The sequence below is a fragment of the Hyperoodon ampullatus genome (assembly GCF_949752795.1).
Source record: "Hyperoodon ampullatus genome assembly, chromosome: 11".
Classification (NCBI taxonomy): domain Eukaryota; kingdom Metazoa; phylum Chordata; class Mammalia; order Artiodactyla; family Ziphiidae; genus Hyperoodon; species Hyperoodon ampullatus.
Window position 1 is genome coordinate 36,059,807 of NC_136924.1, and position 67,707 is coordinate 36,127,513.

Below are 67,707 nucleotides of genomic sequence, written 5' to 3' on the forward strand. Positions count from 1 at the left end.
GGACCCATCACTTTCTTAAGTCAGAGTCCCAGGCAAGAATCCCCTGCAGTTCTATTCTTTGCTTCCTTTCCCAGTGATGGAGTGCCACCCCTGTTGCTGACTTCTGTTGCTGACTCTTGTTGCTGCAAGAGCCTGGCTCAGGTTCTGTCTCTTTTGGAAAGCTTTAATCTCTGTTATCCTACAAAAGCCAAAGCTTCGGTGGCTACTAGGATCCAGAGCTCAAGTATCCATGACTTCACCCCTCTCCCCAGCTCGTATTTCTGCTCTGTGGTATTCAGCTGGTACATGATCAGTCTGGAGGGTTCAGGACAGTGGTAGTGATGGCTGGAAGGATGGGCTCAGCTGGGAAAGTGCTGAGTCGTAACCACTGGACTGCCAGGGAATTCCCTCAGCTGGGATTCTTGACCTGAGTATGGACATGATGTCTCAGTGGTGTCAACATAGTCAGACTTCTTACATGACAGCTCAGGGCTGAGTGTTTCAAGAGATGGAATGTGAAAGCTGATATTTTCTTAAGGCCTGGGCCAGGAAAAGGGCACAATGCCATCCTATTGATCAACGAATCACAAGCCTGCCCATATTCAAGGGGAGGAGACACAGACCCCACCTCTCTGTGGGAGGAGCATCAAAGAGACCACGTACTATGTCACTGTTGGATCCTAAGGGTCTTCAATGACCTGGCGCACAGTGGTGTTACAGATATATTGAACAAATGACTAGGTGAATGTGCAACCCAGTCTTAGAGCTAACTAGATCTGTGTGTACTTCCTACATCCCTTCCTTGGGAAAAGAATGGGATTTCTGTATCAAATGGCACATTCTTTTTTTTTTTTTTTTTTTAGGAGATGTTGGGGGTAGGAGTTTATTAATTAAATTATTTATTTTTGCTGTGTTTGGGTCTTAGTTTCTGTGCGAGGGCTTTCTCTAGTTGTGGCAAGTGGGGGCCACTCTTCATCGCGGTGCACGGGCCTCTCACTATCGCGGCCTGTCTTGTTGTGGAGCACAGGCTCCAGACGCGCAGGCTCAGTAGCTGTGGCTCACGGGCCTAGTTGCTCCGCTGCATGTGGGATCCTCCCAGACCAGGGCTCGAACCTGTGTCCCCTGCATTAGCAGGCGGACTCTCAACCACTGCGCCACCAGGGAAGACCTCAAATGGCACATTCTTTATTCAGTTGAAACACATTGCCAAACAGCTCTCCAGAAACGTACCTTTGGCAAATTTTTAACGTTATCATTATGCTGTGGCTCATGCACTCAAATACAATGAATGCATTGCCCATTTGCCCAGGTAACTCCACACTCGCACAAAACACACCAAACACCTTCCATACCAAAGCGGCCTCCAGGGGGCAGGAGAGAAGGAACAAAGGCAAGTTACAGCTCAGCCTGGGCTGGGAACTTGAACGACCAGGCAGTACAAGGCATGATCCAGGCAGCTCTGGGTTTGCAAAAGCTTGACCTACGAAGGACAGCCTGACTTCCTCCTTTGGCCTTGCCGCTAATGCAGAACACATAAATACAGACAGTAGAAGAGGAGGATGTTTCTATGACCTGCAATGATAGTTAAAAAGTAGAGGTTCCTGGGTGAGTCTGGAAGCTACCCACCATGTATAGCTTTGTGTCTCTAAGAAAGTGCCTGTATACCCTGTTGTACACAGCTACCCTGAAGACCAACGGGGATGGGTAGCTCACTAACGTTTACTGAGCTCATTCTTTGTATCAAGCGCTATTCTAAGCACATTTTGTGAGTTCTCTCCTTTCATCCTGTCAGTAATCCCCAGAGGTAGGTACTATGCTTATTTCCATTTTTCAGATGAGGAAACAGGCACAGACAGGTGAAGCCATTTGCCCAAGGTCACACAGTGAGTGAAGGGTGGCAGGAGCCAGGACATGCACCCAAGAATATCTCAGTCTGAAGCTCAGGTTCCTGAACACTACCCTTTCTGAGATTTAATACATTAGTGGGATCAAACCTTAGTGCTGGAAGGTCTAGGGACAGTCTCTAAATTCTTCACTCTTATGGCCCTATGCCTAGCACAAAGCCTAATGCATGGTGGGCTTCAAATAAATATTTATTGAATGAATAAATGAATGAACATGACTCACTGATCTGAATTATCACTCACTGATTCAGCCCATCACCCTTGCACACTTTTTTCTCCATTAAAAAAAAATTAGGGGGGCTTCCCTGGTGGCGCAGGTAAGAGCCATCCTGCAACAGTGAGAGGCCCGCGTACTGCAAAAAAAAAAAAAAAAAAAAAAAAAAAATTGTATTTATTTATTTGGCTGTGCCAGGTCTTAGCTGTGGCACGCAGGATGTTCGTTGCCATGTGCTGGATCTTTGTTGTGGCGTGTGGGACCTTTTAGTTGCAACATGCAGGATCTTTTAGTTCGGCATGTGGGATCTACTTCCCTGACCAGGGATCAAACCCCAGCCCCCTGCATTGGGAGTGTGGAGCCTTAACCACTGGACCACCAGGGAAATCCCCAGATGAGTGTTCCTAATTTTGATGAACTCCAATTTATTGATTTTCTTTTATGGATCATGGTCTTGGTATCATATCTAAGAACTCTTTGCCTAACCCAAAGTCACAAAAAATTTCTCTTTGCTTCTAGAAGTTTCATATAATCATAGAATATGATTGTTGTATTAAATGGGATAACGTATGTAAAGCCCTTAGCTCAGGGCCTGATGCTGAGTTAACACTCACTAAACAGAGCCTAAGATGGACATTTGTCTGTGGAATGTTTATAAGGGGTGGCCTCACACCCACCACATTTCCTCTGCACGGATCTGGTGTCCTGACATCACAGGATGCGGCATGTTCTGTCATCACCAGGACACCAAAGGCCCCTGCAGATAGACATCCTTATCCAACAGCCTCCTGGAACCAGTGGAGACATGAGGCCCTAGGGACTACAGGTCATGCTAAGAGCCAGACCTGGAAGGCAGTCATTCTCACTGCAGCGAGCACTCCTCCATCCAGCCTCGGTCTGCATGAAAGCTGGAGCTCTAGGCCAAGCAGTGATGGGGTGATGGGGATTAGGGTCTGTTTACTGAGCACCTACTGTGTGCCAGGCCCTTGGCTACAGCAGTTAACAAGTCAGACAAAATTCGCAGACTAGCAGAGGAGGACAATGAACAAATAACTACATAATTAATTAGTGGATTAAGGGAAAGGGTAGCGTGCTGGTGGGGTGGGGGTGAGGGTGTCTCATAAAGAATTAATTGCCCTTCCTCGGTCTCTGCCTCTGAGCCAGGTACCTCGGACCCCTCCAGGCTGGGGGTGGGGGGTGCGCACACTCGGGGACTCACGCGACATCAGCGTAAAAACAGGGTGGAAAGGTCCTCCGGGGAGGTGGGGCTGTGCTTCAGAAGGCTCTGAGAGAAGGGTTATTCATTCGTGAATCGAATTCATTCGTGGTTCATTCATTCGAGAAGTCCTGCGGCACCTACTGTGTCCCAAGCACCCCATGAGGAGTACAAACGCGGCCCCTGTCCGCTCACTATATTGGGGGCAGACAGAGCGACAGGAAACCAGCAAAAAAGTCACGAAGGTGGTTTCATCCAGGGCCGTAGGCTCGGAACGGGTAGGGCGGGCCGGCAGACCCGCCACCCGGGGTCGGGGACGAGTTCTGCATTTACTGCACCCCGACTCCTCGTCCCCCCTACTCAGCAAAGAGGTCAACGAGCCAGCGACGAGCGCACCCTCCGCCGGCTCCGCAGCACCCGCGTCCCCGCGATCGAGGGCGCGCGTGGCCCGCCCGCCCGCGCCGCACCGCACCGCGCCGCGCCGCGCCCGCCCGCCCGGCGCTCTCGGCTTACGGCGCCCCCTCGCGGGAGCCCTCGACCTCGCCGGTCGCGCGAGCAGGGGAGGGGGCGGGGGCGCCGCGCACGCGCACGGGCTGGCGGAGCGCGCCGAGCGGGGTGCACCGCACGGGTGCAGCCACGATGGAAGGGGGTGCGTACGGAGCGGGCAAAGCCGGGGGCGCCTTCGACCCCTACACCCTGGTCCGGCAGCCGCACACCATCCTGCGCGTCGTGTCCTGGGTAAGGACGTCTGGGTGGCCCGGCCAAGCAGGGGGTGGGGCGGGGTGGGGGCGCGGGCGAGGGCTGCGCGCCCGGACGGACCCCAACCCCACCGGGCCTGCTGTCCGGGTGCGGCCGCGGGTGGGGAGCCGTCCGGCCGGCGTACTGGCGCCCGCCCCTCCCTCCTTCCCGGGCTCCGGGCGGGGGTCCCGACCCTCGCGGGGGCGCCTGCTCCCCGACCCCTGGCTTCCCGGTGTCCCCACTTCTTACTCTTCCCCCCCATCGCGGTGACCTCCAGGCCGCGACCCGACGCCTCGCGGTTCGGGTTGCGCGCGGCCGCCTGGGCGGACCGGCGACCGTGGGGACGGAACCCTGGTTTCAGGTGGCCTTTATTCGGGGGTGGATCGGGGCGTGGATCGTTTCGTGGGGTGCACGCGCTCTTGCCATGGACGTTCAAGAAGGAGAGGGTAGGAAACCGTGTTTTTGTGGCTTAGCTGGGCTCGTGTGGAGCGACGCGCCGGGAGCCGGATACCTGGGCTCTCTCCCCGGGAACCGCCTTTCGGCAGCGTGACCTTGGGCTGGAAGCCACCCGAGAAATGTTCATGGAAAGTGAGGAGTTAAATTCCGAGGTGGGCAGCGTCACCTCCTCTCGCTTGCCTCAGTTTCCCGATTTGTAGCGAGGTGGGAGGAGCCTCCTTGAGACCTCCTTGGGCTCGGATATTTCCTGAATTCGTGCAGACACCTGCATGCCTGAGGAGGGCCTTGGGCCTTGAGGGCGGGAGAGAGGTCCCCTGCCCACAGGGAAGAGCAGAGAAGCCCGTTCTGGATCTCCAGCCTGGCGAGGGCAGGATCCCTCAGTGCAGAGAGCTGAGTGGGGGTCCCTGTTCAAACCTGGGGTCGGGGAGAGGAGGATGGGACAGAGTCAGCACACGGGGAGGGGTTCACATGACCTGGGCAGCACCCCAGGGAAAGGAGGCCTGCTGCTGTCTGGGGAGGGGTGTCTGGGGCTCCCTAGGGTTGCTGGCCATTGCCCAGACCCCCTCACTAGAGGGCCTTGCCTCTGCAGGCCTGGGGCCCCTTCCTGTGGGCCTAGATCAGAAAGGCCTGGATTGGGGCTGCTGGGCAGGGGCCCTGTCAGCCACCCCAGGGGGCTAAGCCTAAAGCCAGCTGTGGGGTGCTCAGGCTCCCTCACTTCCTGGATTTTCAGGGCCATATAAGGGTGTGATGGGTGGGACAGCTGGGGTGTTTATCTCTGGCCTCCCAGAGGGAAAGGGAGCTACCTTTCCTTTGTCCAAAAATGTTAAAACCTCCCTCTGGTGCCACAGGAAGGGTGGCCACGTTTAAACCCCTTCTTTTCAAGTGCCCACCAGATGGGGAGCTCCCTGAGGGCAGGGAAGCCCTATTCTTTAGTCTTTGGGTCCCCGGTGCTGGCACATGGCCTGGCACCCTGGGTACATCCAGGAGGGTTTGTGGTGCTGAGTTCATTCATCCGTGTGTTGTCTCCAGCTCCCCAGAGACCCTGGCAGGTCCTTGGCAAAGGTAGAGCTCTGGGGGACACCTGCCTGATGAGGTGGGCCGGCTCTGTGCACTGCTCCCCTCCGCCGGCCCGGAGTGTGAAGTCACTGGCTTTGCGAGTGGGTGTGGGCGTTTTGTCTGCTTGGGTCACTTCTGCTGGTGAGGGCTTCATTTAGCAAAGCTTTATTGAGTTGGCCAGGCTCCGAGGGAAGGCGGCGTGACTCAGACGCAGCCCTTAGTGCTCAGGGAGCCTACATTCCCCCTGGGGAGTGAGCCAGGCACCCCCAGGCAGAGACCGGCAAAACCAGGAGAGCAATCAGAGAAGCTTCCTGGAGAAGGCGATGTCAAATTGGACCTGGAAGGATGAGGAGGGTTTACATGTGTGCATATCAAGGTGCCGGGAGGACTTTCCAAGCAGAAGGGAGAAAAAGTCACTGAGCACCCACTGTATGCAGGGCTGTTCTCACGATTACCTGGCTAGTTCCCCCCACAGTCTGTATCACACTTGAGGGAACTGAGGCTCAGAGAGGCCCAAGGTTACTGAGCATGTAAGTAGCAGATGGAAAATTTGAACCCAGATCTTCCTGTCTCCAAAGCACAGTGCTTCCCCTGGATCAGGAAGAGTTTGAAGTCCTGGGATTTCAGGTTGGAAAGGATAAGGGTCATCTGGGTCAACCCCCATCCAATGTCCAAATCCTCCCGGAGGCCCCCAACAGTCTCCCAGCCCTGCTCACTACCTTTGCGTGAGCAGAGGTGTCTGATACAGGCTGATTGAACTTTTTAAAAATATATAGGTTTTTTTCTGATCATAGAAGTAATACCTGACGATTGTTGGAAAACATAAATCACTTGTGATGGTTACACAACAATACGTGTGTACTGAGTACCACTGAACTGTACACTTAAAGATGGTTAAGATGGTAAATTTTATGTTGTGTGCATTTCACCAAAAAAAAAAAAAAATTGGAAAAAGAAGCACATGTGATCTCACCACTTAGGTAGGGCTGCTATCTCCTACCAGTCTTTTTCAAAAACATGTGATGCGCTGAGACATTTTAACACGTGGGGGCACGTAGTGGACGCACATGGCCACCTGCCCTCCTCCCTGGAGCTCCCTCTGCTTGCTCACCGCAGGGTCTGGCAGGCAGGGTCTGGCTGGCGTTAAGCTTCACCTTCGAGCTAATGGAGGCTGAGCATTCAGCACCAGCTTGCCCTGGTTTGCCAGAACTTTCCTGGCTTCAGCACTGAAAGCCCCGTGTCCTGGGAGCCCCCCTGTTCCAGACAGACAAGACTGTTGGTCACTCTATCCAGGACTCCTGTGCTCCCCAAGACCCCTTCTGCCACCCTGTAGGGCCCTAACAACGTGAGCACTTGGGCTTACGATTTTGTAAAATTTGTAAGAGAAAGATCTTTTTTCTGTTATTTGTTTATTTGAAGTGGGTCCCCAAACATGTAAGCTTCAGGGAGTTACCAAACCTGGACCTACCCTGGAACCTGAGCCCCCAGGCCTGCAGGACCCCTTATCTTTTGACTGAGGCTTTCTCAGCTCCTCTCTGCGCCTGTGTGCCCTACACCACCTCCCCCCACCCCACACACACACCTGGGGTGGGGGGTGATTACTCACTTCGGAATTGAGGAATGGACCCTGAGGGTTAAGGTGGGGAGGGCGCTGGTGAGCCCTCTGGCAGATCCCAACTTGGACCCTTCCTGCCCTGGGCGAGGAGGTGATGGCTAAGTTGGGACAGTGTCCAGGGTGAGCTCAGAGCTGCCTCCCTTGACCTGGGTTGGCGGGGAGGTGGGCTGTGCTGGCCGGGGACCAGGAGATCTGGCACCAGCTGTGGCCACCCCCTCTGCCTCTGTCTCCCCATCGGAAAGCGGAGGCTGGGCTGGGTCAGAGGTGCCCAATCCTGCCCTGATCCTGCAGCCTGTCAGTGACCCCTTTCTTTACCTGGAGCCAGGTGGGGGGAAGTGGAGTTTCAGCAGGGAGCTAGCTGATTTCATATAAAGGACCACCTTCTATTTGGAATTTACATCCTTTTAGAGCTTTGAAATGACCTATGGGAAAAGAATATTGGCGCTGGTAGATGAGAGGTTTTCTTTTTCTTTCTTTCTTTTTTTTTAATTCTCTGTTTTGGCAAAAATAAAACAATAAAATGTTTGAAATTTTGCCGTTTTCCGGGTTGATCTCTTAAGGGCTTTGGCTGTAACACTCAGGATGTTGTAAGGAGGGTGGGTGTCATCCCTCGCATGACAGAAGTAAGGGGCAGGCTGGAGGTGACTTCTCTACTGACTAGAGACAGAGCTGCTGGGCCCTGGACTGTCAGAGCCGCAGTTTCAATCCAGTCCATTGGGTCCACATTCAGTGTACTCCCCGTGGCTTCCCTGTCTGAGTCGCAGTGGCACCAAGGAGTGGCTTGAGTGAGCGGTTTTACACCCTCATTTTTATCAGACCCCCTCAATCACTCCAAGCAAACACTGAGTATAAGAGCTGAGCTTGCGGGACTTCCCTGGCGGTCCAATGGTTAAGACTCCACGCTTCCACTGCAGGGAGCGCGGATTCAATCCCTGGTTTGGGAATTCCGGATGCTGCGAGGCTCAGCCAAAAAAAAAAAAAAAAAAAAAAATGCTGAGTTTGCTTTGCAAACGCAGCAGCTTCAAAATGAGACCCCTTGTCTCCGTTCCCAACCAGATTGCCACACTCTAGCTGTCCCACATAGAAATTCTAGAGCCTGCAGGGGCTGGGGTGAAATGGGTCCAGGGTGGAGACAGAGCCTCTGGCCAGCTCTGGCATTTATTCATTTATTCCACAAATACCAAGTCCCTGCTCAGTGCCAGCCTGTGTGTCCCACCGGAGATGCTCTCAGTCCAGCGAGGACAGAACTGAGTCGACGGGCACCATCCAGAAGGCTTGGAACGCAACAAGAAGGAAATCCAGTGGGGAGTAGGTACCTCTGCCAGGGGGCGTGGAGGGCTTCCAGGGGGAGGTGACCCCTGTGTTGGTCCTAATAAAGAAGGTGGGGGGAGGGGCATTCCAGGTGGGAGGAACAACATGTATAAATAAACACCTGGGGGCACAAGGTCTGAGTGGGTTTTAGAAACGTTGCTGAGCTCCTGGGGACGCCGGGTGTGGGGGGCAGGCAGGGGGGGCAACCCAGGGTCGGACTTGGATGCCAGTTTCACAAGCTGGGCTGCAACAGAGGGCCATGGACAGCCTCAGAGAGGGGTTTTAAGCAGAGAAGAGGTGTGTTTTGGAAGTTCCCTGCGGCGCCATGTGGAGGTATGGCTTGGGGAGGGCTCTGGGGGCAGGAGGCCCAGCAGGAAATGTGTGGTATGGTCTAGCCTGTCCTCTCCCAGCACCGGGCAAGGCCCTGCCACTTACTCAGGGAGCTGGGTCCACGCAGGCATGTGCTGTGCTCCTTTGGCGTGTATAGCTGACAGTCTCAGAATCTTCTTGACCTCTTCGCCTGCCTGTGACTGACCTTTGGCTGGTCCATCTCTCTCAGGCCTGGGAGAGAGTCAGGACAAGGAGACGTGGATGATAGGTTTTTGATTGCGTCTTTGGCATTTCTTCGTGTCCTGGGGCAGTGTGGGAGCTTGAGGAGTCTTGGGTTTGGCATCGAGACCAGGGCCGCCAGAGAGGGACCTTGGAAAATCCTCACCTGTAACGTGGGCTTGGAGTGCCTGGGTTCAGGGCGGACTCGGTTTGTGAAAATGGATGTATCATGGGCCTGCCATCCAATTCCTTCCTCTAGGCACGTGACATCCCTGTCCAATGGGTTTCGTTACCCCCACTTTTTTAGGTGAGATGCTGAGGCCCAGAGAGGTTAACTGGAGCTCCTGGATTGCAGCCCATGGCTGACTTCCAGGGCATGGCCCTTGCTTCCTGCTTTGGGGAGTCCCCAGCCACATGGGGAGTCCCTGCACGGCCACTTGTGCAGAGCTGTTAGGCAGGCTTGAGCCTGGGGAGAAAGAACAAAGGCTTGGGGAGGGAGGGCAGAGAGGAGGAAGAGCCAGGGGGAGGAGGGAGGAAAGGGAGAGGGCAGATGGCAGAGCTGGCACGGAGCCACATTTGGCACCTACACCGGAAGAACGAGGCAGGGCGGAGCGTCAGGAAGTGCTGGGGGCCCGAGGCCTGAGTCCCTGTTCTGCGCCCACTCCACCTCTGACGGGCGGTGTGACGTGAGCAAGACGCCAGTGCTCTCTGGGCCCCAGTTTCCCCATCTATCAGATGGGAGAAGGACAGTCAGGTTGGGCTGGTGGTTCCCAGCCTTTCCACACTCAACAAATGCTACTCTTGCTCCTAGTAGATTGTAGGTTGGGAACTGGGGGACTGGTCAGTATTTAAAGAAGTGATGTCAAGGACCAGCCTCCCACACCCCTGATGCTTTGCGGGGGCCTGCAGGGGGAGCCTGGGCCCCAGATCCATACTGCAGGAGCAGAACAGTGCCAGCTGGAGCCGGCAGGGTAGCCCTCACTTCCTGGAGGGAGTTGTGCTCACCCCACCTCTGCCTGGGAAGATGGTGTGGGGGGAGGGGGACCGCGGGGAAGGGGTGGTTGGGAGAGTCCCAGGCTGTCAGGCCCAGACTGTTCAGAAAGCCATTGCCTGGGAACCCCAACCATCCCGGCTCCTCAAATGACTCAGGGTCCAGGGGTCAAGAGGACATGGTCTTCCCCAAATCTTGGCCCCCCCCCTCTGAGCATCCCTGACACCTTTTGTAAGTTGCACTGTAACCTGGCCTTCCCACTGCCCCCAGACCCGGCTTCCCCAGCAGCCTTCTCATTGGGGGTTGTTCTTTGCCTCATGCCCTCCCTCCACCGGGCCTGGAGATGGGACACAGTCCTCCCAGCTCCTGAGGCTGCTTCCAGACCATTCTCCCCCAGCTTTGAATCTCATCGCAGCACTGGACCAGCCACTCCCCTCATTGCAAGCCAGCCCCAGGTCACTTGCCCTGTCCCTCAGCACCACCCTGCCTTCCGTCCTGCTGACTGTAGCTCCCGCTTCCGTGATCCTTCTCACACCCTGGCCTCTCAGCCTCCCACAGTCTTGTCCTCCCTGCCTCAGCCACTCTCACTGGGTGTACCCTGGGCCTGGCCCTTGTTCCTGGCGAGAACTCAGGCGTCCGCCTCTCCCCACCTATCCTGTCGTTCCAGTGCTCTGCCTCGCACACGGTCCTTGGCCTGGGACTCCCTCTGTGCACTGGCCCTCACCCCATCCTCCCCGCCCCCCTCGCCAGCTTGGGCTCCCTGGTGGTCTCACCCACCTGCTCCCAGCTCTGGCCCCCCTGCATCGCTGCGCTCACCTGGCAAAGCCCTGCTTGCATCCGCCCTTGGCCTCCTCGCACCCGCCCCTCCCCCAGGCTCTCTCCTGTTCTGGTGGCCAGGCCAGCCTCGCAGGGTCCACCAGGTGCACCCTCTCACCTGCTGGAGGACTCAGATCCCCTCCTTCCCTCCCTCCCTCCCTCCCTCCGCCCTTGCCTCCATCCTCCACTCTGGCTCTTTCCCATCAGCTTACAAATGTGAGCTCTTCCCACCCCCTTGCCCATGCCTCTGGTCCTGCAGAAGATTTGTCTGTGGTCACCGTCTCTGGTGTTTCTCCCCCAGTTTTCTCTCACTTGCGCCCTGCTCAGGCTCTCGCCCTCACCTCTCCATCTCGTCAGGATCATCCGTGACCTTCACGTTGCCAAATCCTGTGGCCAATTATTAATGGCTCTCACGGCCGCATCTGGTGCAGTGAGGGGTTCGTACGTCCTCCCATTGGTTCCGACAGCCGTGGGACTGCCGCCTTCTCTTTAATGTGCCTGGTCTTTGCGAGACTCACAGTCTAGTGGCGGGAAATGTGGCTGAGAAACCACTTAAAATATGGAGGTGAGCATAAGCCCTAGAGTGAGGGAACGCTCACTCAGGCTCACCCGGGCTCGGGACAGGTGGGAGGGATGGGGCCAGCCAGACGGAGAGGGGGGACATTCCAAGCAGAAGGAGCAGCACGGGTGAAGGCCAAGGTCAAAGCCAAGGCCGAGAGGCGCGGCAGGGCGATGATGAGAGGCTGCTGCCCCCCACCCCCGACGCCCCATGGGCTGTAAGCTCTGGGTGGCAGGGACCGTGTCTGTCAGGTCACTGTCGTATCCCCAGTGCGAGAGGGCACCTGGCATCTTGTCATGGCTCACACGTGGGTGAATGAGGCTGGGAATTGCAGTGCTCTGTCCTCCTGCGTCCACCCACCGTCCCCATTCAAGTCTCCAGTCTTCAGGGCTGGGTCTCAGTTTCCCCGTTTCTAAGGGGGCTCCCTGCTCTCCTGGTGTTTGTGCAGCCACAGGAGGGAGAAGACAGGGGAGCCTTCAGATCACCAGGTCGAGCGAGTCTCAGTGCCGCGGGGCCAGGGCCCCTGCCCAGCAAGCCCACTCCCCACCCCCACTGGGGAGAGCACCGGAGACAGCTTGTGGGAAGATTACTGCCTAATCCTCAGCAGGTCTCTGCTTCCAAGGCTGCAGAGGTGGTGGCCGGGCCGGGCCTGGCAGGACAGAAGGGAGCCCGCCTGCCCCGCCCCCGCCCTGCGGCTCTGCACGAGGCTCTTGAGGAAGCCCAGTGCCCCCCCAGTGCCCGTCACGCGCCCCTGCGTCGGCTTCGGCCCTTTCCCTCACGTGACCCGGGGGGAGGCAGGGCCCATTCCCGTAAAGGGGGGCCCTTGCAGCCTGACTCATCCCTCAAACGCTCGGCTGCCGGTTTCTTTGTCCGCTCTTTCTGTGGGGCCCAGGAGGCAGGTTGAGGACTTCATGGGGATGCCGGCAGGAAGGCGGGCTCAGCCCTCTGTTACGGAGTGAGCTCCCTGTGGTCAGAGGTGTGCAAGCCAAGGATGCTGAGGAGAGAATAGTCTTTCTCCCAACTCTCGTGCTGCCTATGCCTCTGCCCATCTATCAGGCTTGCTGTTCACTCACCTTGAAGCCTTTCCTGACCCTCCCTCTGGGTCTGGAGTGCAGACATACACTCAACAACTGAACCAAAAACTAAGAAAAAAATATGTAATGAGGTTATCAAGAAAATAAATGGGGGTATTGGAGAATATTGGGAGTCAGGTCTGGAGAGCTTCTCTGAGGAGGTGGCTTGCAATGAGATTTGGATGTTGAGAAGGAGCCAGCAGGAGCCAGCCTGGAAGACCTGGGGAACTCTAGGCATCCCAGGTAGAGGGAACAACCAGTGCCAAGGCCCTGAGGCAGGAATGAGCTTAGGAGGGAGTGGCAGGAGAGGAGGCTGAGAGGAAGGCAAGAACCCTGGGGGTTGGGGTGGGGAGGGGGATTTCACCGTGCGGGTGTTGGTGAGTGGGATGCAGCGGGGTGGGGGTGGTGGTGACACGATCTGACTTCAGTTTAGAGAGATCTTTTCAGCCCCAGTGAAGTGGATGGTACAGGGGTGCAGGAGTGGCACACAGAGGCTGGGAAGCTGCTGTCATCGCTTAGCAAGAGGTGATGGTGGCCTGGACCAGCACAGGGGCGGGGGCGGGGCGCTGCATGGAGGAAATTGAGAGTTGTTTGGGGAAGGATGAAGAAATAGACCCAAGTGCCAGGTTGGATGGGGTTCAAGGATGCGCCCACTCTGGGGTCTGAGCAGCTGAGTGGGGGCCAGTGTGCAGATGGATGAGGGGGCGGGGAGAGACCAGAGGTGAGACCAGCAGCCCGTCGTTGTCTTCTTCTTCGGGGCTGGACTTAATCCACAGCCCCAGGAGGGACTGGTGAGAGTTGGGGGAGTGGTGAGTGCCCCCTGGCGCCCGTCTGGAGATGGGTTGGAGGAGGTGGGAGAGGAGGCTGTCCTGAGTCAGGCAAGCAACACTGTGGCCTGGAAGTGGACAGTAGCCGATGCCGCGAAGTGGAGAGCCAGTGAGCGGGTCCTCTGGCTGCCTGCAGCGTGAGGCAGGGACCAGGGACTCCTCCCAGCCACCCATCTGGGGAACAGATGTCCCTGTACAGGGTGAGGTAGATAGAAGGTGCCATCCGGAGCTGGCAGGACTGGAGGGTTGTGGACTCCTGACCTCATCTCTTGACAGCTTGTCTGGGGGAAGACTCAGCAGGTGCCTAAGGATGTTTAAAGCCAGGCCTCTGGGAAATTCCCTGAGAACAGCAGGGACCTCTGTCCCCACCTGCCCCTGATGCTGGCTGGGCCCAGCTGTCCCTGGAGCCCGAGTTAGCCTGATGCCCAGCACTGGCCCAGGCACAGCCTGCCAGCTCTCTGGGCGGATGTGGAGAAAAGTGGGCCGGGCCCCTCCTGCACTGTGGGGAGGTGACAGGCTCGGCACAGCAGCTGTCTCTCCTGGGTCTCGTGCTGGTCCTAGAGTCTGGGATCTGGAAGTCATTTCTTCACAGGGAGGCAGCTGAAGGTCGAGGTTTGGCTCACATTCTGGAATGGGGCTGGACCGGGGGCAGGCCTAGGCAGGAGGCCCGGCACCATGCTTACCTGCTCCGGGTCATCCGGCCGTGGGCTGGCCAGAGTCCAGGCCTCATGGAGCCTCAGCTGCCCTCTGCTGGAGTGGGCTAAGTAAGCCTGCTTTGTGGGGGTGGGCGTTTTGTTGTTGTTTTTGTTTATCTGTTGAAGTATAGTTGATTTTTACAATGTTTCTGGCGTACAGCAAAGTGATTCAGTTATACATATAGGTGTATATATATATTTTTTCAGATTCTTTTCCGTTATAGGTTATTACAAGATACTGAATATAGTTCCCTGTTCTCTACAGTAGGACCTTGTTTATCTATTTTGTACATAGTAGTGTGTATCTCCTAATCTGTGGGGTGTTTTTAGGTTTACTTTTTTCCTTAAAGGTTTTGATGAGGATTAAATGAGATGATTTTTGTCAAGCCCTCCCAGTGGATGCAGGGCCCCTGCAGAGGCTGTGGGCTGACTCAGGGTCGGGGGTGAGGGTGGGCCAGGGGGGGACAGACCGGTAGATGAATCCCAAGCAGGAGTATGTGCAGGGTTAGGGTGGGCGAGAGTGACTGGGAAGGAGGGTGTCCCAGGAGGCAGCTGCAAGTCACCACCTCCCAACAGGGTTTTGAAGGGTGGGAAGGAGTTCGTTCCTATTTGAAAGATGAAGAAGGTGGGGAAGGGTGTTCTGGGAGGTGGGAACAGCTAGGGCGAAATTATCAAACATCCTGTGGCTTTGCTAATGCTGGCCCTCTAGGATGGTTGAGTCATGGGGTGGGAGAGGGAGAGATGTGAGGCCAGGGCAGGGTCTAGCAGTTCTGGGGTCTCTGTTTCTGTGTGTCTCTGAATCCAGGAGCCTGAGATGCTGAGATTCCTTCGATTTGTTTTTCTGAGTTGGAGATAGCTCTGCTCTAAGTGCCATCTGGAATCTGTTTTTTTTTTTTTTTTTTTTTTTTTGGAATCTGTTTTTTTAAGACTCAGGATTGGATTATAAAGATGGTGAAAAAAACAGAGTCTTGCCCTGGTTTACCTTGATGCTTTTTTTTTTTTTTAACATTTTTCTCTAGTGCAAGGGAGGGAGGTGGTTTTTCCTGTGCCTGCCTGTGACCAGTGGCCCCCCTGAGGACCTCCCGAGGCCCTCACCCTCCATCCTCTCCTGTTTCCTGGCTGCTGGTTCTGCCTCTGCAGACCTATCTCCGGCCCCTGCAGCAGATCTGCTCGTTGGGGTGAGCTTCTCCCTCCCATGCCTCTGCCACTGGGGCCAGCATAGAATTTCACTGTGGTTTAATTTCCGGTTCTCTGGTGGCTGCTCTGCGTTCTCCCTGCCATCCCTGCCGATCTGGCCTTGGCATGTCACCCCAGAGGCTGCCCGATACAGGGCACCGGCCTTGAATTTTTGTCAATACTCCATCCACCCTTAAACAGCCGTGGGACCTGGGCAGTTCCCTGGACGTGGGTAAAATGAGAATAAGGCCATGGACCTTGTGGAGTGAAGAGCATGTGTTTCAGTCACATCGTGGGTCTTGAGGGAGTCCCCGTTCCTCCTGCCTTGGACTGTGGAACAGAAACATGGGGCCTGGGCCTGCTTTTGGGAGGCTCCCTCCCACTCGGGGTGGGGAGACTGCAGCTAAATGGAGGAGTTAACCTGGGGCCCAGAGGGTCCTGCAGGGGGTGTGGTGAGACTGCAAGGGCCTTGTTGTGTGTCCTTGGCAATGCTGCTTCCCCTCCCCTAGGCTCAGTTTCTCCATCTGTAGACTCTCAGCCTGGTCCAGGGGTGGCTCCCTGCCCTGGCCCTGCAGCCTTCAGGGAACCTGGCATGACACCTCTGTTCCCAGTTCTCATCTAGCCCAGCCCTTCCCCGACCTGCTCTTGCTCTTGCCCTGCTCCCCGCAGCAGGCCAGTGTCTGCAGATTCTGGTGGCTTTACCTCCAAAGGACATTCAGCCCCCACTAATTCACCCCATCCCGCTGCCCATGCCAGCCCTGCCCCCTTGTCCCTCGCCTGGGCGCTGATTAGCCCCTCTGGTCTCTCTGCTTTCACCCTCGCCCCACAGTCTTTTCTCCACCATGACCAGGGTGAGTCTTCTTAAACCTAAGTCAGATCCATCACTCACCTGCTCTTAACCCTGAAGTGACTCCTGAATTCAGCCTTCCCCTGCAGGCCCTGGGGGCCGGCCCCTGCCTACCTTAGGGACCTCCCCTTGCTCACTGTGCTCCAGCCACACCCTGTGCCCCTCCTCGAGGCACCAAGCTTATTCGCGCCCCAGGGCCTTTGCACTTGTGGTTACTTCTCCCTGGAACGTCTCTCCCCAATATCTGCATGGCTCTGCCTTTCTGCATATGGGCGTCCGCTCAAAGGTCACTACATCAGTGACCCCCATTCACCCAGTCTGTCTCCTCCTGCCCTGCTTGATGCTTCTTCGGGACACTTGTCCGGACTTTTGTACATGTTTCTCAGCTGTTTTTCTCCCTGATGACCTTGCCCCGTCAGCCTCTCGCACGGGGCTTGGCACATACTAGGTGCTTAGAAATACTTTCAAATGAATGAACAACCGATAGCAAGCCCCAGTTCTCTGGCCTCCGAGATGTGGCCTCCCAGGCCCCGGAGGCAGGGATCCCTGTGGCTGCAGAGCGGTCAGCTCCCTGGGTAGTGCATGCCCAGCAGAGGGGCAGCTCACCCCACCGCCACCCAACATAATCAGAAAAGTTACTTATAGCCCAGCACCTACCACGTGGTAGAAAGAATATTACGGAAAGAAAACAGTGGAAAGGGCCAGGGGTGTGAGGTGGGCAAGTAGGTGGCTGGTGGGAAGTGGAGGGAAGGGAGGCCCCGGGAGAGGTGGGCAGAGCGGGTACTTAGAGGACCTTGACCACCGGCCCTAGAAGCTTGGATTGTGTCCAGAAGGCCCAGGGCCGGGGATTGGGGGCGGGGGCACTTAGGTGACCTTCCTTCTGCAGGGTGGGGACCATGATCCATAGACCCAGATCTCGTTGCTCCTGTGGCTTCTCACTGCATTTAATCCAATGTTCCTGTGGCCCACCAGGCCCTGCCCTCCCTGCCGCTTCCTGTCCCATTGCCTCCTCCAGCCCCAGCTCCCTGGTCCCTGCTCCAGCTGAGCTCCTTCCCTCACCTTCAGCCTTTGCCCCTTCTGTTCCTGTGCCTGAAACACGCTTCCCCTGATCTGTGCAGGGCTGGCTCCTTCTTGACCCAGCTCAGAGATCACTGCTCAGGGCTCCCTTCCCTGACCACTGCCACCTCTTCCCAGCACTTGCCACCGTGGGTCATTGCCTCAATTATCTATTCCACTTGTTTAGTGTCAGTCTGGCATTTTTTGGATGCTTACTCTGCATCACATGCTCTTCCTTACACGTAGGACCTCATTTATTCCTCACAAAATGTCAGTGGTTTAGGTGCTATTGTTGTTGGGAACTGAGACTCAGAGAGGTTAAGCCCAAGGTCACCCCGCTAGACAAGGGGCCAGGCTCGGATTCAGCAAGCCCAGGTAATCTGACCCAGGCTCTCGCCCCCTCACTCCTGTCACCCCCTCACTCCTGTCCCTCCAGACGATCAGCTCCCTGACAGCAGGGGCTCCACGGACGCGGTCCCCCTTGACGCTCCCTCCCAGCACAGTGCAAGGCACTGAGAAGCCTGTGACCTGTGATGAATGCCTGACCGAGGCCCAAGTCTGCAGGAGGGAGCCGTGGGCGGAGAGGAGGGCGGGGAGCTCGGGGCCTGAAGGACTGGCTGCAGGGAGCTGGCACGCCAGCTCTGCCAGTTCCGTGGCCCCGCCAGGTCCCTCGGAGGCTGTTTTGATCTTGCTCCTTCCCCTCCTGGGGACATGTCCTCACCAGCACTTTCCTCCTGGCCTCTCTGAGGACTCCCTGCACCTGTCCCCCAAGAGGGCCCATCTTAATGGTTCCTCCTCTGCTGTCCCCAAAGCCCAGACTTCCGCCCACCTGCTGCCCCCACCCCTCCACTCAGCCTGCTTTAGGGAAGGGGTCCACCCTTGTTCCAGCCCCCAGGGAGCATGTCTTCTCTCCCAGGGCCTCTGGAGAAGGGAGTTAACCCTGAACGAAGTCCTGACTGCTGTGCTCTGTGTACTTGTGTGTAATTCTCCCATCAGCCCTGGAAGGAAGGTTAATTTTTACAGAGGACCAATCTGAGGCTCAGAGAGGTTAAGTCGTTTGCCTGAGGCCACACAGCATGAGGAGCAGGGCTGGGATTTGAATCTAGCAGGTCTGTGTGACTCCTCAGTGTCTGAAGTCTCTGTCTAATCAAGAGGCTTTTCCATTTTGCTGGATTGGTGATGTCTGATGATATTGGGACTGGGCCTCAGATTCCTAACCTGGCAGTTTTCTGGTAGGAGCCTTGGACTTGTCTTGGTGCACAAGCCCAAGGGGCTGTGTGAGTGGCGGTCCCTGGAGTTGTGTAATGCACGGCCCAGGCGGCTGGCTGTCAGAGCCCGCCTTTGTCTCCCAGTGGTGTCTGCGTTGCTTGTCTGGGCTGTCAGTAGCCCAGGGGTCCCTTTGACCATTGCTTTGAAATCTGGACTTCGTGCCTGTCCCCTCCTGTGCCCCTGAACACCAGACTTGCCATTCCAGTCCCACGGCCTGTTCCCGTCACACTGATGCTTTCCTACTGCTCCCCTGGGTCTCTGGAAATAAAGGGTCACGCCTGCTTCAGGGCCCACCTCCCGAGGCTGAGGGTCAGCTTGGTCAGGTGGAAGAGAGCGTAGGGCTGAGATTCAAGAGACCTAGGTTCAAGTTCAGCCTGTACCCTGACCACAGTGTCACCTTCTCTTTCTGAGCCTCAGTTTTCCTTCTCTGTCAATTGGGGGCAGTACGAATTGCCCTTGCTGCTCCGTGTGGAGATTGTGAAGATGCAGAGCTTGTGACCGGGCAGAGCTGTGTGCCAGGAGGCCTGCACTGGTCTGCAGGTTGAGGTGACATGTACATTCCCAAATCAGGATTGGCAAATGTGTGGCTCACAGGCCACCACTGCCCATTTCAGTGCCCATGGCTGAACCAGGACACAGCCCCCCCCCAATCCTTTCTTTTTTTTTTTTTTGAATTGCAGAAAAATTCATATTACCCACAATAAACCATTTTAAAGTATACAGTTCAGTGGCATTTAGTGGATTCACAATGTTGTGCAACTACCACCTGTCTAGTTTTGAAACTTTTTCATCACCCCATAAATACCCCCCATACCCATTAAGTAATCACTCCACATTCTTCCTTCCCCCAGCCCCTGGTAACCTCTAGTCTGCTTTCTGTCTCTGTTTTGCCCATTCTGGGTATGATACATAAAAGAAATCATAATACTGACCTTTCGTGTCTGGGCTTCTTTCACTTCTTTCTTCACCTGTTTTAAGGTTCATCTAGTTGCAGCATATATCAGAACTCTGCCCCTTTTTATGGCTGAATAATATTCCATTGTATGGATGTGCCATAGCTTACTTCTCCATTCATCCATTGATGGACATTTGGGTCAGAATCCTTGTTAACACAAGTGTCATGAACCAGTGGTCTCCAAACCTTAGTTCATGCCGTCCTTCAGGAAAAATTTTTGAATCAGTCCTCCCATTAAATGTAAATTTGAAACCCACGCACCTATGGTCAGTTAATCTATGACACAGGAGGCAAGAATATACAGTGGAGAAAAGACAGTCTCTTCGATAAGTAGTGCTGGGAAAACTGGACAGCTACATGTAAAAGAATGAAATTAGAACACTCCCTAACACCATACACAAAAATAAACTCAAAATGGATTAAAGACCTAAATGTAAGACTGGAAACCATAAAACTCCTAGAGGAAAACATAGGCAGAACACTCTTTGACATAAATCATAGCAGTATTCTTTTGGATTTATCTCCTAAAGCAAAGGAAATAAAGGCAAAAATAAACAAATGGGACCTAATTAAACTTAAAACCTTTTGCACAGCAAAGGAAACATGAACAAAACAAAAACACAACCCTACTGAATGGGAGAAAATATTTGCAAATGATATGACTGGTAAGAGGTTAATATCCAACATATATAAACAGCTCATACAACTCAACATCAAAAAAACAACCTGATTAAAAAATGGACAGAAGACCTGAATAGACATTTTTCCAGAGAGGAAATGCAGATGGCCAGCAAGCACGTAAAAAATGCTCACCATCGCTAATTGTCAGGGAAATGCAAATCAAAACAAAAATGAGATATCATATCACACCTGTCAGAATGGTTATCATCACAAAGAACATAAAGACTTCCCTGGTGGTCCAGTGGGTAAAACTTTACACTTCCAGTGCAGGGGGCCGGGGTTTTATCCCTGGTCAGGGAACTAGATCCTGCATGCATGCTGCAACTAAGAGTCCAAATGCTGCAACTAAAGATCCCGCATGCTGCAATGAAGACCCAGTGCAGCCAAAATAAAAAAAAATAAAATAAATATTTTAAAAAAAGAACACAGGGCTTCCCTGGTGGCGCAGTGGTTGAGAGTCCACCTGCCGATGCAGGGGACATGGGTTCATGCCCCGGTCCGGGAAGATCCCACATGCCGCGGAGCGGCTGGGCCCATGAGCCATGGCTGCTGAGCCTGCGCGTCCGGAGCCTGTGCTCCGCAACGGGAGAGGCCACAGCAGTGAGAGGCCTGTGTACCGCAAAAAAAAAAAAAAAAAGAACACAAATAACAAATGTTGACGAGGATGTGGAGGAAAGGGAACCCTCATACACTGTTGGAGGGAATATAAATTGGTGCAGCCACTGTGGAAAACAGTATGGAGGTTTCTCAAAAAACTAAAAATAGAACTACCATATGACCCAGCAATTCCACTCCTGGACATATATCTAAAAAGAACAAAAACACCGACTTGAAAAGATACATGCCCCCCAATGTTCTTGCATTATTTACAGTTGCCAAGAAATGTAAGCAACCTAAGTGTCCATCAACAGATGAATGGATAAAGAAGATGTGGTAAATATTGTATATATATACAATGGAATACTACTCAGCCATAAGAAAGAATGAAATTTTGCTATTGCAGCAACATGGGTGGACTTGGAGGGTATTATGCTAAGTGAAATAAGTCAGACAGAGAGAGACAAGTACTGTATATCACTTACATGTGGAATCTAAAAAACACAGCAAACTAGTGAATGTAACAAAAAAGAAGCAGACTCATAGATATAGAGAACAAACTAGTGGTTACTAGTGGGGAGGGGCAGTATAGCGGTAGGGGATTAAGAGGTACAAACTATTACATATAAAATAAGCTACAAGGATTTATTGTACAAGGGACTATAGCCAATATTTTATAATAACTGTAAATGGAATATAACCTTTAAAAATTGTGAATCAGTATATTGTATACTTGTAACTTAATAATACTGTACATCAACTATACTTCAATAAAAAATGTGGATTTTTTTATATATATTACTGCTACACTAATATATCCAGTACATGATAAAACCCATGTAAAGTGTAGACATCTTAAAAAGATACAATTTAAAAAATGATGCTTCTTATATTTTTTCTCACACCTGCGCTGGAGTCACTTCCCATCCTAGGTGTTAGCTAAGGACGAAAATGCATCTGGGTCATATTGAAATTCTAGTTCCTTATTGTAGAAAAATTGGAAAGCAAAGTGAAGTGGAAAATGGACAATAAACCCTCTGCAGCCTGCACCTCAAGTTCACTGTAGGCCACATCTGAGGTTCTCTTTTCCTGTTTGTGTGTTTGTCAGTTGGGTCTGGGCCTCCTCATAATCATAGTTTCCGGGGAGGCGGGAGGTAGGAGGAAAAAGCATGAACTTCAGAGTCAGGTCCCTGGGTTTGAAGCCAGCTCTGCCACGTACCAGCTGTGTGACTCTGGGCACATTAACCAATACCTATACCTTTCCTGCCTCATCTGCAAAACGCCGATGATGCTGATTGTATTCGTTAGCTGCTGCTATGTAACAAGACACCCCAAAATGTAGTGGCTTAAAACAACAAACATTTGTTATCTCACAGTTTCTGTGGCCAGGAATCTGCTTAGCGAGGTGCCACTGCCTCTCACATCATGGTGTCAGCCAGGGTTGCGGTCTCATCTGAAGGCTGAGGGAGGATCCATTGTCAAGCTCACTTACATGGTGCTGGCAGGACTCGTTCCCTGTGGGCCGCGGGGCTCAGTTCCCTGCTGGCTGTTGACTGGAGGCCTCTCTCAGTTCCATGCTGCGTGTGTTTCTCCATAAAGCAGCTCAAAACCTGGCAGCTGCTTCCATCAGAGCAAGCAAGTGAGAGGGGTCAAGAGAGGGTGAGCACGATGGAGGCCAGGTCTTTGTAACCTCCTCGCACAGGTGACATCCCATCACTTTTTGCCATATTCTGTTTGTTTAGAAGCAAATCGCTAGGCTCAGCCCACAGTCTAGGGGAAGGAGATTGCACAAACGTGTGCTCAGCCCACAGTCTAGGGGAAGGAGATTGCACAAACGTGTGAATACCAGGAGGTGGGGTCTTAGAGGACCACCTCTGCTGGCTGCCAGCCCAGCTGAAATAGACCTGTCTTGGAAGTTGTTGGGCACACTTAAGGAGGTAACACATGTTACACTTGGGGTCCTGCAAGTAATTGACCTGTTGCTCTGTAATTGACAGGGTTATGACTGTTGTATTTTTTTCATTTATCATTCTTTCCACTTGTCAGGGCCTGGGCAACAGGGAAGGGTGGGACCAAGGACAGGGCCTGAGACCCCAGAACAGCCCATGGCTTTGCAGAGCAGAGGGGAGCACAAAATGGGGCTGGGCACGTGCCCACATCTGGAGGAATCAGCTGGGGGCTTGCTGGCTTGGCAGTTCACCACCCAAAGTGCTGAGACCTCTTCTTCTGGGAGGCCAGGTCCAGTCCTAGAGGAACCGTGGTATCAGGGCCCAGGAAGACCTCTCAGCACCTGGCTGGAAGGGGAGTGGGGCCACATCTGTGGTCGGAGGGTCCTCAGTGCCTGCAGCTGAAGAAGAAGGCTATTGACCCCGCCTGTGCTGTGTGACCCCAAGCAAGTTCCCCTCCCTCTCTGGGCCTGCCCTCTGAAATGCCTGCTTAACACCGGCCCTGTGGCTGTTTGGGGTGAAGAGGGCTCACAGAGAGGCCGGCAGCAGGCCGAGGGGGTTGGCAGCCCTCCCCTCCCCTGGGGCTGGTAGTGGGAGGGGTCTCACGCCTGCCCCTGCCCCTCCCCCGCCACCGCAGGTGTTCTCCATCGTGGTGTTCGCCTCCATCGTGAATGAGGGCTACCTCAACAGCCCCTCAGAGAGCGAGGAGTTTTGCATCTACAACCGCAACCCCAATGCCTGTGGCTACGGCGTGACCGTGGGCGTGCTTGCCTTCCTCACCTGCCTGCTCTACCTGGCCCTGGACGTGTACTTCCCGCAGATCAGCAGCGTCAAGGACCGTAAGAAGGCCGTCCTATCCGACATCGGTGTCTCGGGTGAGCCCCCATCCCAGTGGGCACCCCCCAACCCCAGCACAACAGAGTCCACAGGGGGCTGTCCCGGCCGTGGTCCTGCTCATCCTCACGCACACCTGGGAGGCAGCTGCCACCCTCCTCCCTATTTTCCAGATGGGGAAACTGAGGTGCAGGTGGGTGAAGGGACAGACTTGGGGTCACAGGGCTGGCAGCAGGGAAGGGTGGGACCAGGGCTGGGCCTGAGACCCCAGAACAGCCCACATCTCATGCGGGGAGGGGAGCACAACGACCAGAGGAGTCACCTCTTCTTTCAGTGGCCTCTTCTGGCCCCTTCCCTGGTGGAGCCCCGTGAGAAGTAAGCAAGGCGATGGCTGAAGGCCCTAGCACACAGTAGGTACCCCGGGTGGGTCAGGACCTGGAGCTGGGGAGCTGCCGTGACCTGCCACCCTTGCCCTTCAGAAATGGCCTTTGGCAGAAGTACCCTGGCCTCTGTCCCCATGAGTTCTGAGAGACTGATTGGAGGGTGCTTGGGTTTGGTGTCACTGGCCTAGGGTTGTGGTCTCAGGTGTCTGGCTGGGACCTCCCCCCACTTCCTGGCCCCAGGACTCTCAGGATGTACCTGGCTTGCAGGCAGTGAGGCACCGGGTCCCTTAGACTTGAAGGAACTAGAATGACATGAGTGGTTCTCAAATTTGTTCCATGGAGCCCCAGGGTTCCCCAGCAGTGTCTCTGGGAGGGGCTGGGCTCTAGGCACCGCCCCCCGCACACATGCTTTTTATCCTGAGCAGCTCTGGACTTCTATGGATAGACTGTGGGCATCCAGAGATCTTGTTGCCACAAGGCTCACACCACTAAACTCCTCAGACCTCGGCTCTCAAAGGGCCCGTCACTAACCTCGGGGCTTTGTGAGGCTGCAGTCACATTAGTGGTTGAGACTCAGACCTGCTGGCCCCAGCGTCCCCTCATCCTCCCCTGCCCAGTTCTCTGGGAGGCTGCAGTCAGGTGCAGGGTTGGGTGGACGCTCCTCCCAGAGAGCTGCAGGCCTCAGGGTGGACCGTGGGTCAGTCAGGGATTCAGCCAGGAAATCTGTGTTGGCTGAGGTTAGAGAAATGCCGGCCGAGGCTGACTGACTTTTCTCTGTCTCTCCTTCCCTCTGTCTCTCCCTCCCTCTCACTGCCCGGCCCTCCCTGGGTCTGCTCCCGGCCTGGCTGGTTCCTTTCTGTGGTCTCTCTCCCGCTCTGCATCTGACCGGCCTCTCTGTTTTCGCCTGCGCCTTCCCTGTGCTCTCCCCGCTCTGACCCCCACCTCCTCTCCCTTTGGGGGTGGGGGAGCGTGGGAGACGTGATCTTGAACCGCCCCTGTTCCTCGGTTTCCGATTTCCTCCCTATTCGCCCTCTCTCCCCATGTGGGCGTTCCGCCTGGCCCCGTGCACACCCCAGCCTTCTGGGCCTTCCTCTGGTTCGTGGGCTTCTGCTACCTTGCCAACCAGTGGCAGGTCTCCAAGCCCGAGGACAACCCGCTGAATGAAGGGACAGACGCGGCCCGGGCTGCCATCGCCTTCTCCTTCTTCTCCATCTTCACGTGGGTGAGTACACCGCCCACCCAGCCCACACTCGCCGGCCCCAGCCAGGCTCCTGGGCTGGTGGCTTTTGAGCATAGCCATGGACTCTGTTCTGCTTCCCTCCTCAATGCTCATGGCAGAGCTGCTCCCTGAGGAAGGAGACTGTCCAGCAAAGACAGTCAGGCGGTGGTGACAGACCCTGGCTGTGGTGCGGAGCACCATTCCTGTGGTAATGGACTCCCCTCCCAACCACTCCAATAGTTGGGTGGTAGGTATTTACTGTCCCCTTTTACAGATGACAAAGCTGAGGCCTAGATGGGAAGATAAGGCCTTGAGGTTCAAGGCGGGGAAGGAGCCCAAGCTGAGAGTCAGGAGACCTGGGTCAAATCGTGGGGCTGCCTCTAATTTTCTGGGCCTCTGTCTTCCCATCTGTAAAGTGGGGAGATTGGATTTGCTGTGGGGTGTGTCACAAACGCAGATGGCCACGGGGCAGGCAGGATGTGAGAAGGCGTGAGTGGACCGGGTGACATGTGGACACCATCCTAAAAGGGTACCCTCTGTCCGGCCCCTGTTCTGAGCAGTAATGGGGACCCACAGAGGCCAGGTCTTCCTGTTTTCCCAGGGAGCCCAGAAGTCTGAATTTCTATGAGAAATCTCATCTTTATGTGTTAGCAATTTGTTCAAGTTTAAGACAACATATTGTGTGGGTCCAAAAAAGCATGTCTCTGGGCCCCACTGGCCAGAGGTCACCCCTTTGCAGGCTCTAGACCGAGTGGTCTTGAGCACCCATCAGCGTGACAGCAAAGCTGGTCCTTCTTTCCCACTGGTTCCAGGTCCTCTCGATTTATTTTTTCTTCTCTCATCTCCCTCCTGCAGATATCTGGGGTTATACAGGCTCCGTTCCCACATCCCAAGGGTTCTCGCCTCCCCTCTGACAGTGCCCCCTTCCCTCCAGACCTTCCAGCTGTCCTGACCCCTCCTGTGAAGCCTTGCTGCAGCCAGCCTTCCCTGTCCCCCCTGCCCTCCTGGGCCTGTCCTCGACTTCTTCCTTTTTTGAGGGCTCCTGGCTATCCCTTTTCTCTTGGGGGCGGGGCTTGCAGAGGAGGAGTGAGTGACTGGACACCAGGATTTCCAGGGGTGGGTCTGAAAGCCTGACTGACAGGTGCCCACCAGCCCGCTGAAGTCAGCCTCCCTGCTGGCACCTCTGCCTCTCCCTGTTCTTCCCCGCTGGCCTCACCCCTGCTCTCTCCTGGCAGAGCCTGACCGCAGCCTTGGCCGTGCGGAGATTCAAGGACCTTACCTTCCAGGAGGAATACAGCACGCTGTTTCCCACTTCAGCACAGCCGTAGGCCCTCCCGGCTTCCAGAGGCAGGGAGCCCTAATCATGCCCAGTGGCAAGGTTGGGGGGCAGCCTACTTCCTGGACCTGCCAAGATGCCAGGGCATGTAGGGCAGTGGAAAGCTGGCTAGAGGGGCCAGTTAAGACTCACCATTCGCTCATTGCCTCCTTTGTTTATTCTTCATGTGTCTGTTCATTCAGTAAACATTTATTGAGCAACTGTTCTGTGCCTAGTGATGAATCAGATGTGGTCCCTGGCCCCAGGAGCCCACAGCCTGGGGAGGCGAAGACAGGCAAACCAAAACCTCCCCCAAATGTACTGCACAGGTTGTAGAAGGGCTGGAGGTGGCTCCACACATGGGCTGTCAGGGTGCCGAGCTGTGGGCTGAGAGCCCGTCCCATGGCTGCAACATGAAGGCCGATTTTCCAGTCCCCATGGAGGCTGGCTGCCAAGGGGGGTCTGGCCCAGGACATCAGAGGACTCATGGTCTGGCTCTGCTTTCGTGTGCTTTGTGACCTTGGGCAGACCTGTGCACCTCTCTGAGCCTCGGTCTACTTCCCTGGACTGAGGAGTGATAATGGACCAACCTCTCAGGGCTGTTGCACAGATGAAACAAAGCTTGACACAGGGCTTGGCACAGAGATGCTCAATAAATGTAGGTTCTTTTGTTTATTCATTCATTCATTCATTCATTCATTCTCTCCAAGGAGTCAAGGACACCTTCATAATCTCTACTTTGGGAGTGATTCCCATGTGGTGAATCCCTGTTCTTCCAAAGGACCTTGGCCCCCATTTCTGCACAGGTTCCCTCTGCTGCCCTGGAGTACAAACTGGCCCCCAGGGCAAAGCACTGCACGGTGGAAATGCCACAGAGAGTGCGCCTGCTCTGAAGAAGCAGGGCCAAGTGGACCACCAGGTCCCTGGGCTCTGAACAGAACGCCCAGCCTCACCTCTGCACCCCAGTCCAGCAGGGGCCCACACCCCTCCATGGCTCCTGTCTGTGGCTCTTTGAACTGGCTGGCTAAGGGAGGCCTTGACTCAGTGGGGATGGAGGAGTGACCACGGATACAGCTCTAGGTGCCTGTAGCTAGAGGCCCCTCCCTGGAAGGGTCTGCAGAGGTCATCTGCTCCAGGCCTCTGCCTCAGTGCAGACACCAGTGGAGCCAGGGAGCTGTGGGAGGACCAGGTCTGCAGAAGTTCCTCTCAGGGACTCATTCATTCATTCATTCATTCCCCGTGTGCTCTTGTGGGCTCACTGATGGCTCAAGGGTGCTGACAACGTTGCCGGTACCCCAGGGGGGACTTTCCACCTCCCTGCTACTCCAGGCTCCTGCATCTGAGCGTCTCCGCAGCCAGGACCTCGTACCAACATAGTGGAAAATATAGGAGGGCCACTCCTAACTTCCTCAGCCCACCTCCTTGAGGCCTGGTCTGCCTTTCCCAGGCCCCTGGCCCTTTGCCCCCTGCCTCTCACCCATTGACCCTCTTGGGTTCCTGGTTGACTTTGTGCCTTGTCAGCAGGCTGATCAAAAGGAAGGAGATGGGGAGGGCTGTGGCCTGGGAAGGGGCAGGACCCCTGTGTTCAGGTCTGGGTTCTGGCACTGACTGCCATGAGGCCACCCTTTTCTAGGCCTCAGTCTTCCCAGCCCCAAAACAAGGGTATGTAGAACATTAGCATTTTCCCATGACAGGCAGATTACCTGGATTGGGAAGGTCTCTGGAGAAGGCTTTCAGTGTAAACCTATAAACATTGTCGTTTAATGACAGATTTAATTTATTCCCTAGCTTGGTGTGATCAGTGTCCTTGTCCTTCATAACAATGTAGCTGCTTTTACTGGAAAAGAATTTCCCACCTATGCATTTATGCAGTAGACAAGTCTTTCCCAACTGGGTCCTATGAAAAAAGGGCTTCAGTGGTTGGATAAGGTTGGCAAATGTTGCTTGCCATAGTTTTCCCCTTGGGGATCCCAGCATACATTAGTCATTAGTCAAAGCTCTGACAAGTCCTATAGTCTTCTGTTTAACTCAGTTCCCCAAACTTGTTTGGTGAAGCATTTCAGTTAGAATTAGGTTCAGCGACAAATGACAGAAATCACAAATGACAGTGGTTTAAACAAAGTCTAAGTCTGGGAAGACAGTCCAGGGCTGGCATAGTGGCCCCAGAAGTCTTTAGTGACCCAGGCTTCGTCCATCCCTACAATTTGGCTCATGGACCTCATGGCCCATTATGACAACTAGAGCGCCCGCTATCACACCTGCATTCCAGGCATCAGGTCAAAGGGTGGGACAAAGGACTTGGGGGTGACCCATTGGCTAGAACTTAGTCATATGGCTGTGCCTAACTGCAAGAGAGACAGAATAGCTTTTAGGAGCTGCCGACATTTCTCTGTCCCAACAAAAACTTTTTTCTCCACTCCATCTAACTCCCTAAGAACACATTTTGAGAAGGGTGCTGTGGGCCTTGGGGGCATTTTAACACTCTAAAATGAAGACTCTAGAATTTTTGTTGACCCAGAGTGACCTCTGGGATTAGGGGACATAGGGCAGGTGATTTCCGAAGTTCTGTGTGGCTAGAGAGTGTGGTTCTGGGCTGGCTGCGAGGACAGCCTTCCTTCCTCCCCAGTCAAGCTTGGTTTCATCTTCTGTGTTTTGAGGATATTTAACCCTCTATTGCCCGTGTCCTGTGGACTAACCTCTACTAACCCAGTGCTCTTGTCTGTCTCTCCCCTAACCATCCCCTCCCGCCTGTCCTTGTCCCCGCCGACCCCCGTCCCCAGGCGGGCCAGGCTGTGCTGGCCTTCCAGAGGTACCAGATTGGCGCAGACTCGGCCCTCTTCTCCCAGGACTACATGGACCCCAGCCAGGACTCCAGCATGCCTTACGCCCCCTACGTGGAGCCCAGCACTGGGCCAGACCCTGCCGACATGGGCGGCACCTACCAGCAGCCAGCCAGCGCCTTTGAGCCCGAGCCCCAGGGCTACCAGTCGCAGGGCTACTGAGCCACAGTGACCGCCTGCCCCCCACCTGCCTGTGACCTGCCCCAGCTGCCCCCTGCTCCCTCCCTTCACACCCGGCCCCCTTCTCCCTCCCAGGCTGCCCTGCTCAGTCCCTCCAGGTGGCTCCACTGAGGTCCAGGGCAGCTTGGGTGGGATGGGGCAGTGAGGGGTTGGGGGGGTATCCACATGTGTGTGCAGGTGTGTCCAGCAGGGCCCTGGGGTGTTTGCATTCCCTTGTGTCTTCGAGCGTTCGTTGAGCACCTACTGTATATCAGGCCTGTGCTTGGCATGAGTGCTGAAAGACAAATGGTCCCTGGAAATGGGGAAGAGATGTGGAGGAGGCCCTACTGGTACCAGAAGTAGGAATGGAGAGAAAGCTAGACCGGGAGGATGCTGGGAAGGTTTGGCTGCAGGGTGTGAGCACCCACAGGACACTGGGGGCTGTCACCTGCTAGGAGTGATACAACTGCCCTGCTAGGAGTGTTGGCCTGTCTCCATTTTATGGCTGAGGAAACGGAGGCCTGGAGGGGTGAAGGTCACTTGCCCAGGGTCACTCAGGCAGCCAGTGATAGAGATGGGGCCAAGCCCAGGCCCCCTGACTGCAGAGCACCTGCTGTCCCCTGGCCTTCCCACCATCTCCCCTCCCCGAGCTGTGGGCTCCACTGCTCAGTGCTGCCATCACTCTGGGAGGCCTTGGGGAACTCAGCCCATGAGACACCCTGATTCTGCTGCAAGCCAGGGGCCTGCTCTGCCCCGACTGTTCCCCAAAGTGGGACAGCCCTGCCTCCAGGGCCCTCTCCCCACATCCCGCCAGCCCCTCCCCGGCCGCCTCCCAGGGCGGGAGAGCCAAGAGGGCGGGCCTGGCTCCCGTGTGCTGCTCCATGCTGCGCGTATCCCGCCAGGAGCTCCAGCACGCCTCTGTGGCCTCCCGACAACTGACCACTGTCCCTGCCTCTAGGAGGGGCTCGCTGTGTCCCTGCCAGGGGCCGAGTGGACAAGGAGGCCTGGATGGGGAACACCTCGCCCCAGGTTACAGTGAGTGAGTGGCAGGGCTGGGCTTGCTACCTGGTCTTCTTGGTCCCAGCTACCCAGCAGGTGCCCCATTCCCTGCCCTTGTGACCTCCCAGGAAACAGAACTGATCTGGGACACTGTGTCATCTTTCCTCATTTGGGGTCAGCCAGGGGCCCAGGGGCTGGGGCAGCCAAGCCAGAGCCTTCCAGAAGGCCTGCCAAATGGCTGGTCTCCCTATGGGAAGACGGGCTTTAGACCCAGCAAGGCCAGCCTGCAATTGCTGCCGTGGGACAAACTGTCCTCAAGATGAACGGTGAGAGCCCCTGGGGCGTGGAAGGCTCCGGGAGGCCACAGGCTGTAGGGGAGAGGGTGGCAGGCGTCCTCAAAGGCACAGGGAGGGACTCTTACACAACGTGGGCTCTCCACTGAGCCTTAAGGGTTGGGGAGGCCTTGAAGAAGAGGGGAGAGGTGTAGGGAGACCTGGGGCCCAGAGTCCACCAGCCAGTGCCTCGGGAAGCAGGGCACTGGGATTGCAGGTCAGCACGGTGCTGGGTGTTCCCACCACCAGCCCCCATGAGAACCCTAAGGGGCAGGTAATATTTGTTCACTTGCCTGTTGATTCAGCAGTTATGGGGCATCTGTGCTGGGAATACAGAGTGTGGGGTCCCTGCCCTCAAGGAGCTGACAGTCGTCAGAGATGAGCATTAAACCGACAGCTGTATCCAGGGTCCATTACAGGGGTGAGGTGCTATGCGAGTGCATGACGGGCTGTGGCTCCCCAAGGAGGGGCCCTGAGAATGGGCAGCAGTTAGCTTGGCAATGAGGGAAGGAGAGGGAATTTCCTAGGCAGAGAAGCAGCATCATTGTCCCCACTTAAGGGGAAACGGAGGCTCAGCACGTGAATTAGCAGTGGAGCATGGATCAGGTCTGGTCAAGTCCTCCCAAGGGGTGGCGGTGACGGGAGAGGACCCCAGACAGCCAGGTGACAACTGCTTGTTGCTGACTTCAATTTTCCACATCTGGGGAAGGGGCTCTATCTATGGTTCTCTCCCCCTGGGTGGCCCAAGTGGGGAACAGGATGAGGCTCTGGTATCTGCCAGGTTGAGCAGTGGAACCAGTACCAGACCAGAGGTTTGCAAAAAAGGTAAATAAGGGTGGGAGTGGGTGTGTTTCTGGCAGAGAGAAGTTCTGTCCCTCACCCACTCCCCACCAAAAACATCCCTTGCTGATGGGCACCAGGAGACCCCAGGGTGCTGCCCATCTCTTCCCCTGGGCACTGATCAGCTGCTGGTGATGCTGGGCTAGAGGGCAGGGTACCATTTAAACTTTACCCAGTCGCTGGGTGTTTATTACAGACTCTACCTGCCACCCCAGAATGGGAAAATTTACAAGGCCCTACCAGGATTGGGGGCTGCTGAATCATCTCACTCAGCATTCCCCACTAGTCCTGGGGTGCTGCCCAGACAGGGTCCCGTGGTCAGGCTGTGCTGCGGTGGGGGTGAGAAACAGGAGCAGAGATTTGGAGGGCAGGAATTGATTGAGACCCAGGGCTCCTGACTCCCCTACTGAGTGGTTGGTGGGGAAGCCCTGCTCCTTCTGTTGGCTGAGGACAGCCCCCTGGGGGCCCCAAGCTTAGAGCCTGTGCTCACAGGCCAGCGGTATCCCTTTTCCCTCCCTGCTGCCCCCCTCTGCCTCTCCCTTGCTTCCAAGCCCTTCCTTGGAGAAGGGCACCCCTGCAGTCCGACCTTGCTGAGTTTGGGCTCCCTCCTCCCATCAAGCACAAGAGAGGGCCAAGGAAAACTGGGTTCCACACAAGTTTAGAGCTGCAAGGATACTTAGGGGTGGTAGAGTCTGGGCCAGGAAGACAGTGACTTGTCCAAAGTCAAGCACAGAGCTAGAGGTTCGGGATCCAGGTCTCCTGCCTCTGAGTTGACACTGATCCTGCTCCATCACAGACATCTGCTTGGCTGTGGCTCCTGGTCCACCAGGGTGTGTAACAACTGAGGGACTAACTCCCAGGGTACTGGTATCTGCTCCCCACTCCACCCTTCCCTGGTGGTTCTTGATCTTCGAAGACTGTTGGGGGTCCCAGACTTCCCCCATGTAACCAAGAGCCCCCGTGTTACCCCTGGGGAGCCCCCAACCTTGGCCCAAGACCCCTTTGATTCTCTAAGGAGCACAAAGGGGGAGCACCCCTCCCAAGAGTTTGTGGGAGGATGGACTTGTCCATCCGTCTCCCAGCGCTGCCCCTTGATGTGACGCTCACCATCCCCTGGTGCCCACAGCCGTTGTCTGGGTGCCCTGGCCCTTCCCGCAGCGTTACTGCCTGTGTATAGTATAAATATATTTATATTTCTATATATAAGATGTATAATATAAGGCTCCACAAATATATCTGTGCGTGTGTGTGTGCAGTGAATGGCAGTCCCCATCCTGGGCCCCTACTCTGGACTCCCCCACCACCTGGTTAAGTCTCTCAAGAGTGAATCCAGTGGCCCCGTGGCACCCTCCTCTATGACATCCATCCATTTGTGGTGAACCAAGTGAAGATGGTGACTTCTGGTGACATAGTAATAAAGTGAAGACTCCAAACCCACCAGTGGATTGCAGAGTGTCACGGTGTTTTTTTGGTTCTTGGTGAGTGTGGCTTGGCATTTGCCCATCCCCTCTGTCTCCCCTGACCTGGAACATGCTTTATTTGTTCATTAATGTTTAGTAAAAAGTAAAGTCATTACAGATGAAGCCAGTGCCCCACACCTTTACATGTGTGCATGCACGCACACCCCATCGCCACTCCCTTTCCTGGTCCCTTCCCCAACCACCAGAGGCAGCCAAGATTAGCTTGGCCTCATTCCTTCCAGACCATTCCCATGCTCTTACATACACATGTTTGCAGGGCGCTGTTTTTAAAGTTAGTGGCCCTCAGCTGGCACAGTATTTATTCAGACTCTATAAAGTGCCAGACACTGTGCTGGGCCCTAGGAGCTCAATACTGAACCAGGTAGACACCCCTGCCCTTGCAGAGGTGGTCTTCCAGCAGGGGAGATGGATGTTAAACCAACGTGAAAGCAAAAATCTCAACTGTGTGAAGTGCTGAGAGAGTGTCAGAGGTGCAGTTTAGACCTGGGCCCCTCTGAGCAGATGACCCTTAACCTGAGCTGTCTAGGATGAGCAGGGGTTCGCTGGCAAGAAGGTGGGCTGGTGAGCATTCTGGAGAGGAACTAAAACGCCGTCCTGTTTGGGGAAGAGCTTGAGGGTGGCGGACACAGGAGAGAATGCGGAGGGTACTCGAGTTGCACGGCGCAGGGCCTTGAGGCCTGCGTAGGGGTTTGGTTCAGAGCAAGTGTGTGGAACCCACTGAAGAGCGAGTGACCGTCCCAGTGTGTTCTTTAAAAAGACCACTCCGGTGGTGAGATGGCAGTCGAGGTTGCTGCCCAGTGTTCAGACAGGAAGGTCACCATGGCGATGAGAAGGGTGGAAGAAGTTTGACGGAGGAGCAGATCAGTAAATGATGGACTGAGTAAAGAGGGGTGAGGTAGGTGTGAGAACAGCTCCCAAGTACTGGAAGTGCTGGAGGTCAGGCTGGCGGGGAGGAGCAGGTGAGCTCGGCTCTCAGTATGGACCTGTCAGTTATGGTGCTGGCCGCGCCCACTCCCCTGCTCTCTGCAAATTCCGCAGTAGTCCCGGCCTGGGAAATAGCCTCTAGGCCTCTGATTGGACAGAGGTGAGCACCTGATCCATGGGCCGCCCCTTCACAGGCTGATGGGTCCCAGGGCCTTGGCGCCATGTCTGTTATAAAGCACCGCCCCACCGCCCCACCCCCCACCCCGCTATGACTAAGCCAATCAGATTGCTTCCCTCGGCGATGGAGCAGAGGGACTGGTCAGTCAGGGGTGGGCGGAGACTCAGGAAGAGGCGCGAGTTCCAGGAGAAAGTGGAGAACCGCAGGTTTCAGCCTACCCAGGTTCTGTCCAGCTTTGCTTTAAGGAGGCCTGAAGGCTGCAACTGCTCGCAATCAGAAGAGCCCCACCACCCCTGGAAGGCCCGCCCTTGAGGCTGCTGTCCCCCCATCCCCACCCCGGCGTGAGGAAGCATACCCCTGGGACACAGTGGGGCCGGTCTCCAACCCGCTAGCTTCTGCTTGACCCCGGGGCTCACCTGTAACAACCTTTCCCCTCAGTCTTCAAGAAGATTAATGGAATTGTGATCACTTAGCAGTCACACCGTCCTCTATTTGCACTTTCCGTCCTCGCCATCATTCAGGTATTCCCTCCACTCTTTACAGTTACCACTTGTCACATATTGCCAAAGGACTTCAAAAATTGACATCGAAGGACTCAGATCTGCCATCTGGGATGCGGGTGGGGGAGCGATTCAGAAGAATGTGTCTCAGGTTGAGAAGACTGTGCCCCAAAGGGGATGAATAGGACATCACAGTGAAGAGTGTCAGCCTTCCAAGATGACCAGCCCTCCACACTGTGATGTGGGTTTTAAGAAGTTATCACGTGATGGCCATTCATTGGACTGGAGGGAAGTCTGTAAAAGCCTGAATTGTCCTGTCACAGAGTCAGGACAATTTGCGGAAATGTGAAAACCCTTGGAAAAAATACTAGTTCTCAGAATCAGAGCCGCTACATAATTTGCAGAGCCCAGTTCAAAATTAAACGCAGGGCCTCTCGTTCAAAAAGCTGTGTAAAAAAATTAGTACAGTTAAAGTTACTAAAATATAAAGATTTTTCCTTTCAAAATATTTTATTACTTTTTTTGTTTTTTTTTTTGTTTGTTTTTTGGCGGTATGCGGGCCTCTCACTGTTGTGGCCTCTCCCGTTGCGGAGCACAGGCTCCGGACACGCAGGCTCAGCGGCCATGGCTCATGGGCCCAGCCGCTCCGCAGCATGTGGGATCCTCACAGACCGGGGCACGAACCCGTGTCCCCTGCATCGGCAGGCGGACTCTCAACCACTGCGCCACCAGGGAAGCCCTCCAGTTTATTTTTACTTTTTTAATATTTATTTATTTATTTGGCTTGCTGGGTCTTTAGTTGCGGCATGTGGACTCTTAGTTACGGCATGTGGGATCTAGTTCCCTGACCAGGGATCGAACCTGGGCCCCCCTGCATTGGGAGCACAGAGTCTTAACCACTGGACCACCAGGGAAGTCTCTGATCTCCGATTTAAATCTGCCTTTTGTTCTCCCCAAACCTGCAGCCAGGTTTTGTCAGGTTGGTGGTAGCTGTGTTTTAGGGAATTCAGGGAGGGTGCTGAGCCCAGAGAAGCCATCCTGGGAGCTGAAGCCTGGAGATGTCACCAGATGGCAGGAGGTGACCCATTTCTGGGGAGAAGGGCAGTGGTCCAGAGGAAGGGAGGTGGCCAAGGTGACGAGTGGCAACCAGGTCAGAGCAGGAAACAGGAAGCATTGCTTGGAAGTCACTGGCAAAGTGAGCCTCGGAAGGCTTGGTCTCCCAGGCTGACGCTTAGGTGATTGTCACTTCAGTATTAAAGAGCAGAGTGGCCCAGGGGATGCAGAAGCCCAGGACCCCTGGCTGCAGGTTGGAGGCAGGAGAACAGGCCCTTTTATATGCTGGGTGACTGGAAACTGCACCTGCAAATTGGAAGACAATTTTCCAATTGCAGCAAAACCTTTTAAAAATGCGCATCCTCTGACCCGACAAAACCATTTCCTGGAGTTTATCCGAAGGCCAAAGAAAGGCAACTGTGGGCTTCCCTGGTGGCGCAGTGGTTGAGAGTCCGCCTGCCGATGCAGGGGACACGGGTTCGTGCCCCGGTCCGGGAAGATCCCACATGCCGCGGAGCGGCTAGGCCCGTGAGCCATGGCCGCTGAGCCTGCGCGTCCAGAGCTTGTGCTCCACAATGGGAGAGGCCACAACAGTGAGAGGCCCGCGTACCGGAAAATAAATAAATAAATAAATAAATAAATAGAATAGGAAATACAGAAAGTTCCCACATACTTCTCATCTCACTGCCCTCAGAGTTTACCCTATTATTAATGCATTACTGATACATTTGTTACCATTGATAAACCAATAATGATGCATTATTATTACTACTTTTAAGAAATGTATTTTGTTGAAGTACAGTTGATTTACAATGTTGTGTTAATTTCTACTGTACAGCAAAGTGATTCAGTTATACGTATATATATATATTCTTTTTTATATTCTTTTCCATTATGGTTTATCACAGGATATCGAATATAGTTCCCTGCTCTATACAGTAAGACCTTGTTGTTTACCCATTCTATATATAATAGTTTGCATCTGCTAACCCCAAACTCCCAATCCCTCCCTCCCCCACCCCCCTTCTCCCTTGGCAACCACAAGTCTGTTCTCTATGTCTGTGAGTCTGTTTCTGTTTCATAGATAAGTTCATTTGTGTTATATTTTAGATTCCACATATAAGTGATATAATATGGTATTTATCTTTCTCTTCCTGACTTACTTCACTTAGTATGATAGTCTCTAGGCCCATCCATGTTGCTGCAAATGGCATTATTTCAATCTTTTTTATGGCTGAGTAGTATTTCATTGTATATATGAATGATACATTATTCTTAACTAAAGTCCACAGTTTACATCAGGGTTCACTCTTTATGTTGCACATTCTATGGGTTTTGACAAATGCATAATGTCACGTATCCACCATTACAGTACCATATAGAATATTTACATTGCCCTATAAATGCCCTGTGCTTCACCTATTCCTCCCTTCCTCTCTCTTCCTGAACCCCTGGAACCACTGATTTTTTACTGTGTCTAGTTTTGCCTTTTCCAGAATGTCATATAGCTGGTATCATACAGCATGTGGCCTTTTCAGACTGGCTTCGTTACTTAACAATATGCAGTTAAGGTTACTTCACGTCTTTTCATGAAGCTTAATAGCTCCTTTTTTTTTTTTTTTGGCCATGCTATGCGGCTTGCAGGATCTTAATTCCTTGACTGGGGATTGAACCCCGGGCCACAGCAGTGAAAAGTGCAGAGTCCTAACCACTGGACTGCCAGGGAAGTCCCAATAGCTCATTTATTTTTATCTCTGATAATATTTCATTGTCTGGATTCCCACAGTTCTTTATCCATTCATCTACTGAAGGATATCTTAGTTGCTTCAGTTTTGGCAATCATGAATAAAGCTTCTATAAATATCCATGTGCAGGTTTTTGTGTGGATGTAATTTTCAACTCATTTAGATAAACACTAAGGTGCGCAATTGCTGGATCATATGGTGAAACTATGTTTAACTCTGTAAGAAACCACCAAACTGTCTTCCAAAGTGTCTATGCCGTTTTGCATTCCCACAAGCAATGAAGGAAAATTCCTCTTGTTCTACATCCTTGCGAGCATTTGGTGGTGTCAGTGTTTTGGATTTTAGACATTCTAATAAGTATGTAGTGGTAACTCATTGTTGTTTAATTTGCAGTTCCCCAAAGACATGTGGAGCATCTTTTCATATGCTTATTTGCCATTTCTGCTCCAGGTTTAATCATAAGCTTAGGTGATGCTTTCTGTAGGAAGACTATCCTCCCCCACTGTTATCAGTTAGCCTTTGCTGTGTAACACACTATTCCAAAACTCAGTAGTTTATTTATTTTTAATATTTATTTCTATTTATTTATTTATTTGGTTGTGCCGGGTCTTAGTTGCGGCAGGCGGGCTCATTAGTTGAGGCTCCAGGGCTCCTTAGTTGCAGCACGTGGGCTCCTTAGTTGTGGCATGCGAACTTTTAGTTGCAGCATGCATGCGGGATCTAGCTCCCTGACCAGGGATCGAACCCGGACCCCCTGCCTTGGGAGCACAGAGTCTTAGCCACTGCTCCAACAGGGAAGTCCCAAAACTCAGTGGTTTAAAATAAGCTCACACATCTGTGGGTGTTGCGGGGTTCAGCTGATCGTGGCTGGGTGGGGCTGGGTGGGGCTGGGTGCTTCAGGCCACTCGCAGCCTGAAGATCCGTGGGCTGCTCTGTTCCACGGGTCTCACACCTTCTTTGGACCGCTGTAGCCCAATTTAAAAATATATTTTGATAAATGTGTTTCAGGATAATTGGTTTCCTTTGCAAACTTTGGTATATTATTTTATGCATTTTAAAATATTATTTTTGGGGGGTGGGAGGCTCCTCCTGGTGGCAGGGGCTCTCTTGCACAGAGAAGGTTAAGAAATCTTGGTCTACAGGGATACACCATGCAACCTGGAGTTGAATCCTGAGAAGCAGGAAACAACCAAGACATCTTGCAAGGGAAACTGGTTAATTAATCTTGGTTGTATCTTTACAGTGGAATACCATGAGGGAAATAAGAACTTTATTGTAGAAGAATAATGAAATAAAACATTAAAATTATATTCAGTGGGAAAAACAGGTTATAAAATAATATATACAGTGCTATCCAACTGCTTCCCTGCACCCCTGGTACCTACTGATCTGCTTTTGGTGACTATAGTTTTGCCTAAGAATTACTCATTAAAGAAAATAAACAATTGATGAGATGTTTAGAGAAGTTAGCTGAACTCCCTAAGGTTGGGCACCTCCTCTGGGAAGCCTTTTGGATTCTCCATCCTCTTTATTCCTCCCCGCCCCCACCCCATCCAGCGTGTCTGTCCTTCTACGCCAAACCCAGGGTGTGTTTTTACTAATCACTGATTCAGGTTCATCTCTCTCTCTCCATTTGCTTCTCAAGGGCAGGGGATCCATGTTACTTACCTTTCAACCTCCAGCACCTTCTATAGCAGCAACAAGGCCATTTATGGAGTACTCATTGGGTGCCAGGTGCGTGCAAAACTCCTTACTGATGTCTATTCTATCCTCCCAGCAATCCTGAAAAGAGGATGGTAAAATTCCTTCCATTTAACTGACGAGACAAAGAAAGCTCAGAGAGGTTAAGCAACTCATCTGAGGTCACACAGTAAAGGGCTGAGCTGGGACTTGAACCAGGTCTGTCTGTGTCCAGAGTCGTGCACATACCGCCTTCTCTAAGGGTCTGATGCATGGTAGGTGCTAGGTAGGTATTTGTTGAATGAGTGGCTGGATGGAGGGCCACGCAGCTAGCAGTGTTCTAGCTGAGACTCAAACGCCGGTCCTTCTTTTTCCATAGCCCTCTGGATGCTCAGGAAAGACACCTTTTGCCCTTTTCTTTGTCAGCTCTGACCATCTTCCAGCAAACTCCCCTTCCTTTGGGCTCCTGAAGCCTGGGGTGGGCACTGGGGGTCTGGGATGCTCAGGGAGGGGTCTGGAGTGCCAGAAAGGAGAGGCCTTGTCTCTAGGAGCTGCCAGGTGGGGAAACAGCCTGCCTGGCAGATGGGCAGCCTGGTGGCACCGGGCTGGACTCAAGGAGGACCTGCTTCCCTTGGACGGCTCGGAAGCCAGGAGTCTCCACAGACAGAGCTGAGGGGCAGATGCACGAGGGAGGTCACGACTGGGCCCTGGGGGTGGCTGGCCAGAGGAGTCCCCCGCACAGATATCCTCCAGAGGGTTGAGCCACAGGAGGCAGGGACAGGAGCCACAGGACATGGTGTTGTCCGCGAGCACCCGACCATGGTCAGGAGCTGGAACCGAGCCGGGGAAGGATCCCAGCCTTGGTCATGCTGCTGGCTGGGGGCCGGGGCACATTCCTGCCGGAGTTGGCTTCCTCTTGTCACGCTGGGCCATTTCCAGGGGTTGGCAGGGACCAGAGGAAGTCAGATCCACCTAGGGCTCCGAGGGGCCTGCGTTCACATCCTGGCTCTGCCACATTCTAGCTGTCACTTCAACTCCCTGGGCCTCAGTCTCCCTCTCTGTAATAAGAGCACCACCTTGCCTTTCCCAGTTTGGACATCTTTGCATACATTCCCCCGTGTGTTATGAACCCATGACAACACTGTGAAGTAGGTATTATGGCTCCACTTTAGAGGGGAATTCACACCGTCATATTGGATTAGAGGCCCACCTAACTCCAGTATGATCACATATTAACATATTACATCTGGGACTTCCCTGGCAGTCCAGTGGTTAAGACTCCGTGCTTCCACTGCAGGGGGCATGGGTTTGATCCCTGATTGGGGAACTAAGATCCCACATGCCATGCAGCACGGCCAAAACAAAACAAAACAAAACATATTATATCTGCAACGACCTATTTTCAAATAAGGTCACATTCTGAGGTACTGGGGGTTAGGACTTTATGAATCTGGGGGGACATGATTCAACCCATAACAACACTGCCACGAAGTAGGGGGGTCACAAAGACAGCCCTTGAAGCAAAGGAGCTCCACTGTTTCCTAGCTGTGTGACCTTGGGCAAGTGATCTAACTTCTCTGGGCCTCAGTTTTCATGACTGTAAAATAGGGATTGTGCATATCACTGTCAGACGGCTCCAGCTACTGCCTTTCCGGATCCACCCTCATGTTCCTGCCGAGGTTGCAGGAATGGGCTGCTCCCAATTAGTGACTGAGCAGAGGGGAGCAAACTCAGGCTGGTCCACACGAGACACAGGACGCCTTTAACCAGGACTTTCCAGGTCACCTGACTGACACTTTCCTATAACTGCACTACCTGCCATCTGAGACCCTTCTTACTCATCCCCCACCCCCCGACCCCTAGGAGTCAGACCTTCAGACCTGCATCATGGTCTGATGGCATATCCCAGACAGGGGTAATAGTAACACATTCCACAGGAGTGGTTATGACAACCCTGCACATGAAGTAATATGTGTAAAGCACTGAGGAAAGTGCTTGGCACTTGGTACGTGCTCAATAAAAGTTCATTCATTCACAAAGCATTTATTTAGTGTCTGCTATGTGCTAAACACTGGGGTTCCAGAGATGAGTAAAACCTAGTCCCTGCTTTCAAAGAGGTCACAGCATCTTTGAAGAGGTAAACCAAAGTGAAGATGGCAGTAGTGCACAGAGAAATTGAGAGCACGACGTGGGGGTGAGCATTCTGGAAATGATCTTAAAGGAGTAATTCAGGGGAAAGTAAAGCTGCAAACTTGAGGATGCCTGGGGCTTTCTCTACCACCCACAATCCACCCTGTGCCCAGGAAACACAGATATCAGAACGATCATCCTCAAATCCAGATCTGATCACATCCTTCCCCAGCTGCCAGGCACCTGGAGGCCCCCAGACACTTACGGGTCACGAAGCACCACTGGTCCTGCCCCTGCCTCTGCTCCAGCTTTGGCTCAGCCTCACCAACACTGAAGCCAGACAGACCATCGCTTCAGGCTTTAGCTGCCACCTTTCTTTCTCTACCAGTTGTATGCTCTTGCAGGTACCTCTGCCTGGAACACCCTTCCCTTCCATATCATTTGACCACCTCCTATGTATCCTTCAGGCCTCAGCTAAGATGTCACTTCCTCTGGGAAGCCTTCCCTGATTTCCTAAGTCAGAGGAGGTGGCCCTCTTCTGGGTCCCCTAGCCCCATGCTAGCCCTGTCACACTGCTCTGCCGGGGTCTGGTTCTTTGTCTGTTTCCTTGCAGGACTGTGAGTTCCTTGAGGGCAGGAACTGTGTTTACATTTCTATTTTTAATTTTTTATGAAAAATTTCAAACATACACAAAAAAGGGAGAGAACAGCACGATAAAATCCCATTCACCCATCACCCCAGATTATACTGATTTTGTCCCACTGGTTCTACCTCTCTCCCCTTTTCTTTGTTTTCTTTTTTCCCCTTTGCTAAAATTGTGAAGCAAATCATTCCCTCCCCCCAGCCATGTATTTCACTGTGCTTCTCTAAGAAATTTAATCAGTAGTTTTTAATCATATGAATGACTGCTGCCAAGCTGTTTATAATAGCCCCCAACTGGAAACACGCTTATCAGCTTACATTTGAAAATGAGGGGGTTCCCAAAGGACTCTGATGCATCCTTTCAGATGGTCAGTATGAAGACCACACAGCCCCATGGGAAAATGCTAGTGACCAAGAAAAGCCCGGAAAGGCAGAGACCCCAGTCCAAGGTGGTCTCTGCATTCTCTTTTGGCAACCAGGCCAAAATATCTGCCTGGGTTCCCAGCCAGAATGGAGAAGGCAGAAAGGAAGGTGAGGATGAGGGTGGTGGGATGTGGGCGAATATGCTATTCTCTCTTCCAAATATTCTTCAGCGTCTTTAACAGCACCTTTCCAAGCTGTTACCTGCAAACCAGATTCGCTGCAGGGCTGTGTGTGAGGCTGAACAAAGGACTGATGGCATCTGCTGCCTCCATGGGGAGCTTGCTGGAGCCATAGAAAGCCTTGCTGCAGACCTCATGACAAAGGGTGGATCCAACCCCCAGGCACAGCCCTTCTCAGTTCCCAGAAGGTGGCCAACGAGCTGCATGGCTGTTTGTTCTTCTGCTGCTGGGGGTTTGGAAAGGCCACGGTGTGGTGGCATGGAGTTATCTGATGTCCCGGGCCATGTGTGTGCTTCACAGTGCATCGGGGCCCTTGTCCCCGCCAGGTGGCCTGCCCACCTGGGCACCTGGAGCTTGCTCTGGCTGTTTAAACAGTTATCAAGGTCAGCAGCTGTGACATCTTTGTTCCTTGGCAGAAGCATCACTTGGACTGATGGCAAACTCTGACCCACAGGGTTGTCCTGGGGAAAACAGGATCCACTTTACAGCTTGGTTCCCAGGCATGGTGACCCCAGAGGAGAAGGGGGCCTGTCCCCAGTGGACTTCCTTGGGTCCACCCCTACTCCTTGGGAGTTCAGTGTCCTGCAAACAGGAGGCGCTGACTTAATGCTTGTTCTCCCAAGTGCCATGCTGAGCTCAGTGTCTTTTTGCTCCCTGGGAAATCAGACTCGAGGAATTTTGGAAAAAGGACCCATCATAGTGCATTGGTTAGGGGGTCAGGGGTGGAAAGAGGCATTGGGGGGTTATCTAGAAGCCCCAAGTCTAGTCCCAGCTCCCCTATAAGTCACCTGGGGACCTTGGGACTGCCTGTCCCCCACTTGCCTCATCTACCAATGTATCCATTCATCTCTGACTCTTCAATCAATTTGATGCCACACACGGTCACTGAGCAGCTTCCCCAGGACCTACGAGGAGACCCAGAGCTGAACTGCCATAGTTCCTGTCTTCGGAAAGGTCACTCCAAACAATAACTGTGCGGTTTTTTTTGTTTTGTTTTGCGGTACACGGGCCTCTCACTGTTGTGGCCTCTCCCGTTGCGGAGCACAGGCTCCAGACGCGCAGGCCCAGCGGCCAACGCTCATGGGCCCAGCCGCTCCGCGGCATGTGGGATCTTCCCGGACCGGGGCACAAACCCGCGTCCCCTGCATCGGCGGGCGGACTCTCAACCACTGCGCCACCAGGGAAGCCCTGTGGTTTTAAATGATCAAAAAATGACTGAGGGAGTGATTCTTGGTGAGGGAATTGATGGGGTTCAGGGCAGGCCACCCCCAAACATGCCACTCTGGCATATTGATTATTCTGAATTAAAGTTTATTGGGAAACAGCTAGTGCGAGAACATGCTTACCCTCCTTTGTCCCCCTGAAAAAGCAGGAAATAAATCTCCCATGTGAAGATACCCTCTACCAGGAAGAGAGGAGGCATCCTTATCACCAGAGACAGCAAATTCAAGGTCTCAAGGCCAAGAAGGCTGTATAAACAAACTTTGTTACTTCTTCATTAATTTGCTACCACAAGCAAAAAGGCTTCCGTTTTGTCAAATCTTCACAAGTAATTGTTTCTTTGCCTACAAGGTATAAAAGCTGCCTGCTTTAGTCACTTCTTTGAGCTTCGTATGTTTGGGGCTCCTGTACGTTTGAAATTAAATTTGATTGTTTTTCTCCTGTTGATCTGTCTTATGCCAATTTAATTATATTAGACCAGCCAAAGAGAACCTAGAAGGGCAGAGGGAAATTTTTCCTCCCCTACAGGATCAAGAAAAATGTCAAGGGCTTTCATTTGCTAAGGGCCTTGGAGATGGAGCAGAAGTTCACAGGGCAGGCAAGTGTGGGAACAACAGGGACAAAGACGGAGGCAGGAAACATGTGGTTGTCTGAGAAACTTGAAGAAGTTATGCAGAGGCTTAGCTGGGAAGGGCCTAGGCGGGTCTGCTTACTTCACTGGTTGCCAGGAAAGGCCTTGGTGTCTCCTACTAATGTATTTCTACCCACAATAGCAGGACACTTTTTCTTTTTAATTTTATTTATTTATCTATTTATTTATGGCTGCGTTGGGTCTTCCTTGCTGCGCGCAGGCTTTCTCTAGTTGTGGCAAGCAGGAGCTACTCTTCATTGCGGTGCGCGCACTTCTCATTGCGGTGGCTTCTCTTGTTGCAGAGCATGGGCTCTAGGCACACAGGCTTCAGTAGCTGTGGTACGCGGGCTCAGTAGCTGTGGCACACGGGCTTAGTTGCTCTGCGGCATGTGGGATCTTCCCGGACCAGGGCTCAAACCCTGGTCCCCTGCATTGGCAGGCGGATTCTTAACCACTGTGCCACCAGGGAAGTCCCAGCAGGACACTTCTGACACCAAGTGTGTGGTTCCCCCAGCCAGCAATTCTCCAGTTCTCTGCAGACACCAGTGGGGCGCCCTGTAACTTAATTCATTCTAATACTAAGTACCTGGAGTCAGTGCAGACCCCACAGGTTACGGGTCGAGTACACAAGACCGTCCCCCTCTTCATTTGCAAGTAGAGGGTCCTCAGGTTACCCACATTTCTGTACAATTTGGCTACAAATCAGGGATTCCCTCCACCCCCTCCTCACCTTTCATAATTTGCTATAACAGCTCACATAACTCAGGGAAACACCTTACTTCTGCCGGTTTATTACAAAGGATACAAACAGCTACATGAAGAGGCACATAGGGTAAGATCTGGTAGGGTCCACAGAGAACAGAGTTTCTGTCCCCATGGAGTTTGGGGTGTACCACGCTCCCAGGAAGTGGATGTACTCACAACCCAGAAGCTCTCCAAACCCCTTCGTTTAGGGTTTTTATGGAGGTTCCATTACATAGGCATGATTGATGAAATCACTGGCCACTGGTGATTAACTCAATTTCCAGCCCCTCTCCCCTCAGGGGAGGGAGGGGACAAAGTTCCAATCCTCTAATCACAAGGTTGGTCCCTCTGCGATTAACCCCCAACCTGAAGTTATCTAGGGGCCTCCAGACACCAGTCATTCGTTAACCGCAAACTCCAGTACAGTGGAAAGCTGCTTGTTATGAAAAACAAAAGATGCTCCTATCACCTCTGTCAGGAAATTTCAAAACCCTTTCAGAAGCTCTGCGCTAGGAACTGGGACGAAGACGAAAATACATTTCTTATTATATCACAACATCGCAGAGTCAGAAGACCTGAGTTCAAAATCCTGACATTTCTATGTTGGATGACTTGCTGAATTGGAGTTTCTTGCTTTATAAATTAGGATGATTACAATACCTATCTCACCAGGTTGGAGTGAGAAGTAAATAAGTGTATGATGAAAAAACATCCAACAAGTTCCTGGCATCCACTAGGTGCTCAATGCGTGTTTATTCTCTTTTAAAAAATTAAAGTTTACTCTGAATGTAATAAACATCAACACCTACCACAGGTCAGGTCTTCCCATGGCATCTCATTTAATCCTTGCAGTCATTCTGTCAGGTAGATTATCACTCTCATTCTACAGAGGAGGATACTGAGGCTCAGAGAGGGCAGGTGGCTTGTTCAAGGTCACACAGGCGACAGGATATGGAGCCAGAATTAGAATGGAGTGGGCTGGACTCCAAATCTTAATTCTTTCCAGACTCTTCCTCAACAGACAAACCACCAGGCCTCAGCAACCCCCTTCATGGCAGAGACTGCACATAAGCTCCTGGTATCCATTTCCCAATCCTTTTTCAGTAACAGAAACTGTAGTTGGTCACTTTGTAGCTCAGTCCAAAGCCTTCATTTCCTGACCTCCCTTTCAGTGAGATATGGCCATGGGGCTAGGTTACAGCCATTCAGATGTAAGGAGAAGCATCATGAGAAACCTCTGAAGTCTCCTTAAAAGGGAAGGGAGATTGCTTGCAAGTAAATGTTGATTTGGAAAAAAAAAAAAAAAAAGGAGGAAGCAAATGTCATCTTCCTACCTTTCTCTTTCCTTCCTGCTGGATGAACTCAGACTAAATGACTGGAGCTCAAGCAGTCATCTTGGGCCATGTGGAGCTGTGCTGGTAGGACAGCAAGATGGTGAATCACCATCCCCGTCCTAGACTGCCTCCCTCTTCCCTCTTCTGAATATCAGCTCTTCTCTATTAAGCCTTTCCTTCAGCATTTAAATAGGCTCAAGTTTCTCCCAACCTAAGAGAAAAAACTCTTCTCAAACCCATGTTCCCTCCCACCAACCAGGAAGAACCACCTATTCTCAAGGTCTTTGTGTCTCCATTTCCCAGCCATTCCTCAACTCACTGCATCTGGGTTTCTGTCCTACCATTCCATCTGAATTGCCTGGGCCAAGGGCCTCCGGATGGCTAAATCTAACAGGCTGTCTTCGGTTACCTTCTAAATGGATCTCTCAAAAGCATGTCATGTTGCTGCCCATGCCCTCCTCATCTTGGGTTCTGTGCCACCTCTGCTCCCCCTGCCTCTCCAGCTGCTCCCTCTCTGTTGGCTTTGCTTACTAACCTGCTGCTCTGAGCTCTAGTCTTCTCTAAGGAATGATCTGACTTTTCTTGCATGTCTCAAAAGCAACTCATACTCAACATATCCAGGGAATTCCCTGGCGGTCCAGTGGTTAGGACTCTGCGCTTTCACTGCCGAGGGCCGGGGTTCAATCCCTGGTCGGGCAACTAAGATCCCACAAGCCACGCTGCGCACCCAAAAAAACCCCAACAGGTCGAAAATGAACATTCTCCCTCTCCTCACACCTAGTTGTTCTTGCCAGAAATCTGGGAGAATCTTTGACACATCTCTTCCCATCATCACCCACAAGCAATCCATGGTCAAACCCTGACGATTTCATCTCCTAAATAAAGTTCACCGCCATCAGCTGACACAAACCACTCTAGGGACTGTTGCCTGGATCCGGTACAACAGTCTCCTAATTGGTCTTTCTGTCTCCACGCCAATCCTCTTCTAAACACCAATTTTGTACACAGTAGTCAAAGGGATCTTTCTACCAACAGGGTCATGTCAATGGCTTGCTCAGAAGTCAACAACTTTCCTTTGTCCTCCAGACAAATAGCCCAACTCCTGCCTGGGGCTAGCAAGGTCAGAGCCTGCTCCCTACCCCCTTCACCTCACTCCCCCTCCATCTCTGTTCCAGCCACAGCGGCCTTCGGTGACACCCATGCTTCCTGAACCCACCCGCTTCCTTTCCTCGTGCCTTGTGCACTAGCTGTCCCCCCCCCAGCCCTTCCTTGTCATCAGTTACCTGCCACACTGCCACGCCTGCCACATCCATAAACTCCCTTCCCAGTAAGCAGCACCATTCGAAATGACTTACGTATGTAAATGTTGTCCTCCCCAATTAACATGTTAGCTTTTGGAGGGCCTGTCTTACTTGCTGCTTCACACCAAAGGGCCAGGCACAGTCACCCAATGAATATTTATTGAGTGAATGAATAATTCGCCCTCTCCCGCCCCCATAGTGCTCATAAAGTACCCTACTCCAGGGTCTTAGGAGCCCCACCTGAAAGGGATCCTGAAGAAAGTTCTGTAAATAAAGATGAAGAGAGGCTACCACATGAGGAAGCCGTCCTTCCCTTTATCTCTTACGGGAGAAAGAGTGGAAGAGCGTGCCTGCGCGCTCGCTTCCCTACGGCCTCATCCTACTTCGGCCGTAGGGTGGCGCTGGTCGCAAGCTCCCTGGCAGCGCGGTCCTCCTGGCCGGCTTTGGGCCGCTCTAGCCGCCTTTCTCGCCTGCTCTGCCGGGAGGAGGGCGCGCTCGCGGGGGTCCCTCCAAGATGGCGGCGCAGAGGAGGAGCCTGCTGCAGAGTGTGAGGAACCCACTCGCTCTTCGGGCTGGGGGTTGGGATCCCGGGGGGACCTGTCGGGTGCAAGCGCGGCTCCTTCTCCGCCTTTAGTCGCCTCCCCGTCCCTGGCGGGGTGTGGCCGCCGTCCTCCCCCCCCTCATTCCCGACCCCGGGTGCGTGCGGCCCCGCAAGGCCCGCGCGTGCGCGTTGCCGGCCGGGCCGTCGGGGGCTCGGATTCGCGGTCCAGCGGCCGCGAGCGTCAAGGGCGCGTGGAGGGTGGGAGCGTTCTGGAGCCTGCAGGAACAGTGGCGCGCGGCCGCCGAGAGAGCCGGGGTAGCGAGCCTACCCCGGGCCCTGGGCGGGTCGTGCGATAATAATAATCATAGCAGCAGCAGCAGCAGCCAGTTGTGTATCGCTTACTGTATCCCAGGCTTTGTGCCAGTAGCTTTACATTTCTAAGTTTAATTTTTCATAACAGCCCCGTGAGACAAGTACTGTAATTCTTCCTGTTTTACAGATGAGGAAACTGAGGCAAAGAGAGGTGGTCATTTGCCAAAGGCCACACAGCTGGTAAGTGGCAGAGGCAGGATTAAAATCAGGAATTCTGATTCCAGAAACCCTCTTAACCTCTAGGCTATACGGAGGGGATGACTGGGTTCTGGTCCTGGCTGTAACTCACTGTGCTTCCATCAGCCTCAGTTTCCTTATCCGTTAGGTAAGAGCAGACAGTGGGAGGATTGTCTTGAGGCTCCCCCCTCCCACCTCTCCCCAGTCTGGACCCTCATGGGTTTGTCACTGGTGTCTTCCAGCCCCTGCATCCTTTTGACACACATATACATAGATGCACATGCGTGTTGGCACCATGGACTGAGGGCAGGTTGCTGGTCCCCTGGGTCCTCCTCAGACATGGCAGTCTGTTGTACTTGCCTGTGGACTTGTCTGCCTCCTGTACTGGAAAGTGAACTTGAAGAGAGGGTAACACTGAATAGCGTTACCAGCACCTCCCACCACTAGGTGCCGGGCATTCAATAAATTGTTTATAAAATAATGAGTAAAGCATTTGAGGCCAGGTCCAGTGCTCAGCCCTGACTTTACAGAAATGCAGCAGATCTTGGCCCTACTGCCCTAAGGGGTCGTGAAGCATTGGAACCAGAGGGTAAGGGTGGCCTTCAGTGCTGTAGTCTAATGAGAGGCTTTGTGTAGACTCCCTTTGAAATTGCTCCTCCAGGAAAGCGATTCCCAGCTTCTCCCAGTGGGGAATGCTCTCTTCCCCTCCACACCTTTGGCTGTCCCTTTATTTTACTACTGCCTGGCAGTTGGGCCTTATCCTTGAGTTGGTTAGGTAGACCTGGCCCTCTGCTTTGTAGGAGGGCAGGGCCCCTGTGTAAATGTCCCCAGTGTAGTAAATATTCCAGAAATACTGGGTGGATTGTGGCAGATGCTTGTGTGGTTAACTGTCGTAGGCTGACGTGGCTTGCTGAGGAGAGTGGCTGCCAGCTTCCCTCCCTTATCGGTGTGATGGAGCCCAGGGGCCTCGGGTTAGACAGAGGCGGGCTTTGCTAGCTCCAGAATGTGTGCAGTCTTTTAAAGTTGGGTGGTTAGCTTTAAGCGCATAGCACTGTGACGAAAGGCAAAGGGACGGCAGGGATGTCCACACCAGACCCCTCCCACGCTAATGATGATCAAGACATCTCTGCTCACAGGGTCCACGCGGTGTGCTGGGCTTGGTCTGCCCTCCACTGTCCTGAATCTGGTGAGAGTAGCTCAAACACCATCATTCAGCAGGTGGCTATGAGAGCTGCTGGTCTGTAGTTACTGGGCCTGGGGATACGAAGATAAATAAGGCAGGTGTCCACCCCCACTGCATTTGCAGTCCTGCGTGGGAGAAGGAGCCTGTATCACTAATGTGATGTGTAAGGCACTCTAGTGTCAATGTGTTGAGGGGCTGCAGATGGCCTGATTTGACCAGGTCAGTGGACGCTTGCAGGAGGGGCTGGGGATCTGCTGTCATGGTGCTGGGAGGGAGTGCCAGGGACAAGATGGCAGAGCGCTTCGTGGAATGTCATCCTGAGGAGTTTTGCCTTTGCTCCCCAGGTAGTGTAGTACCTTAAAAGGACTTTTGAAGAAAAGATGAGCTTTTGAAGTAGCTTCAAAAAAACTTGGGCCCTTCACAGCCTGATAAAACAGCTCACGGGTCCTGTATGGCCTTGGGCAAGTCACTGACATCCCTAAACCTTGATTTTTCACTTAACATCCCTGAACCTTGGTTTCCCCACCCGAGAGGACTCCCAGGAGTGTTGTCAGTATTAAATGGACACGTTACACTCCTGGCCTGGTGTGGTTACCCTCCAGCCATGAAGCTCCACCTTCAGTCCTGATGTGAATGAAGGTCTACAGTTCATTCTCTTAAACATCACTGAGTACTCAGTATGTGGCAGGCACTGTGTAGGTGCAGGGGACCCTGCCCTCGTGAAGCTTATGTTCTAGTAAGGGAGATAGGAAACAGAAAGAAGTGCAGATTATATATGATATAATAATATCCAGAATATAACATAGGGGGTGCCGTGAGGAAGAATAGGCAGGATTCACAGACAGCGGGTGAAGGGCCTGTTTCAGACAGAGTGGTCGGGGAAGACAGTTGAACGTTTGATGAGGTGAGGTGGGCGATGTGGGAGGGAGTATTCCTGCGTGAGGGAACGGGTGCACAGGCTCCCCTGTTAGGGGAGCGTCAGGGAGGCCAGCGTGGCTGGAGTGGAGTACGTTGGGGGAGTAGTAGAAGCCGAGGTCCGAGGGAGCCTTGTGGATCCTGATGTGAGCTTTGGATTCTGTGCTAAGTATGATGTGAAACTCTAGGGTGGGTTTGAGTAGGGGTGTGAAGTGATGTGGTTCGTGGCTGGAGAAAGAGCCTTCTGTCTAGAGGCAGGTGTTTGAGCGGCGAGAGTGGAAGCTTGGGACCTGCTGCGTGGTGCTCCCCGTTGCCCAGGTGTGAGACGACAGAGGCTCGGTCAGAGTGACGGAAGAGGGGTGGTGAGAAGGACCCAGTTCTGGCTGTGTTTGGGGGGAAGAGCTGATACGGTTTGCTGACGGATCAAGTGTGAGGTGTGTGACAGAGGAAGAAGAGTCGAGAAGGACTACGAGGTTTTGGTTGGAACAACAGTGGTGCCATTTACTGAGGTGGGGAGCCCTGGAGGAGGCGTGCCCTGGGGGTGGGGAGAATCAAGAGCTTAATTTTGCCTAAACTACTATTTACTTAATTATTTAAAAAGTCAACTTGAAATCAAATTTTTCCTGAGCAATTATATCTATGAAATCACAGGTCCTAGCCATATATTTTTCTTCTAATGTATGTTAAAATAAACACATAGCCTTAAAATAAAAACATCCTGGGCTTCCCTGGTGGCGCAGTGGTTGAGAGTCCGCCTGCCGATGCAGGGGACACGGGTTCATGCCCCGGTCCGGGAAGATCCCACATGCCGCAGAGCAGCTGGGCCCGTGAGCCATGGCTGCTGAGCCTGCGCGTCCGGAGCCTGTGCTCCGCAACGGGAGAGGCCACAAGAGTGAGAGGCCCGCGTACCGCAAAAAAAAAATAAAATAAAAAATAAAAACATCCTTTAGACCATCACCTACAACCGTCTCATATGCCGTCAGAATGTGGTCCAGCTGCTCCAGCACACGGTAAGCTCCACAATTATTAGTAGCCCCTTTAAGAATGCTTTAGTGCTATATTTGTGATGAAAACATAGAGAACCTTTGATGGAAACCCTAGTGAAAGAGGTGGGGGCCAGGAGTGGGGTCGGTCCCGGGGAAGCGAGGAAGGAAAAGGGGGTCATTCTCAAAGATAGAGATGGCAGGAGGCATCAGAGTGTTTTAGGCTTTTTGGAGAGAAAGAACTGCTGCCCCCACCCAGAGCCATCTTCCTGGGGGCATGATTCTCCCTTTCTGAGCTTCCTTTTTGCTTCTAAGGAATCCGGGTGCTTTCGCACAAAAACACTCGGCCTTTTCATACTATAATTAGATATTCAAGCTGTGGCCTGAACTTGGAATCATGCTTTTGTCTATTTCTGCTGCCCAGGAGTTTGAGATGAGTCTCTGTGGGGACTTTTATGGACTACTTTTTTTTTTTTTTAATTAATTAATTAATTAATTAAATTTATTTTATTTTTGGCTGTGTTGGGTCTTCGTTGCTGCGCTCAGGCTTTCTCTGGTTGCGGTGAGCAGGGGTTACTCTTCGTTGCAGTGCGCGGGCTTCTTATTGCGGTGGCTTCTTTTGTTGCGGAGCACAGGCTCTAGGTGTGTGGGTTTCAGTAGTTGTGGCTCACGGGCTCTAGAGCACAGGCTCAGTAGTTGTGGCACACAGGCTTAGTTGCTCCGCAGCACGTGGGATCTTCCCAGGCCAGGGCTCGAACCTGTGTCCCCTGCATTGGCGCAACCACTGCGCCACCAGGGAAGCCCTTATGGACTATTTTTATGTGATATGGTCACGTGTACGTGAGGTGCTAATGCTGAAATATATGTGTGCAAGGTGTGACCCCCTTAATGGGTTAAATACAATTGAATAACTAGAGAAATTTATACCAAAATATGAACTTTGGAATCTCCCTCAGAAAATCAAGTTAAAATTAGGCTTTTTGAAACAGATTCTTTCTTGTGAGAAATGAATTTGTAACCCATCAAAGAGTTAAGTGAGCCATACTCACTGTTGTATGTGTTTACGAGGCTCTAAGCCTGAGACTCCCCTTTCTCAGCTTCTCACGACTCATGTTCAGGCGCTAAGCACCGCTTGCTGCTGGTGCTGTGGGCCTGGCATTTGCGGGCGTGGGAGAAAGTGTGCATCAGTGTGTGCAGGGGTGGAGGGGTGGGTGGTTTGTGTGAGTAGAAAATACATGACCTTTCCGAAAACTGTTCAGAAACGTGGAGGAAGGAAGCAAGAGTGTTGGCAGTCTGGTGGGTTTTAATAGAATCAGCAATGAATGCTTGGTATGGATAATCCCCGATGGCGGTGGAGAGAAGGGGGAGAATACAATTGAAGCTTACCCGGCCACAGCAGGGTGAGAATGATTTGAGGGCCACTGCTGAAATCAGGGAGGACCAGATACTCTCCCACTCCCACACGGGTAGCACCTCCTGGAACTCGCTGGCAGCTTGTTACTGAATGTTTGAGCTGCTGTGGGGACTGCACTCTATGCAGGGCCGTCGCTGAAGGAGCACTCATGAGTATCTGAGAAATTGCCCATATGTCATTGGGTCTAAGACACTATGGATTATAAGGACACATCATTATTTTATATGCTACTAAGAAAGAAAGTGCCCTGCTAATTAACTTGTAACACACTAACTTCAGCAATATTAAAAATGTTGAAAATACGTGTCTTTGAATCGGTGAAATAAAGTAGCCAATTAACAATACCAGGCTATAACCTGAGAGTTGCCACAAGTTGCCAAATAGTTAATAGCCAGTGAGTAGGTACCCAGAATGCACGGTGAGGCCACGGAATGGATTTCTCAGGGAAGGGGCCCCATGGCCTTGGGCAGTATTTTCCCAGAACCTGGAACACATTCAGTGAGATGGTTAGGTGTATGCCGATGTAAAACGCATCCTTACATATGGAGGTTATTTGCTCTTTAGTTCTCTTTGAAACTTCCTGATGATATCAGGAGATAAACTTGGTTTGGTCCTAGTATGTATGTAACACCTTTCTGATTCTTGCTTATCTCCCTTTATTTCAACAGAGAGAACAGGGCTTCAGCTCAGAGTGCAGCAGCCCATGAGTTAAGCTAGAATTTAATAACCTTGTTTTGTTTTCCTTTTTTATTACCATCAAGATTTGGCAGGTAATAATGATTTTCCACTTATAATACTGAAGAGTTTACATTCAAAATGAAGTCATTTGAATAAAAGAAAAAATGGCAGATTAAAGAAAAAACATGAAATGGATAATTTGTTGAAGATGGTGAGTGGATGGTTGAGGTTTGGGAAACACGGGCCTCTGGCACCAGTGGGATTTGAGCCGGGCTTTTGTGGGTGGATAGGACTTGGAAAGACAGAAAGGGGGAGGCTCTGCTTTACCATAGATACTATTTAATATGCTCTTTGGGTAATTTTTTTCTTACTTCTTCTCTCTTAAATAGCAAGGCAAGTTGGCTAGAAACTCACTGTTTAAAGAATGTCAGTGTGAAATAGGAGAACTTTGCTCAGCAAGGTTCATATATAAATAGTTGGTTTGTTTTAAAGTATGTGCTTGTTTCTGTGACTGTACCTCTAGGGTCAGTAGCCTCTTTATATGAGGTTCCAAAAATACATATGGCTTTTCAAGTATCATAAACCTTTGGCGGAGGTGTTACTTCCCTTCTGTGTTTAGTGCAGACACCTCCTGTCAGAAGTGGGTTAGCTTCCCACGCTTTTTGTTCTGGTCACAGTTTTTTAGAAGTCATTTGGAACACTCTGTAGCAGGCCTTATCTGTACAAGATAGACAGCTGAGTGAGATTGTTAATCTGTCAAAGGGTGAGATCCAAAACTATGTCAACAGGCTGGATGGCTGAGATGAAAGCATTAAGATATAATCCAACCGATATAAATTTAAGTTTAAAAAACTCCTCTAAAAAAAAAAAACTCCTCTACAGGAGTGTGGTTTTGGGGAACTGACTCAAGAGAACTTCAGAGGAAAAAGACTTTGTTATTTTAGTTGACAGTAAGTAGAGGCTAGATGCCCATCTTTTCTTTTAAGTATATGAAGGCTGTTGATTTTTTGTGTTGATTTTGTATCCTGCCACCTTACTGATTTATTTCATTTGAGTTAGTTTTATTATTTATTCTTTAGGGTTTCCAAATGCCATCATATCAACTGCAAATAGAGATAACTGTACGTCTTTTCCAAGTCGTATGCTCTCCTTCTTTTCTCTTGTCTAATTGCATGTGCTAACACCTCCAGTTCATTATTAAGTAATGGAGACTATAGGTATCCTTGCTTTGTTCCTGATCCTAATGCGAATGCCTTTTGTGTTTAGCCACTAAGTAAGATGCTGGTATTAGGACTGACCGAAGTATATATATAATGGCACATTAAGAAAATATCCATCCATTACTGTTTCCTTAAGTGTTTTTATCAGAAATGGACAAACACTGCCCTTAAGCCCTGGAGTCCTTACCCACTGACGTAAACACTGATTGCCAATTACTAAAATAAATGCATTTCCAAAATATTACTAGCTCAACATTATGAAAATCAAATTTCAGAAAAAGCACTTAACCCTGTAGAATTATCCAGACACTAGGCTTAAATACTTTCTGAAGAATAAGGTGCTTGTTAAGTAGGTTGACCACTGTCAGACACACAGTCTTTCTGGTTTGGGGAGCTTGCTATGCTCATGTCAGCCGGGCATGGCTGCAGCAGCCAGCGTGGCATCAGCCGCTCCTGAGAGCAGCTTCGTGAGCTCCCATCTTGAAGTGCTTTTACATGAATTGTTCCTCTGCCATGACACACTGATGTGGCAAGTTCCTCAGTCGTCCATTTGAGTTTGTCTCCTTCCTTGTGAAAGACTAATGTACTAGTCTTTTTCATAGTGTATTTCTCAATGCCGAGTGGGCCCATAAGTTGCTCGGGTAGTATTTATTTTTTTTCTGGAAAGTATGAATTTATTGGAAAGATTTAAGTCCCTGGAAGCCTGTCTCTGTCCCTTGTGGGAGTTAGATAATGGCAGAGGAAGCACTGTGATTGCAGCATTGATGACAGGTTTTGCATTGTGGGTGACACGTTCATATTGTTCATCTCATATTAGAGGACAAGTTCAATCCATCTTAATCTCAGTTTTAATCACAAACAGGATTCTAGAAAGTATAAATGTCTTCTCCTCCCATGCTTTAAAACAGCTGGGACATTTTGGGGTGCCGAATACTGGCTTCTTGGCCCATCTTTTCAGGACAGGAGACACTCCTAGTTGGGGAGATGCTTTTGTGCCTCTGCTTAATCTTATGCTTAATTTCATCCTGGTTAGAGGCAGGAGGCAGACCCTAGAAAAAGGAGTTTCTTTGGGAAATTTACTTGCGAGGTTGCCTGAGACCTTTATGAGGTCCTTGGTGATGGAGGTATATTAATCAGATCTCAGACATAGGGGATGATTGGCAATATCTGTTCCTTGCAATATAATTCCTTGGCAGTGAACTCCTTTCTGTGGCCTAAAAGGCCTTACACTGTCCTTACTTGGGCACACACGTGCGTGCATGTGTGTGAACGCAGGAGCAAGCCACTTTCCCTGCTACTCACTACAGAGGCCACGCCAGCCTCACACTTCCTTAAACCTAAGTCATTTTATTTTCTACCTCAGGGTCTTTGCATCTGCCTGGAAGGCTCCTTCCCCAATTTCTGAAATGGCCACTGCTCCATAATCGTTCAGGTCTGTCTCAGAGGTCACCAGAGAGGCTTCTTCTGACCACCTCATCTGAAAGAGCCCTCCCCACCACTGTCTGTCCCCTTACCCTGATGTATTTTCTCCATAGCACGTTTCCTTGTCTAAAAGTGCCTTGTTTATTTATTGTATTACATGTTTGAAGTCTCTCTCCCTAGAAAGGAAGTTTCAAGCCAGGACCCTCGGTTGTTTTCTCCACTGTGTCCACAGCACCTGGAGTAATGCCAGCCTGTTGTAAATGTTCAGTAAACATTTGTTGAATGAATATATGTATTAATCAAATATACTCTCACTGCATAATGTCATATGTGGATTCCAAAGACTGAATTTCACACTTAGGTTAAGAGAGACATTTTTGTTGCTTTAAAATGAGACAGGTCAGGGTTAAAACTAGAAACAATTTTGTGTTACTGTGAAGCAGTTTTTTGTTTTGTTTTGTTTTATTTCCCTGTAGCTTGACCTGAAAGAGTTAAATGCTCAGCGTCATCGGGAGCTGAGCAGGATTTCAGCTCTCGTCGCTGTTCCTTTTCCATTAGTAGATTTTAGTCATATGTTCTGTCGTCAAGGACTACTAGTAGGCATTGGTAGCTTTTTAGCCCTTGTGGTGAAGTTGTGTGAATTTTTAAAGTCCCGTAAAGAAGACACAAGGACTTTTAAAGACAGACCGTTAGATGAATTGCAAGATTCAATATAGTGAACATGTCACATCTCCTCAGATTGATCTATACATTTGAAACAATTCCAGTCAAAGTCCCAGCAGGATTTTCTTGTAAATACAAGCTGATTCTAAAATTTATATGGAAAGGTAAAGGAACTAGAATAGCCAAAACAGTTTTTTTGTGTGTGTGTGGTACGCGGGCATCTCACTGTTGTGGCCTCTCCCGTTGCGGAGCGCTCCGGACGAGCAGGCTCAGCGGCCATGGCTCACGGGCCCAGCTGCTCCGCGGCATGGGGGATCTTCCCGGACCGGGGCACGAACCCGTGTCCCCTGCATCGGCAGGCGGACTCTCAACCACTGCGCCACCAGGGAAGCCCTATAATGTAGATTTTAAATACAGGTTAATAAAGCTATGGTCATCAAGAGCTTTGAGTTGGTGGAAGGATAGACACATAGATCAATGGAATAGAATAGAGTCAAGAAATAGACCCATACGTGTATGGCCAGTTAATTGTTGACAAAGGTGCAAAAGGTAATTAAACGGAGAAAGGATAGTCTTTTTTTTCAAGTAACCAGAAGTATTTAAAATACTCTTTTTTTTTTAAATTTACTTTTGGCTGCGTTGGGTCTTTGTTGCTCGCGTGGGCTTTCTCTAGTTGCGGCGACTGGGGGCGCTGCTCTTCATTGCGGTGCACGGGCTTCTCACTGCGGTGGCTTCTCTTGTTGCGGAGCACAGGCTGTAGGCTTCAGTAGTTGTGGCGCATGGACTCTAGAGCACAGGCTCAGTAGTTGTGGTGCACAGGCTTAGCTGCTCTGCGGCATGTGGGATCTTCCCAGACCAGGGCTTGAACGTGTGTCCCCTGCATTGGCAGGCGGATTCTTTTTTTTTTTTTTTTTTGGCAGGTGGATTCTTAACCACAGTGCCACCAGGGAAGTCCAGAGAAAGGATGGTCTTTTCAACAAATAGTATTGGAAAAATTGGACATCCATTTGCCAAAAAAAAAAAAAAAATTTACCTAAATCTCCTGCCTTATATAGAAATTAACTCAAAATGGATCACAGGTCTAAATGTAAAACTATAACACTTTTATTTTTTATTTATTTATTTTTAAATTTATTTATTTGACTGTGCCAGGTCTTAGTTGTGGCATGAGGGATCCTTTAGTTGAGACATGCAGGCCCTTAGTTGCAGCATGCATGTGGGATCTAATTTCCTGACCAGGGATCAATCCTGGGCCCCCTGCATTGGGAGCATGGCGTCTTGACCACTGGACCACCAGGGAAGTCCCTATAACACTTCTAGAAGAAAACAGAAGACATCTTGACCTGGGACTGGGCAAAGAGTTCTTAGACATGACATCAAAAGCATGAACCATGAAAGAAAAAAAATGATTAAATGGATTTCATCAGGGGCCACAACTATTGAGCTCCCGTGCCTCAGTGAGAGAGCCCGCGTGCTGCAAACTACAGAGCCCCCGTGCTCTGGAGCCCGTGCGCCACAGCTAGAGAGAAGCCTGAGCACTGCAATGCAGAGACGGCTCACTGTAACGAAAGATCCCACATGCCTTAACAAAGATCCTGTGTGCTGCAACTAAGACCCAACGCAGCTGAAAAAATAAGAAAAATAAATAAATATTTTTTAAAGAAGGATTTCATCACAACTAAAAACTTTTGCTTTACAAAAGACACTCACTGGTAAGTGAATGAAATAGCAGGTAGAGACTGGGAAAAATATTTGCAAATCACATATGCAAGAAAAGACTTTTATCCAAAATATATGAAGGACTCTCAAAATTCAGTAGTTAAGAAAACAAACAACACAATTAAAACATAGGTATGAGACTTAAAGAGACACTTCACCAAAGAAGATATATGAATGGCAAATAGGCACATGAGAAGATGCTCAACATCATTATTAGCCATTAGGGAAATGCAAATTAAAGCTGTGATGAGATATCATTATACACTTCTTAGAATGTCTAAAAAAACAAATACCATGTGATGAGGATGTGGAGCAGCAAGAACTGTTGTGCATTCATTACCTGTGGGATGCACATGGTGCACCACTGTGGAAAGCAGTTTGGCAGTTTCTTATAAAGTTAAACAGCAGTCTCACTCCTAGGTATTTACCCTAGAGATATGAAAAGTCATGTTCACACAGAAACCTGCCCATGAGTGTTTATAACAGCTCTCTTCATAATTGCCAAAAACTGGAAACGGGCTTCCCTGGTGGCGCAGTGGTTGAGAGTCCGCCTGCCGATGCAGGGGACACGGGTTCGTGTCCCGGTCCGGGAGGATCCCCCATGCCGCGGAGCGGCTGGGCCCGTGAGCCATGGCCACTGAGCCTGCGCGTCCGGAGCCTGTGCTCCGCAACGGGAGAGGCCACAGCAGTGAGAGGCCTGCGTACCGCCAAAAAAAAAAAAAAAACTGGAAACAGCCCAAATGCCCTTCAGGGGATGAATGGATAAACCGTACTACATCCATATGATGGAATACTGCTCTACAATAAAAAGGGACCAACTGTTGATGCACACACCAGCTTGGATGAATCTCAAAGGCATAATGCTGAGTGAGAGAAGCCAGTCTCAAAAGGTTATGTACTTAAAGACATAGAGTACAATGGTGGTTGCCAGGGGCTGGAGGGAAGGGAGAACGGGGAGTTTTTGTTTAATGGGTATAGAGTTTCAGTTTTACAAGATGAAAAGAGTTATGGGGATGGATGGTGGTGATGGCTGCACAACATTATGAATATATTTAATACCAGTAAAATGTACACTTAAAGATGGCTTGAAAAATGGTTTAGATGATAAAGTTTATGTTACATGTGTTAACCACAATAAAAAGAGGAAGAAAAAGGGTATGCATTGCATAATTTGATTTATGGCATTCTTGAAAAGACTGTAGAGTGATGGGGCACAGGTCACTGGTTGCCAGGAGTTAGGGGAGGGTGTGGCTTCAAAGGGGCAGCATGAGGGCGTGTTTGGGGAAGATGGGCTGTTCTGTATCTTTATTGTGGTGGTAGTTACACAAATCTCTACGAGTGTTAAAATTCATAGACCTGCCCACCAGAAAGGCAGTTTTACTATATGCTAATTTAAAAATAAAAACAAACTCCCACACCCTGCTGAAGTTGCTCCAGGGTGCAAAGCACAAAACTAAAGCGCTGGAATAAATGCAGCATAAAAGCAATTGAAATGAAAATAAAAAATAAAAAAGCTATAAAGTCACTCCCTGTCAGTATGTAAATAAACAAAAGATGAAATTTGCCACGGAAGCTAACCACAGGCTTTTTTACATATCTGATTGCAAAAGCCTGTTGAAGTAGCTTTCACATCCTTTTTTGAAGTCTGTTACTGCTAACTTGTAAGAAGTTGTGCACAGTATTCGTGCTTGTTTAATTTTCAATAAAGCTTTCAATCCAAATTTTACTCTCCTTGCAGTTGAACTTTGATTTTCCCAGTTTTAGGTTGCTCTAGTTCAGCTTGGTGGGCACGGGAATGCCTTTGCGAACCAGGCAGGGCTCTCAAGTGGGGGCTGGGTGTAGGGGAGGCTTTCAGTGAGAGTTAGTGGATCACACCTGCGCCTTGTGTCCGGGTCGATTCTGGGGCTTAGAAAATGCAGGTGCTCAGAGTGCCCCGCCCAAGGAGATTTAGGAAATTCAGAGTCTGTGTTTGGGCCGCCTCCTAGACAGCTCTGTGTATATGTGCGTGTGTTTGTGTTTAAAGCTCTGTCGTGGTTATACTGAACAGCTTGCTTTGAGATCCATGGGGTAGAATGGGGGTCAGACACAGGCAAAAGTGGGGGGCCAAGTGTAGTAGGGATACGCAAGAGGGCTGGCAACCAAGCCTGGGGAGGGCCTTCCTGAAGGAAGACTTCCTGGAGGCGGTGACTCCCGAGCCAGAGTCCCGAAGGACATGGAGAATTATTAGACAAGGACAAGGAGGATGTTTTACGCAGAGGGAAAGAGCGGGATGTGGACAGGGTACTGCAAGCATTTGGTCCTAGTGGAGAAGCATATGGCAGGGGGGCAGATGGGAGAGGACACCAGGGTGGAGTGGGGACCAGGGCGTGGAGACCCCAGTGCCAGGAAGAGTGACTGAGGCTGAGCTTCTAAGTCACTTTCTCTAGGTGTGGATCTGGGTTGCTTGAATCAGTCACCTGGGAGGAGCTGTCTACACTGCATATATCCTGAGCCCCGCCAGGATCAGACATTCTGTGGGAGGGGCCTGGAAATCTGCGGTTTTAACCAGTGCCCAAGGGATTGGAGTCGGAGCCATTGCAGTGCAAGGTGGGGACCACCAAAGGGTTTTTATACGAGGAGTTTGCTTCACTTGTGTATGTGTGTTTTCACTCATGCTCCACAGCGTAGCGCACTCCTGGAGATCACTGCTGAGCCTTGCATGTGGGAACTCTAGTCTTTTTCAGGTTTCCTGGGGAAGTTTGTGGATTAGCCATAAACCACGCAAACCCTTCTGCAGGTGTTTGTTCATACACGCATCATTGTTTTCCAGGAGGAAGTGGAACCCTCTGGGTGGGGCTCCGGGCCTGCTAGGTTTTTGTTGGGGAAGAAAAAGAAGATGAGGTGGGGTCTGCCCAGGGCGAGAAGGTAATGCGTCTTGGTTTCCTGGTGTCCTTCCCAGGAGCAGCAGCCAAGCTGGACGGATGACCTGCCGCTCTGCCACCTCTCTGGAGTTGGCTCAGCCTCCAACCGCAGCTACTCTGCTGATGGCAAGGGCACTGAGAGCCACCCACCAGAGGACAACTGGCTCAAGTTCAGGTGAGGGTGCTGGCAGTGCTTTCCTGGGCACCAGAAGTAGGTTTGCAAGCAAGAGAAAGCAGTTTTGCAGCTGTTTTCCGTGGGGCTTCCTAGTACGATATGGCCCACGGGAGGTGGTGTCTGCTGCTGTCCCTTCCACATCTAGACCTCAGACCAGCTGAAGGCCTGCTACAGGGGGCAGGGGTATCCTAGAAAGTGATGGCCAGAGTGCAATGATGGTCAAAATGGGGGACCCACGTGGGCACCTGAAGCCACAGCTGCTGTGTCTTTTGTCTCCCCAATGCCTTTCCCTCCTCCCCCTCACTCTGGAGCTGGCATCACTCTTCTGTGAGCCCCTGGTCTCAGGCCACCTCCTGCCCTCTCCCTCTGTCAGGAGTGAGAACAACTGCTTCCTGTACGGGGTCTTCAACGGCTACGATGGCAACCGGGTAACCAACTTCGTGGCCCAGCGGCTGTCCGCGGAGCTCCTGCTGGGCCAGCTCAGCGCCGAGCACACTGAGGCCGACGTGCGGCGGGTCCTGCTGCAGGTACTGGGGCTCAGGCTGGCTGGCCGTGGCTGAGTTCCCTGGGCCTCGGCCCTGCGACTGCAGAGCGTGTGGTTAGCCCAGGGCTGGTCTGAAGACCTCGCTGGCTCCTTGCCTCTGCAGAAGAACCAGCTCTGGGAGCCTCTCCCAGCAGCAGGGGCACCCCACTTCCCGGGTGCAGGGCCGGGCAGCCAGCAGCAGTCCTTCCCCACGCCTGGCAGGGTTGGCTCTGGACGAGATGCCCCTGGGGAAGGGGATTATGGACATTGCCTTGGACGTGGGGTATGGTGGCAGCTGCTGAGCCCTGGTAGAAACAAGGTCATTGAGGGTGACCCTCTCCCTCCGTGTGGCTTAGGCACTCAGCCGCTGGTCAATGGGGGCTCCCCAGGCCCCGCCTCCTCGCTCCTGGTTGGCTCGTACTTGTTTGCCACTTCTGCGTTTCTGCTTGCTGCTGTTCTGGAGTTTTTCCTCCTGGCATCGCCTTTTGCCTTTTGGAAGCAAGTCCAGGGGCACTTAGCTTTAGATGAGAAGTGTGGATTCCTCTTCCTCGAAAACAGCGTTCCCAGCCATTTTCCTGCCTTGGCACCTGAGGCCCAGTGCCAGTGATTCTCAGCTGGTGCCCTTGGGAAAGGTGGCAGCATGAGCTGTGTTGAGGGGCCTTCAGGATGTGGCAATGACACTAGCTGTCACTGACCTGGACTTAGTCTGAGCCGGGTGCTGGGTGCTCAGGGAGGACACCCTCAGTCACGCTCAGAACAGCACTTCCTCTGTTTTGTCGATCCGTGAGGAGGCTGCGCTGCCTGGCCGGCAGGTGCAGAACTGGTTGTCACCCTCAGGCAGCCTGACTCCGAACCTGTGCGCCCCACCTCTGTGCCGCGTCCCGCGTCTCTGGTCGCTCTGCACTGCCACCTGGAAGGCACCAGCCCCACGGGGCCACCTTTATCAGACCTTGCTCTGCAGGAGCAGCAGTGCCTGGCGGTGCTGTGTGAGGCCCCAGCGCGTGGTAGCCTGCAGCTGATACAGCTTGTTGCTGTTAATAGCATTTCAGCATCAGATGACAGTGGTGTTTGAACTGGCCTTTGCCTCCTTGTCCTCTGCCTCCAGGCCTTCGATGTGGTGGAGAGGAGCTTCCTAGAGTCCATCGATGATGCATTGGCAGAGAAGGCGAGCCTCCAGTCCCAGCTGCCTGAGGTAACGTCCCCAGCCTGCGCCCCAGGAGAAGCAGATCAAGGTCCAGCTTTGCTAGGAGCAAGGACTCATCTGCCACGTCCCTCCCAGGCCATTGATACAACCGGGCCAGAGCGGCAGGCGTTAGGGGACAGTTTCTGATGGGATGCGGGTGGCAACGGGTCTGCCCTCCTAGGGCCCTCCTTGGCTGGCTATGAGCAGCCATACTCTGCGACTCCATTTGGGGTGGACCTAGGGTGTGAGAGAAGCTCCTTCCAGGTCGGTCCTCGGCCCGAATCTGTCCAGACCTCGTCACCTGCCTGCTCACGTCATGCGCAGGTACCTTCAGGGCCGACGGGACGAGTTAGGTCACGCCTGGCTTTCCTGAAAGAAGCCTGTCCTGGAGCTGCAGCCAGCTTCCTTCCCAGCCGGGCCTCAGATGCTCTGTCTTTAAGGGAGGGGAGGTTGGTGAGATGCTCTCCAAGGCCCTGGCCTGCTCTGACCGCCGATGATGGCTTCTAGGGCGCCCCTCAGCACCAGCTGCCTCCTCAGTATCAGAAGATCCTCGAAAGACTCAAGACGTTGGAGAAGGAGATTTCAGGAGGAGCCATGGCCGTGGTGGCGGTCCTTCTCAACAACAGGCTCTATGTCGCCAATGTCGGTGAGCCACCTGCCTGTCCCAAGGCGAGAGAGCAGGGGAGAAGGTCAGCCTCGGGATCCGTGTGTCCTTTGGGTGGTCTGCTTCCCAGACACAGAAGACCTCCACCTCGAGCGTCCTGAGACCACTAAGTGTTTCCCGTTAACTCCATAGGACGTCTCAGTCCCAGCCCGGGGCATTTGAAATACCTGCTGAGAGGCTGGTGTCCCGGCTTGAGCCCCCCCGTGCCCCTAACTGGCCTTTGGCCTTGGGGAGTTGTGTCCCCTCTCTGGGCTACCTCAGTGGCTTCCTTGTCTGGAAGAGGTTGCCCGGCTGTGGAAGACCCACTTGGCATGAAGGGCGGCAGGATGGGCTGAGTGTGGGCTGGAGGGTGAGAGGTCACAGGGGCGTTTGGATTAGTAGGTGAAGAAGGGCCGTGTGGGAGCCCGAGAAGGCGGTGCCCTCAGGGTGCAGTTTACTGCAGGGGCTCTGGAGAGACCCCACCGATACGGTCCCGCTTCTCTTCCTCCTTTCCTTAAGATTTCGTTGTGGAAAAAATTCAAAACTATAATAAACAGCAGAGTGAAGAGCATTTAATGAACTGCTGTGCACCCAGCCCCCAGCCCCAGCATCCTCCCCCGGCCAGCCTCACTTCATCTACAGCCCTCTGTCCCCGCATTGTTGTTAAGCAAACCCAGACATTGTGTTGTGCTATCTGTAAATATTGCAGTGTGGCTCCTTAGAGAAAAGGTCTCTTATTAAAATCCTAATCGTAATTGTCCTCGGATGTCACTGGAAAAGTTTAACCTAATTCCTTAATATTATCACCTCTCCCTGACTGGTGACTGGCTCCAGTGGTCTGAGCCTATTTTCTTTGCTCATTTCAAGGATTTCCACGTGTGAGATGCTTGCCATTTCTCTCTTTTCTCAACGTGTCCCGTTCTTCGCTGTGCTCTCAGTCTTTGCTCAGCTGCTCAAATTCTTCTGCAGGTACGAACCGTGCACTTTTATGCAAATCCACGGTGGATGGTCTTCAGGTGACACAGCTGAACGTGGACCACACCACAGAGAATGAGGATGAGCTCTTCCGGCTCTCACAGCTGGGTGAGTGGGGGGTGGGGCCTGGTGGCTCACCCTGTGCCTTCTGTTGGCCATGTAGAGAGAGGCATGAAGTGGACGGGCTGTGACCTTGGGCTTGGGACCAGCCTGCTTGGGGTTGAATCCCAGCCCTTCCACTTACTAGTTGGTGATTTTGGAACTTACTTAAGTTTTCTGTGCCTCAGTTTCCCCTTCTGTGTAATGAGGATAATAGTAACACTTAACCTCAGGGTGTTGTGAGGATTGAAAGAGTTATTACATGTGAAACGCTTCCAGGAGTCTCTGGTATGCACTGTTATTGGTGGAGACTGAGAGGCCAAAGAAGTCCTGGGGCTCCAGCTGCTGCCATGGCCACCCCCTCCCTTCCCTGTGAGCCCAGGCTGCAGAGGGAGCTGAGCTGGGCGGTGCTGGATCTGCTGTCCCGTAGGGGAGGACTCTGAGCCACGGGTGTTCTGCTGGGGATGGGGGCTGAGGACACTGGGGGACTTTGGGCTAACTGCCCTCCAAGGTGCCTGCTATGATTTCACTTCCTGTTCAGTGCCTTGTTTTTGTGGATATGTCTGTATCCCCTTCTTTTGGTTCTTCTTTTTGAACAAACTGAGGTTGTCGTGTTGTTCTTCCTCTGGTAGGTTTGGATGCAGGAAAGATCAAGCAAGTGGGGGTCATCTGTGGGCAGGAGAGCACCAGGCGCATTGGGGACTACAAGGTCAAATACGGCTACACTGACATCGACCTGCTCAGGTGAGGGGCTGGCCCAGCTGCCCCCATTTGTAAGACCAGAGGCCTGGGGCAGATGCAGATTTTAGGCTCTCGGGACAAAAGATACAATTGAGGTAGTTTGGAGCCCAAGGAGATTCTTTCGTTCTCCCGGAGAGGTTGGTGTGGGGCAGGCCCTGGATCCAGCAGGCAGCAGGCCAGGAGTTGGGGTCCTGTAGAGCTAGGCTGGCAAGGGGTTAGGTGGTCAGCTGGGCCAAAGCCAAGGGCAGCAACCAGTGCCACAGGGCCTGGCAGGAGAGGCCAGAGTTGGCATGAGTTGCCTGATGTGGATAGAGACAGACCGAAGGCCTGTTGGTCAGTATTGTCATGACTGGGGCCAGGGCGGGGCTGCCAGATGGGTTGTCCCTTCTGGATGCCACCCACTGCTCATAGCAAACAGACGATGATAATAATGGGAGCCTTCATCCAAGCCCATGCACAGTTTTTTACATCCATTCTCTTATTCAGTCCTCAGGCCCTATGAAGTGGGTGCTGTTATTGCCCCAAAGGTATTTTCGTGTGAGGAAACTGACACATGCAGACATTAGGTAGCCTGCCTGGTCTCAGGGCTAATAGTGGGCTTAGGCAAGACTTGAACCCAGGCAGGCTGACTTCAGAGCTCATGTCCTGAACTACGGTGACCCTCTATGCGAGAACACCGTGTGTGTGTGTGTGTGTGTGTGTGTGTGTGTGTGTGTGTGTGTGTGTGTGTGTGTGTGTGTGTGTGTGTGTGTGTGTGTGTGTGTGTGTGTGTGTGTGTGAGTGAGAGAGAGAGAGAGAGAGAGAGAGAGAGAGAGAGAGAGAGAGAGAGGCCCATCTTGTGTCTTAGAAAACAGGTGTTACAGCTCCTTACCCGCACAAGGGTTCGTTTGCTTTATGGAAAGGTCCATCTGTGGTTTAAAACAATTCAAACAGTGCCCAGGCTATGCAGCGAAAAGGGAATCTTCCTCCCACCCCAAGCCCAGACTCCTTCCTCAGAAGCTGCTAGTTTCTGAGGTATCCTGCCCTGGAGTTTCTGTGTACATGTGCGCATGTGTGTGCGCGCCGCATGCACTGTGCATGGCGCGTGCTTATTGGGGGTGGGGAGGGAGCAAGTTGCTTTTTCAAAACACCCACAAATGCTAGCATTCCTCGCCCAGTGTTGTGCACCTCACTTTTTTCAGTCTAGGCACCCACTCCTCCATTCCTGCACACCTACAATTTAGGCTGGCAGCATTCTTGGTAACAGTTGCTAGGATTCCAGTGTGTAGCTGTCAGCACTCACCTAACCCGCCCCTACTGATGGACCAACCTTCAGGATGTTGCCAGACTCACTCTTTCAAATCCTGTTGCCAGGAACATCTTCTTATCCTTGCCCTGTGTGCATGTGTGCATGTTGGAGCTTCCTGACATTGACCAGCTCTGATGGTGCGTCAGTTCATTGTCCCTCTGCAGCTAGAGTGTATGTGGGGCCTGGGTCAGCTTGGAGGAGCCCAAGAGGAGTGGGCTTTTAAAAGAGAACCCATCCCTCTGGCTGTCCCACCCTCCCCCTGCCACCCCACAGCTCTGTG

The 67,707-nt window shown here is 52.1% G+C and overlaps 2 protein-coding genes across 4 annotated transcripts in view; both read left to right on the forward strand.

Moving 5' to 3' along the window:
* Positions 1-3,909: 3,909 nt before the first annotated feature.
* SYNGR1 (synaptogyrin 1) lies at positions 3,910-29,279 on the forward strand (the record flags this gene model as incomplete). Of its 3 annotated transcripts, none has more annotated exons than XM_079714132.1 (4): positions 3,910-4,065; positions 23,073-23,401; positions 24,820-24,965; positions 29,058-29,279. In XM_079714132.1, exons 1-4 carry the CDS (start codon positions 3,953-3,955, stop codon positions 29,277-29,279), a joined length of 810 nt encoding a protein of 269 aa, XP_079570258.1. In that variant the 5' UTR covers positions 3,910-3,952. The 3 variants fall into 3 exon arrangements, with proteins under 3 accessions (XP_079570258.1, XP_079570259.1, XP_079570260.1); XM_079714133.1 differs by having other exon boundaries at positions 3,910-4,051; positions 23,164-23,401; XM_079714134.1 differs by lacking the exon at positions 29,058-29,279 and adding an exon at positions 26,198-26,956 and having other exon boundaries at positions 3,910-4,051; positions 23,164-23,401.
* Positions 29,280-48,127: 18,848 nt separating this feature from the next.
* The window catches only part of TAB1 (TGF-beta activated kinase 1 (MAP3K7) binding protein 1), a gene marked incomplete at its 5' end in the record, with an annotated part of 24,787 nt that continues 5,207 nt past the window's right edge, over positions 48,128-67,707 (forward strand). Inside the window, 8 exons of the mRNA XM_079714906.1 lie at positions 48,128-48,160; positions 61,839-61,975; positions 62,349-62,502; positions 63,604-63,690; positions 64,189-64,327; positions 65,294-65,407; positions 66,031-66,142; positions 66,667-66,676. Of these exons, the coding sequence (XP_079571032.1) occupies positions 48,128-48,160; positions 61,839-61,975; positions 62,349-62,502; positions 63,604-63,690; positions 64,189-64,327; positions 65,294-65,407; positions 66,031-66,142; positions 66,667-66,676 (786 nt within the window). The remainder of the gene's footprint in view (positions 48,161-61,838; positions 61,976-62,348; positions 62,503-63,603; positions 63,691-64,188; positions 64,328-65,293; positions 65,408-66,030; positions 66,143-66,666; positions 66,677-67,707) is intronic.